A 72,089-nucleotide genomic window follows, 5' to 3' on the forward strand; every position below is an offset into this window, starting at 1 on the left:
CCAAAAGGATATTCCATATCATATGGCATCATGCTCAGCAATAAAACCTGGGAGAAAGAAGGATTGGAGTGGGAGGAGGCATTCGTTATTCATGCATTTGTCTTCCAAAACAACTGCTTTGTGTACTGAGGCCCTTTGTCCCAGGGAGTAGCTGAATATTGTCTGCTGATGGGAAGTAGAGAATAAACAAGAAGAGGAGTGAGAGAGAAGTTTGGTGGGCAGCTGGTGGTCAGCCTAGGTCAAAGCATCACCATATTTTTCCCTGTTTGATATCACAAATGTTTCTCCACTTTTCAAACTATATAATTTCCACTGCTCTTAGAGGTTTACATCTATCCAGAACAGCTACTTCAAATTTTTGTGTCAGATGCTGAGGAGTGAGATGTTACAGATCACTGTAGGTAATTTAAATTACTAAGGAAGTGTGAATATCTGGAAAAGGTGATTCCACATTTGTTCATATGGAGGCCTGAGCAAAGCTAGTCAAACACTGTCATTAGTTCTTGTCAAACATTTCTCATCTTATGCACCATTTTCTTTTCTCAGAGGAGGTTAAAACTTTGGAGAAGGTTTCTCCATTGACAGCATTTGTTTTTCTGTTGGGTTTTTTTACATGCAGAAGAAACTCTGGTTAATTTTTTGTTTGTTTTAGCATTGCCTAGTAGTGAAACTTCCTAATAGCAATTTTATTGATTACAGGTATTATTAAGGATAATTCTAAGACTGTAAGGTAAATTCTTACAAATTAAGGAAAAAGAGAAACATAGTAATATTTCATTACTCATCCACCCTTCTCTATTAATTTTTATGGTAATTTCAGAGTGCTGATTTCAGACTGACTCCACTTGTGGTGAAAGCAAAAACTCATTCAGACGTTCCAAGGAAGTTGTCTTGGATTCTTGAATATTTCCAGGAGGCACGTCACATTTCCTGGAAATTAGCTTGATAGTACATGTCCGTTGTGGTTTCCAGGATTCAAGCCAGGCCAGAACATCATGTTGGGGTTGCAACAGAGATAGACTCTTCACTGTAACCTGGTTCTTCTCTGTTTATCTTTCGCAACATCAGTATTTGTAAATCATCATACTACAGTAAGGATGTGGTCATGACTGCTGGGAACTGATACTGAAGAATCTTAAGTACAAATGGTATGGAGGACTGGCTGTGAAATGCTGTGTGAGATATTGGTCTCAATAGTTATTTCCACTTTCCCATGCTCTCAGGGACCTCCACACTAATGCCCATGGGAAACTCAGGACCTATTGTCCTTCTAGTCTGGCCCTTAAGCATACTTTTCTCCGCTTTGGCCCATCTGTTCAGTCACTCAACCTTTCCTCCTTCCTTTCCTCACCTTGCATTCTTTTTTAAGTTTTCCTGTTCTCAGTCAACTGTCTGCTCACCTTTTCTTTATTTTCTTGGCTTCATTCTTCTTGTCGTCTCTCTCTCTGCTCTCATGACTCCTGTGCTTTCAGAATCTCCCTCTCTCCTACACGTGACAACAGCCCCATACTGCAAGTACTCTTCATCCTTTCTCATGGAAACCCTCATCTAGGGCACTGCCACAGGAATCATCTGCAGCCCTGTCTGCTCAGAGGAGTGTTTGCTGACTGTTTGCTGACACCACTGTCTCCACATTCTGGACATTTCATTGGACTTGCAGTGGGAATAGCAGGGCTTGTAAGCATTCACTTTCCTCATAAGAAATTATAATTTCCATTGATCACAGCACTAAAGGAGTTTGCTTCCCAAAGGATTTGTGTTTCGCATTTGATCTACTTTTAAAACAAATCACTCAGGATAGGATTAGTTTGTTTAGTTGGTTTGTGCCTATGTTCTCTCTATCACTCTACCTGAATGCACCAACACATAGCCAGGTCCTCTGGCTTTTCTCTGCCTGCAGGCAGGATAAGAGATACAGGAGTTGTGGTGAGCCCTAAGCCATTTACATGACCAGTCCATACCTTCTGCACAATAACCAAGCAAGTGGCTCCAGTACCATATCTGTGGGAACTTTCTACTTCCAGAACCTCCACCCACTCTCAGACTGGTCTTCTGCAGACAGGTGTGGTAAAATTCTCTCTGCGCTGAATAGACCTCAGTATTGAAGGTGCTGGAAGGAACACATACTTATTTCAAACTGATTACGTGAAGGATCAGACTAGAAGAAATACATATATTCTTGTGTAAGCAGAATTTCCTCATATTTCATTAAAATAGGATGTAAAATAGAATCTGTTAGGATGAAACCCCACAAACTGTATGCTTTTTTCTGCTTTGCTTCTTTCCTTTTTCTCCCCTGGCCAGCCTCACGAGCATGTGTCTACCCTTCTACATAGTGAAGGGCCCCAGAGGAGACTCAAACACCTGATTTCTATACTAAACTCTTAGCTCACTGTCTAGCTCTCTCCCAGAGAGAGGTTTGCTATAAACCTAATTCATCCACCTAATCAATGTGTCAGATGGAAAATACAGTCACATAGTCTATAGCACAGAAACCATCCACTAAATACTGACAGCATTATCAGTTCTAACTCTCTTAGTCTGTACAGTTTATTGTCTTTGCTCTTAGGCTGTTAGTGCAGAATGCTGCTGGAAAATGTTACCTGAGACAGTGACTAATTTGTTTGAGTGGCTCTGGGAGAGTTACTACTGCCCATAACACACTTTCAGAAATAAAACTTTGGATTTTACTCATCGGGTGATGTGATGATAAACTAATACTTACACATTGCAGACATATGGAGAGTACCATATGCTTGCTAAGCCTACCAAAATGCATGGAACTAGGATAAAAACCTTACAATGCATGCTAAGCCATGAAATATTACTATCAAATTGCTGCTTAAAGATAACTTGTTCAGTTTCTAGATTGTACAAAACTGGAAGAAGTGGGTAATATGCCACTATTTTTCTTCTGAGGGACCTGGACAAGCTGGAGAAATGAGATGACAAGAATATAATAAAATTCAGCAGAGGAAAGTGCTGAGTCCTACACTTAGGGAGGAACAACCCCTGGCACCAGGAGAGCCTGAGGATAACCTACTGGAAAGCAGCTTTTGCAGAGACAGCACAAGCTGACCATGAGCCAACACTGTGCTGTTGCAGAAGTGAAGACCAAAGGCACCCTGAGCTGCATGAGACAGAGTGTTGCCAGCAGGTCAAGGGAGATGTTCCTGGGGTGCCTGGTCTTGATCTGGGATCCCCAGTAGAAGAAAGATACAGAGCTACTGGAGAGAGTCCAGCAAAGAACCTCAAAGATGATTAAGGGCTCTGACATATGGGAAGAGGCTGAGAAATCTGAGACTGTTCAGCCTGTAGAGATGAAGGCTCAGGGATATGTTATCCATGTATACAAATACCCAACTGTGGGGAATGAGGAAGATGGAGCCAGACTCTGTTCAGTCCTGCCAAGTGACTGGACAAGAGGCAATCGGCAAAAACTTAAATAATGGAAATTTGATTTAAACAGAAGAAAGCACTTTTTACTGTGAGAGTAGTCAAGCACTTGAATGGGTTTTCCAGGGAAGTTGTGGAGTCTCCAGCATTGGAGATACTGACTGAACAAAGCCCTGAGCAACCTGCTGTAGCTGACCCTTCTCTGAGCAAGGGTTGGGACAATCTACAGAAACGCCTTCCAGCCTCAACCATCCCAAGGTTCTGTGATTTATTTTTTTCCCCAGGAAATATAAATCCACATATTTCTAGTTAGATTAATTTATAGAAGGGGTACAGAAAATAGCATATCTTTCAGTTATTGAAAAATAGATGTGAGATAAAAAATGTCAAATAATGCAACAGACATCATAAACATTTCATAGTCTTCCTTGAATCTTGAAGAAATCTTTAGAAATTTTTTATATACACATTTATATTTTAATCAAATAGGCTAAAGCATCCCCAAAATTTTCCTTAGACTTTCTTAAGCAGAAAGGAAGCTAATCCATATTTTTTACTTGGGATAATATGATTGTACCTGACTTAGCCCTCGGCAAACATCTGCATGAAATCTTCTGTGGCACAAGAAAATCAATAGACAAGAAAGAGAGACATACCTCCTTTTGAAAAAACTCTCCTCATTTATCTTGTTTGATTTTGGTTCACAGCAACAAGGACGCTTAAACCTGTAGTTGTAGTCACATGCAGGAATCAGTAAGTGTTTTGCTCTGCCAATTAATTTTTTTTTACTGCATGGCAGTATTAATAACAAATGCTGCAAGTTAGAAAGTGACGCAGTTTGTCATTTCCCTTACTGGTTTTGAGCTTCCCTAAATTTCCTGATTTGCAGATGCTAACAATTTCACACATACTGATCATGCAACAAACTTCCTTCCTGTTATGTCAGATGTACTAAGCATTAATAATCACAATATGTAAACTCATTTATACAGAAATACATAAATGCTCAATGGAATCATAGTATATGAATATGCTCATAGAAATACCACTTCTACAAATAAACATATTTTCGTAAGTAATATCTTCTGTAAACAACAGCAGTGTTGTGTGACTGGTCTGTGTTTGAAGTGTTTATAACATGGTCACTTATTTCTGTCAGGACCTTACTGCCCATTTATGTTGATTCTGGCCCCTGCACCAGCCCAGGTTCTCCTTTGAGGAAGATCAGTCCTTAGCATGTATATACAAATAGCAAAGAAAGTTCTGTCTTGCTTATTTGTAGGCAAAGAAATGGTAAGAAAAATGCCAGATCCAAATTGCTGAACTTTCTCACTACTTGATTATGGGTTATTTTTATTTGGTTCATCTTAGGCTACAATATCATGAGTTAGGTCCAAAAGAGTCTGACTACAGAAATTAAAAGAAAATATCCAAAGCATTTACTGAATAATGTAATGTCAAGTTTGCCAAAGAATTTACAGTCATATAAATATGAGAGTCTAAACCACATTTTTTTGCTTTAACTTCCAGCAAATTTAGATGTGGCTTTGGGTCATGCTGAGAGTTAGCCACTTCCCTATTTGTTTTACATGAGATTTGATATCCAGTTACGTAATCTTCATGCAATAGATTCTTTTTACTTCTTGCTGTTCTCAGATGCTCAGATACTCTCAGATGCAAGAGTGATTTGAGTTAACCCTTCTACTCCCAACACAGGCACAATAACAGGAAGGTGAAGAATTCCCTAGGCTTTTTAGGAGTGAGGCAAGGTCCTTAGTAGTCTGTTACAGAAAGAACTATTCTTAACCCTGCTATCCTTGAACCAAAACTGTAGGGGGTGTTTGGTTTTTTTTGCTAGTGTATGTGTTCAGATCCACCAATAGCAAACTACTTCACAGACTTTTCAAATTTTAAATGTCTTTGCTTCTCAGTCCACACTGCTCAAACTTGCTCACGTTTACCCAGTGATTCCCATCCGAAGGGCATGTTAATATTATTTTCTATTTTTCTATTTGAGGTTATGGATGAAAAAAACTAGATGAGTGAAATGAGTAGCACTTTAGGCAGACCACACATGAGGTAGGGCTGAGCTGCAAAATTTTGTCTCTAAAATCACATTGACTCAGTTCTTGCCACCTATTCAGTACCTTAGGAACAGGACAGGTATGTTTCAAATCTTCTACTCATTAAAGGATTTAATTTACTTATTTTGTGTGGCCTAAAAAGAATACAGTACATGTGCAGTCACACTTCAGTGTGGTCTGAAATGGACTATTCATCAATGCTCTACTTGGGTACCACCTCAGTGACTGCCACTACCTTCAGTAATTTTCTAAAGTACCATCCTTCTGTGACACATATATTTGTGATGTAAATGTGTCTGTATGACTGAAAGGATTTGCATGCTGTTGTGGTGGTATGTTTGGTGAAGTTCTAGGTAACATGAGGATAATATTAAAGTATCATCTGACTAATACCTTCAGCCTGCCCAAACAGTGGCTGAGTTAGTATTAACTGATCCATTTCTAAGCCATATGAGGAGCAGCTGAGGAAGCCGAAGTTGTTTAACCTGGAGTAGAGGAAGCTTAGAGGAGATCTTATTGCTCTCTACAACTACTTGGAGGTTATAGCAAGGTGGGGGTCAGCCTCTTCTCCTAGGCAACTACAGGACAGAGGACATAGCCTCAAGCTGCACCAGGGAAGGTTCAGGTTGGACAAGAAGAAGAATTTCTTCAACTGCAAGGGTTGTCAAGTATTGGAATGGGCTACCCAGGGAAGTGATGAAATCACTATCCCTGAAGATTCAAGATTCAAGAAATGAATGGATGAGGTACTTAGTGCCATGGTTTACTTGACAAGGTGATGTTTGGTCAAGGGTTGGACTAAGTGATCTTGGAGGTCTTCTTCAACCTTAATCATTCTGTGATTCTCTGATTTTGAACTCTAGCCTGTATCAATTCATCAGGGCTCTGTGTGCATCAATACCCACTCTTTCCTTCTCAGCATTTGTCTGCCCGTTCTCTCCCTCATGGGGTGGTGTGAATGGGCCCTGGTCAGGGAGAGCACAGCCCTGCTGGGCTCATGGCTGCCCTCAGGTCCTGGCTCTGACCCTCCTGGGTACCAGCTTCCTTTGGGACTTATGAAGTCTTTTGTGTTCTCCTTTAATAGGTCTCACCTTCTTCTGGGAAGAGTCATTTCAGGAGGATGTGAACTGCCGCAGTCTATGGCCTGGTGCTTACAATGAACGAGCAATTATTTTGGTTTTGTTTAATATGCTGTTCTGTGTTTTATTCTAATTCAGTATTGTCAATATGAGTGGTTGAAACTCACACTAGAATAGTTTTTGGGGCACAGACACCTCTCCAGTTCTCCAACACAGCCCCTTTGAACACCAGAGGTCTTGGTCCACCAGCATAGAGTGGTCTGCTGGGATGTCTTGCAGGTGGTGCTCCATGCTACTGATGTAAATGTTGCTAGCCAATTCATGAATAGCTTGTCATGAGTGAAAGACACAACTTTTGCTCTACATGGTCTGAAAAATCTGTAAATAATAATGTCTTGGTTTAGCATTAGCATTTGCAACATTTGGAGAAGTCTGAGAAAAAGACCAGGGTAACAAAATCTTCAGAAATGTTACCAACCTTTCATAAGAAAGCAGTAGATGAAAGAATTGTGTGCACATCCTTCAGGAAGTTGCCAAATGTTGTGTGAAGCTGTTTTATAAGAAACAAGGGCTGCTGTAAAGCACAGAGTTCTAGGAAATGTACATAATTTTTCAAAACAGTGGGAGGTTTTATATTTATATAAAATATTTTTTTAATTATTTGTAAAATAATTTAAAAATATATTTTTTAAAGTTTTTCCTCTTCCAGACAATGTAAATTCAAGTGAGCAAATGGTTTCAAGGTTTCTTTTGACTATTCCTTCAGCTTGTCTGTGTCTGTCTGGATTGCAGCCCTCATCCTGAGCAAATCAGCTGGTCACTCCAATTTGGTGTTATGTGCAAACACGATGGCAATCCATCACCTCCTCCAAGTCACTGATAAAGGCATTAAACTGGATAGGCTCCAGGATAGACCCCTGTGGTCTTTTTACAGGCATTTACCCTTGATGAAATCATACTGACTATTCTACTACTGACCATTCTACTACTGACCATCTACTTAATGTGACAGATATATGCTCCAGGAGGACTCAAGCCATGAGTTTTCCAGGTTTATAGGCGTGCAGTTCTCTGTATTGAACTTTTGGCCTTTTTTTTGGATGTGGGTGTAGCACCTTTCCAAAATCAGTTAAGTATGTTATCTTTCCCAGGAGAAAACAGGAAACAAATGAGGAGTTTGTTTAGGTTCTATTTAACAAGTTCATAATGCCATCTCCTGAGTGTCTCGATACTGTCTTTATTGTACTTTACTATTCCTTTCCTTACAGAGGGCCAATGAATGGTCGTTCATAGCTCATGGCTAGGTTTTGGTAGACTGGAGTCAAACTATGCCACACTCTGGCAATTTTGCCTGTGAGGAAAGACATTGAGAAAGGTTATATAAACTAGTGCAGTCTATTACAAACCCACCACTCTTTTAGCAAGTTATTGTGAGCATTTCAAGTCTGACCATTGCTGATACTGAGAAAGACAAAGCTGGTTTACAAGTGTGTCCAGCAGGAATTCAGCCTCCTTAAGAAATTTGCCTTGTTGTTCTGATCTGCTGCAAAAATCTTCTCAGGCAAATCTTTGACCAAAAGGTAATCATTAACTGTGTCAAAGGCAGTAGGTGTGCCAAGAGCTGTTTGCGTTCAGCTAGAGTATAAGCTGGAGAGAGTGCAGTCCTGGCTGCGCTGGTAACTGGAAGGCTCCCCAGCACTGGAACATGTCCAGAAACAACTGTTCCCAGCATTAGTTTGGCCAGGATTTGCAAGTAATGTCCTGAACAACTCCTGGATATAGTCCAGAGGTTAGCTCAGGCCAGGGCTAATTTCTAAAGGTAGTTTGTAAGTGGCTGCCTTATTTAGAGGTTTAATAAAATGTATCTAGACTCTTACATGGCAATTGGCTTCTGTGCAAGAAAGTAGTCCTGGGAGTGTTTAGTCTAATAATCAGATGTCTAGTATCATAAAAGCACTCTAATAATCAAATAGCAAGGTTCAAATGTATAGTATAAAGATCTAAGCCTTTGATTCTCAAAGCATTTATATATCAAAGCATAAAAATGATTGTCAGTGATTTCTCACCCAGTTATGAAAATGATGAGTCAGACAGGTTTCAGCATTATTCAACACCAAAAGCAGCATGACACCTCCTTCTCCATTCACTGATAGCTTTGTTCGAGTTGTTTTACCCCATTCCAGGAAGAGCATCCTGGTCCCGACCCTCAAAATCTGACTTTCAGAGACTAAAAGAAGCACTAAGATATATGTTGTTAAAACTAGTGAGGCTACTCAGGGGATAAAGTTCTTTTTCTTGTGAATGAAAGTGCTCAAAGGTTAATTCATTTAAGGAGGCAAATTGCTGAGCATTTTCTCTTTGCACCTTAAGACATCCTTAGAAGTCATGGTGAGCTTCCATCATTACCTCCTCAGGTAGGAATAAGTAAATAGTTCACTGAGCAACCATCCAAACTAGGGAGTCAGACAATAAAGACTCTTTTGGTATGGCTCCAGCTCAAGGTTGAGCCTTGTATGGAATTAGACTCTAACTGAAATTGGAAGTTTTGTCTGTGCTCTACTATTACCTGCTCAGATTCTGAGTTCTGTGCTGGGATATGCTTCTTTCTCCAATAAAGAAACCCAGAAATCAAATATACCTGTAGAATAGAGTTTATTGCTGTGCTTCTGATCTCTCTCAAGGGTATCAGGAGATACCCCAGGAAGTGAAAATATCTGCTTCTTGTCTTCCATGCTGACCTTGTGGTCTCTATTGACTACTTAGCTCTTACAAGGGCTTATGTTGCCTGCCCATCGCTACACTTCATAGGGGATGTAGAAATTAGATTTTCAACAGGTGCCAATAGTATGTTATTCCAACACAAATGTTACCTAATATTCTTTGCTTCTACAAAAGTAGTGATATGGACCCAGAGCATCACATGTGAAGGCACTATTGTGATAAAGACATGGCTATGCCTTCTCCAGTATCTTCCTGCACAATTAAATCAAACGTTGAATTTTGTGTTCCGTTCGTAATACAAACAGATTAAATACTAGGCAGTTTTATCTCTTTAAAAAGAAAAATCTTAATCCTTAGGAAAGTAACAGTGTGAGGGAGGCTCTGTACAAAATAAGAAGGCATTTCTCTAGAAGTTGAAGCCCTTTCAAAAGAAGGAAAACAGGAAAGCATGTGAATTCTGACAGGATAAATACAAAAGCACAGTAAGTAAGGCCAAGAAAGTTTTTTTTTATGGAACAAAAGGAATAAAAGAAATCTAATAATAAATCATTTCCCCTATAAGGAAGTTTGTCAGAAACTGTCCAGTTGTATTTCAAATATATTGAAGGATGGAGATTTCACAGCCTCTTCAGACACTTATTCCAGAGACCATCCACCCTGTAAATCATTCTTTTCCTTATATCAAATTCAACTTTCTCTTGCTGCAACTTTTGACTGTTCCTTCTCATCCTCACACTGTGCAGCTCCCAGACAAGCCTGTTATGTCTTCTCTACACACAGTGAAAGACAGTGTTAGACCCCCTAGCTTCTCTTCTCCAGGCTGAAAAATCCCTGTTCCTTCAGACACCCATAATCACCCTGGTGCCCTACTGCTGAACTTACACAACTTGTCACTGTCATTCATGTTCTAGAGGGGTGAAATCTAGTGCTAAACACTATGCATTCATCCTTGAGAAGCATCACTCCTCACCAGTCACTGCATTCAACAACAGCCTGGGCTGTTTTCACAACACCTTGTCCTGACCCTGTGTCTCTGAATACCTCATGTTTGGCCCAAAAGTAAAGCTCTGAGTTGAACAAAAGAAAACAGAGATTAACTGAGCACTCAATATTAAAATAGTAAGGTAGTAAAAAGCAAGTGAACAGTAAGAACATAAAGAGCTAAGTACCTACAGAAGTAGGTGGCCGATCTCTTAATTTGTAACACACTTAAGCTCTAGAAATAGTTAGGGTTTTAGACATATTCCTGTCCCTTGAGAATCCCATTGATTGCAGGCCACTACTCAGTGTCTCAGCTTGTGTTCACATTTTTCCAGTTGCCCACAATTTAAGAACTCCCAGGAAACTTCAGGTACGAATTGGGCCATTTTTGACAGTAGAACAATGGCATTCAGGCACCAGAATTTTTTAAAATTGTATTCTTAATGCTTTTAATATGAGATAAACCAATTATTTTTCATATTCACAAAATGGAAGATATCCAATAAGGACAACTTACTTAAACAATTAAAATTAACCAAAATTAAAAGCAAATAAAATGGCATTTAAAAAGGTTGCATGTGAAGTATCATTCTCTCACGGCTGCATCACTGTTTTTTACAAGAAAAAAAAAAGAAAGTGAAGAAAGACTATATATATTATTCCCGACTTTCTGTAGGAATATACAGTTGTCTAAGAAATGCAATTTTAGACTCTTTTTCTTGGTTATCTTGCTATGTCAGCAACTACTATTATCTCTTCATTTGGAGATGTTGTTGACTGAATTTTGCTCTCCATCAGCTGAAAGGAAAATAAAAACTTCCATCAGTTTTATGCATATGTGTATTTATATACATGATTAGGTTAACCTGTACAATTCTGAGAGTATTTCAACTGTTGTTGTATATTGCTATAAAGTATTTCACATCTTTGTTTCTTAGGTGAAAAGTTCTCCTTAGCTGGTCATAACATTGAAATTTCAGCAACTTTGTAATGCTGACACATGGGTGTTTTGCGGGTCTGGAAGTGGGTGGGAGAACACGCTTTTCTATAATGCACCATGTAGATTATTGATTTCAAACAAATTCGCTCTCCTCAACAACCTGAAAGGAGTAGTGGAGTGGTGGCTGATCTTTTCTTCCAAGTAACAAGTAACAAGAGATAGGACAAGAGCAAGTGGCCATAAATTCTGGCAGGGCAGGTTTTCACTGGATATTAGGGAAAAAATTCTTCACTGAAAGAGTTGCCAGGCATTGGAACAGGCTGTCCAGAGTATTGGTGGAGTCATCCTCCCTGGAGGCATTTAAAAGACATGTAGATGTGGAATCTGGGGACATGGTTTAGTGGTGGGCTTGTCAATGTTGGGATAACAGTTGGACTTGATGATCTTAAAGGTCTTTTCCAATCTAAATGATTCTATGAATTAAGGATTTATTAAATTAACTAGTTAATTTAGCTGAATTAACTAATTAAAATGGATAAACTTCACTAAGGTGTGAAAGTAGATAGGTACCCATGGCCTGAAGTTTAGCTAATCGAACAGAGCATGAGTAACATGATAAAATAGTGGACAAAAAAAAGGTGCAAATGATCAGTGTGCTGGTGTGGTCAAATGCTGTGTATGACCACCGCAGTCTACTGTTTCCTTATGAAACCCTATTTTGAGCTGTTTTCTTCATTACCTTGCTTTCTATCCTGCATGTGTAACTTGCTAGCGGTAAGTAAGAGAGATTCAAGGTGACGCTGGTGACCTGGGGGCTGAACACAGGGTTCAGACACAGGGGCTGGATGTGAGGAACTTGCAAATATATGGTGCTTGTAAATGAAGAGAGTGAGAGTGTATGCTCATCTCACTGGCAAACTTCAGCCCTGCTCAGCTGTAGAGTAGCAGGAGGACTGTGATGTCTGGGCCCCTATTTATGAGACTGCCCGTGATGTTGACGTGATGTTGGTAGAGCCTCCTGTGCTGGTCTTTGTGGCTGGCTGCATCACTCTGCTCTATTGTGTCATTGTACATGTTTGTGCCTTGTGTTGGGAGAACACACAGCTCTTCCTGCTGCCTGAATCTACCAGTGGAAGCGTCAGTCTCTGCACCTGTGAGACTGGAATGGGAGAAACACCATGGTTCTGGAAGAGCACAACATTTAACTTCCCTTAACAAACTTGCCTGCTGATTTTCTCTTGTACTTCTTCAGAATATGGCAAAAAGAAGAGTTATACTTTGTAATAAGTCCCTTACAATTTAAAAATTCATCCAGTAGAATTTTGTATGTATTTCACACATTAAATATAAAAATAGAAAGAGAGAACATACCTCTGGATTTGTATCAGGCAGTCCAAAAAAAGCAGGTTTTGGCCCTGGGATTTGTGGAAATGCTGCTTTCCAACAGCCAGTCCTGGAAATCAAAGAGTATTGAATACAAAAGTGAAATAACCGTAATATGACAAAACCATTACACCCTTTAACTTTAGCAAATTCTTATCTTCCTCTTCTGTTTTAGAAATGAACTGAAAAATATAAATAATCTCAGCAGAGAATGAACATATATCAAGAATACACTAATAATTTGGACAGTAAAAGATTCATTCTTGGTTAAAGATTTGCTAGTAGTTAATTTCTTCTTTGAAAATGAAAAAGAATTTGTCCCACTATTTAAGTCACTACAAACAGTGAAAAGTGGGTGTAAAAATTTTAACAAGTTGGGAAAGCAGTATCTTCTCTGAATTACTGTATATTTCTATCCAGTCCATCATACCACAGAATATCCTTTTTTCTTCACTTAAGTAGTTTATTTCAAGAGACAGTCTGCTTAGCTTATGTGCTTTCAGACACATTGAGTTTGCTATGACAATTCTAATAAACAGTGCGAAATCTTTCCTGGTAAGTAAAATCAACCTGTGTTTGCAACAAATTCAAGAGTTCAAGAAATCAAAAAACCTGTGGTATAGAGAGTCTGCATTGCAAATATTCAGAGCAGATGTAATGTTAATATAAATAATTGTTCTCCTTGCCACATTGACAAAATATGCCTTGGAAAAAGTTTTGTGGATCAGCTAGGGAGAGACTTTGGGCATTACCATCATAGCACTTGCATTAGGATTACTCATTTGAATCAATTTCTATTACAGTGGGAATGAAAACTAGTTTACCTATAATACAGAGACATCTCTAACTTATTTGTTTAAGAACTTCAGGTGTTCCACACGCCCATACAAAATAAAATAAATCCATAAATTAAGTTTACCTTTTGAAGAACAAAATTGCAATGATTGCCATTAATGGTGTTGCAAATGCTACAACGAGTAAAATCCACACTGAAGAAGAAATAATTTCCTCATTTCCTGAAGGAGAAACAGTCATAAATTATTATTATTAATAAAGAGGAATAGATCATAGAATCACAGAATAGTTTGGATTGGAAGTGACCTTTAGAGATCATCTAGTTCCAACCTCCCTGCCATGGGCAGGGACACCTTTCACTATAACAAGTTACTTAGAGCCCCATCCTGTCCTTGAGCAGTTCCACAGCTTCTCTGGGCAACCTTCTCCAGAAGAGAAGTGAAGAATTTCTTCCTAATATCTAACCTAAATCTACTCTCTTTCAGTTTGAAGCCCCTCCCCCTTGAGCTATTGTTACATGTCCTTGCACTAAGTCCCTCCCCAGCTTTCTTGTAGGCCCTTTAGGTGCTGGAAGGCTGCAACAAGGTCTCCCTGGAGCCTTCTGTTTTCCAGGCTGAACAACCAGAACTCTCTCAGACTGTGAAAAGTGCTCCAGCCCTCTGATCCTTCTTGTGAACGTCCTCTAGACTCACTTCAACAAGTTCACATACTTTTTATACTGAGGCCACCAGAGCTGGATGCAGCACTCCAGATGGGGTCTCATGAGAGCAGAGTAGAGGGGCAGAATCCCCTGCCCTGACCTGCTGGCCACACTGCTTTTGATGCAGCCCAGGATATGATTGGCTTTTTGGGTTGCAAGTGCACATTGCCACCTCACATCCGGCTTTTCACCCACCAGCATCCCAAAGTCCTTCTCAGAAGGGCTGCTGTCAGTTCCTCCATCCCCCAGTCTGTATTGATACCAGGGGTTGCCCCGACCCAGGTGCAGTACTTTATACTTGGTCTTGTTGAACTTCTTGTTAAACATGTACTGTGGTGACTTATTGGTGCATATCAGTCTGAAAGGTATGGCTTGGTATAAAAATGAACTCTGTAATTTAACATATAGCAGAAATGTCTGCTGGGAGGGATTAACATTGAGCCTGTTTGTCCATCCCCTGCAGTAAGCAGGTATGCATTTCAGCTCCGTGTAAATTTTTTATATTATTTCCTATGTTAGAATGTTAAGAGATCTGTTAAGTCTCTTTCTACTCCTCTCTGTAGCGTAGATTGAAGCGAAATGTTAGCCAATCCTTTTATATATATGTGTGTCTGCAGGTGCACAGCAATGTGTGAGGTAGACAGGATATCACTGGGGGAAGAGTAGCCCAGGACACGGATTTGTTCTTACCAAACTCAAGAGGTGCACTCCATTCCCCCCAGGCTGGGTTCACAAGGCAGGCACTGCCAGCTGTTCTCATTTTCAAGAGATATTTCTTTCTTGTGTTGGACCTTGGAAATGTGTGACTATTTCCCCCTTCCTAAAAACAAAGAAAACTGAGTTGCTTTTCTTTGTTCCATGCCTAGGTATTGGAAATATGCACTTGCCATTTACCTGTGAAACTCTTAAGAGAAAGCATTGTATGTTAAAGAAAGCATTGTATGTTAAAGTAGACTGCTGTTCCAGAGCAAAAAATAAATGTATTCATGTTTATTATGTATATATATATGCAACTGTGTATCTCAAAAACAACCTGACACTCACTAAACTTTTTACATTTAGAACCTTTTTATCTTTTACACTGTAAAAGTATATCCTGTGGTTTCTTATGATATAGTTTGATTTATTGATAATTTCCCTGAGCACAAAGACAGAGACAGAAAAACATCTTGAACTGTGTTCTTTCAATACTACCATTCATGCTACCATTGAGTGATTTGAGGAATAAGCTGTCTGCATTGTACCTCACCTGCCTTGGTCTTTGCATTATGACTTTTCAGGAAAAGCATAACTTTCCTGCCAAACCTGTAATTAAGTAGAAGACTGCAATACTTAGTGTTATTACAATTTACTGAAACACTCTTGCTCTTAGAGGCTCTCAGCACAGAGATGGGATGTTAAAGCTGCTCTGATAAGCAGGAGGTTCAGCATACTTGCAGACACCCTACACCCAAAGGGCTTTTGTGGTCTATGCTTTTCATAAACAAAATGAAATTCTTAGGAGCTGTTTTCTGTTTTCTCCTCTGTGATGTGTAACTTCAAATTCTGTTCCAAATATTTGAGAGGGAGAGTAGACAAAGTAATGTAAAATAGAAGTTTTTTTGAAAATACTTACAGAAAAACAATAAAGTTCTGCCCTTGAATGTATAACAAATTATGTATATCATGATGATTTAGCAGTTTGACACATTCATAAAATCTATAAATAAGGATCCCATAAAGCATAGGGCACTGAACACATACTGATTTAAAGGCATTTGCATACTATTTACTTTTTACAGTTGACTATGAAATAAATATGTATTACTGATTAATAGAATAAGCAGACTCACTTGTTTAAAAGCATATTTGGGCTTTCCTTCAGGATTATCCTGTAAATTTAGAAAAAAAGGAAAAACATTATCATTGCTTATTTTGTGTTTTGATAATAAGTAATTTTTGTCTACTGTCCTGTTTTTCTGCATTTTCTTTCTTGTCTACTTGACAATTTGTTCAGAAGAACTAGTAATTTATCCAGCATTTAGTATCTAATATCTAACTAATCCACAATGCCAAGTTTATATAGTAACTACTTCTGCTATGAAAAAATATTTGTTTTCCTTGCCATTGCAGTTGAGATACAAATCTTGTTTCAGATTGGTGATTAAACTCAAACACAAGCAAATCAGACCTGAATGAAAAGCATAACCTTATTCTTACACACACCAGAAAAAAAGAAGATAAAAATCTGTGAAATAAACTTTTAAGTTTGCATCTAATTTTTTAATTATACAATAAATGTCACTATATGTAGTTGCAAATACTATGTAAATATTGTTTTCTTTTGGATGAAAATATTTGGGAACTGACATGGATTCACAGTTATTTTAGGCTGCCCTCCAACTACATTTTTGACAAGTAGAATAGAATATGCTCATTTTTTCTGAATAGCCACAATAACTAGTGTGTAATGTGGTGACCACACACAACAAATGACTGCAGACTACATAATCTCCATTAGACTACCAGAGTTATGTATTTTTGTAATTATTTTGAAATACTCCATTTTAAAACAAAACTAAATTTATCCCGACTTGTTTTATGAAATAATTGCATGCATGCTCATGTGGCATCTGAACATGAGGCTGTTCAGCTTGGAGATGAGAAGGCTCCAGGGAGACCTTACAGTGCCTTCTAGTACCTAAAGGGTCCCTGAGGAAGGCTGGAGAAGACTTTTCGCAAGGTATGTAGTGATAGCACATGGAGGTTTGGCCTTAAGCTGAAGGACCGTAGGTTTAGATTAGATATTAGGAAGCAAGTATTTACTGTGAGGGTGGTGAGGCACTGGAACAGGTTGCCCAAAGAAGTTGTGGATGCCCCATTCCTGGAAGTTTTCAAGGCCAGGCTGCATGGAGCTCTGAGCAAACTGGCCTAGTGGAAGGTGACTCTGCCCATGGCAGGGGTTTGGAATTAGATGATATTTAATGTCCCTTCCAACCTAAACTATTCTAAGATTTTATAAGGCAAGCTGCTGTCCATGACAGCTTCTAGTACTTGCAAACAAGCTACCTTATGCACAGGGATCAGTCTAGGTGAAAGAATAACAAAATGCAGTTCCAGAAGGACAATTGGTCTTTTGCAAACTTTAGAAGAGAGACACCACAATTAAAAAAATAGAGAAAATGTGTATGATAGTTAAAAAGAACTCCTACAGGGAATGATGCCACTAATCAACAGACCTGACCTGATGGAGGTCTATTGCTTACCAGGGGCCAGGATCAAGGATGCTGCATAAGGACAGCCAGACTTGTCTGGCTGTTGAACCTCTTGCTGCTCTTCTGTGTGGACACCAATGATAGGCCTAGGGGTAATCTGAAAGGTTTCAAGGGTGAAGAGCAGAAAGTCCAGATGGTGTCTCCTCAGTCCTTCCAGTGAGACGAAAAGGCTTGAGCAGAATTGCAGTTATCCAGCAAGTCAACACCTTGCTGAGTAACTGGTGTTATAGGCAGGGTTTTGTCTTCTACAACCTTGGGACCCTTTTTGAGAAACAGGGGCTACTGAGCAGGCATGGGATACATTTCACCAAGAGGGGTGACAGTGTCCTTGAAAACAGGCTTGGTAACCTGGTCCTTCTGCTGTGTATAAAGGAATGCCTTGTATGCATAGAGCTCTGTCTTGAATGATGAACCAATAAGATAACTTGTGAGTAGGCAACAGAGCACAGACCAGCACAGATGTTAATGTAGTAGGTTTTTGTTTCAGATCTCCTGATCGAGAAAAGGAAGCAGATTGGACCCTCTTCAGGCAGCTTGAGAAAAATATAGCCATAGGCCTTGGTACTCAAGGGAAAGCATTGCAACTGGCAGAGGTCAGTTCTATCCTGCCACCTGGACCAAACATACAGCCACATTTTTTTTTTTGAACACTTCCAGGCATGGTGAATCCATCACTTCCCTGCTCAAATACCTGACCACCCTTTCAGTGAAAAAATTTTCCTAATTTCCAGTCTAAACCTCCTCTAGTGCAACTTGAGACCATTTCCTCTTGTCCTATTACTTGTTCCTTGGGAGAAAAGATTAACCCTGCTACAACATCTTTACAGGCAGGTGTAGAAGGCATTAAAGTCTTCCTCCTGAGCCTCTTTTTCTCCAGGCTAAACAACCCCAGTTCCCTCAGCTGCTCCTCATAAAACTTGTGATTCAGGCTCTTAACCAGCTTCATTGTCCTACTCTGGACACACTTGAATGGTCCGTTTCCATGTGCAAAAATCAATCAAGTGTGCCAGGTGATCATTGCAGGACATGAAGCTTGAGTCTGAGCTCAGAGACAAAAAGGAATTATACAAAAGGTAGAAGAATGGATTTGGGAGAAATACAAAGATATCATCCGCGTATATAGAAGTAGAGTCAAGAAAGAAAAAGCTCAGCTGGAGTTAAGAGTAGTGAGGAAGGTGAACACAAGAAAGTTTTTTATGAGTTCACTGACATTAAGAAAGGTTAAGAAGAAAGCAGGCCTGTTACTTACAGATTTGGGGGAAACTAGTTACAAAGGACGTGGGGGAGGTATTTGGTGACTTTTTAGCTCAGTTCACTGGTGAGGTTTGCCTTTGGGTTTCCCAGATATCCTGATCTATAAAGCCTTAAAAAAACCCCCATACCTGAAGAAGAAACATTTTTTCAGACATGAAAAAATAAGATTGAAATTATATTACTCATGGAGTTATTCTTTTTTTGTGTGTGCATTTGCTCCCAATGCAAATAACTTCAATTGTGAAAAATAAAGTTTAAAGGCCAACTGTAGTACAACATTTGTTGGTCATAGTGTATTGGTAAAGAAATACAAGTTTAGACCAGGCAGTGGTAAAGCAATAAATTTTGCAGAAGAATTTTTTATGGATAAATCCTCCAAAGACATGATTATAGCTGCATCTTATAGCCTCAAGGGAGCCTATGCTGCTCAATTGCTGGAGTAATTGTTGGACCTTGACATAATTAATAAAGTGAAAACTGCTACTTATTAATTAAAAAAGCTCAGAAGTTCAGAAAAGGTGTGAAATTCAATGTTCTTTATAAAATGAATATAAGTCATATTAAAAAGATGTTAAAAAGTGTGTATTGCTTTTTTGCAATTGACTTTTATTCCAGTCCCACATGGAGTTTTCAATAAGGTTTCTTTGTTGCAATAGCCAAGTAATTCAGAGGAATATAGCTGTTTCATTGCAATTAGTTGGGCTTGCAAGAAAACTTATCATGAAATAGCAAGAGCAATCCAGACTAAGGAATTCCAAATTTCAGAAATCTAGGGAAGGCCTTCAATGAGCCACTAAGTGACCAAATCTGGCAGTAGTTCAGGAAGGTTTTTCCTTTGTAGTCACTATCTGCCACCCTGTGGTCTTTTGCCGCAATTATACCACAGTTACAGCTGTTTACATATACTCTAGCAGCGGAACACAGCAAGCTCATTCCTTCCCTATTGTTGCAAAAAGACTTATAAGGTCAAGGTCTTGAATTTCTGTAGCTTATATCATTCCCCCAGTAACCCGTGCTTAATCACACTGCCTTTCTACTTTCACATTTATTTTCCTTTTATTTAGGATTATGAATCTTCAACAAGTGTGATGCTTATATCTGGGTAAGCTATTTGCATTTCATATATAGAGAAATTCACCTCCATCAACTCAAACTTGTTAAGTGAATGTATATTTCTCTTTTCACTATTTAAAGCCCAGCTCTGCCCTTTCACAGCTATGCAGTCACTACTGGAAAGACTCCAATCCAGGGCAATTCCAACAGATTTTACTGAAAGAAGTGCTTTTTCTCAGTGTTGTCACAGATAAAGCTGTGATATGTTCAAATCTTGATTAACCAAGTTTCTCCTCTGGGACTGTCTCCGTTACGTAGTATATCTCCAGCAATATCTCACTCAAGAGAGCAGGAATAAAAAAAGAATAAAAGGTGGCAGTATGGCATAACAGGATCCCTGAGAGGCACAGCCACCAAGGAATATGGTGCTGCATGTGAGGAAGACTGCACCATACAAGAGAAACTGATTTTCTTTTCACCCATGTGTACTGGTAAATGCAAACACATGAATTAATGTTAAACATAGGTGAAGAAATTCCTCTTACCTTATACTTTATGTTGATTTCATATTCAAAACACTTGTCTTTGTTAGAGTGACTTATTTGGGGTCGTTGCCATTGAATTATGCAATCATTTTTATTTTCATCACAGTTGACAGTGATATTTGATGGAGGCATGAGCTTTTCTGAAATGACACAACCAAGAATCCAAATAATTAAAATCGCTTGACCCCTTTTTGCTTTGATGAGAGTAAAATTACAGGTAACACCTCTATGAAGAAAGATACTCATTTGTATCTATTTTTCTTAGGACTTGTCAGAAATAGTTGGAAGACCAATGTTTTCTAAATCATGTCCACAGGATCAGAAAAAAAAAAAGAAATTAAGCCAGGGAAGATGATATAGGAGCATGCACAGATACAAACGCCTTTCATTTTCTAGATAAATAAAGTAGAGTACTGTCTTTTTTCTGAAAGAATGTTTATAACTGTGGATGAACTAGCTGCTGCTAACCTAGAGTAAGAAAGAAGTAAGACATTCAATACACTTTTTTGTCTTTAAGCCTCCTCACAACAATGCTTCTGTCACATGACGGTGTTGGTTTCTTGATGTTGTGAACTATACAGTTTATTCCCCCCTTGCAAAAGAAATAGCCATACAAATTTAAGAAAGACACTTCAGTTTTAATAATTTAGGCAACTTTTTCATGTATCTCCCCTAACTTCATAAGCAAAAATATGAGGACCTTTATATTTTGATCATTGCCAAAGACTTGATTATTGAAACAGCAAAAGACAGTCACTCACAGCAGAAAGGGTGACAAAAGGCTGGTGCAGGAAAGCTTAATTTCAGCTATATTACTACTTCATATCAATCTTTAGGGACAGGCCTGGCCTATTTATGATGGGCTACTTGATCAAAGAACAGTCTTGTTTCATCTGCTGTGAGTGACATTACATTTTGAAGACAATACCAAAACCAATGTGACAATGCCAATGAGACTTTACCACAGTAGAAGTAATTGCACAGGATACTTTCAAGTAGAGCACTACATGTGAAAGCTCTGTTGTATGTGTATTAATTAATTTAATCAGGGCTATGGTGCCACTCTGTGTCATCTCCACTGGCAATGAAAAGCAGAAATCTGTGCTCAGATAAACTTTTAAAAAGTCTCCTCTGTTGAAAAACATTTGGCCATCACTGGAAGGACATCAGGGGAAAGTACAGTTTTTTAAGTCTTGTGAACCTTCCTTGAGAAAAACCTAAAACCAATAAGGGTAGATTGCTAAAGAATCTGAGGCAGATTGCAGCTGTGGAGCTTTCTTGCTTAATTTCCCTCATTGCTCTTTTGCTTGGGGAATAGCTTTTCTTGAAGATGCCACAGTCTATTACTTTCACCTCTAGGTGAGACAGGGTTCGTGGTTCCTTCTCAGGGATAAATACTCTACTCTTCTCATGCAATATTGAAAATAAAGCCAAAATAAATTATTTACTTACCAATTTTATACAGTTCAATGTACTCATCATAGAACTGGATCAGGGAGTCTTTGCTAGACCCATTCACCAGGAAGTAAGCTTTTTCAATCTCTATCCTCACATTTTGGAATCTACATCCCATGTTTCTGCCGTTTTCATCTTTAATGTAAAGCTCACATTCCATCTGCCCATCATCTCTGTATAAAGCAAGGTATTTTCATTAAACACGGGTAGTGTGATGTGTTGAATGAGAATTCAGGCTTCCCTGACTCAAGCAGACCTACTTACCTTGAGTTCTGCCAGTAGAGAAAATACTGTGTATCTGCTGGAGCACCCCTTCCTGCCTGCCAAGTGCAGTTCATGAGGCAAATGTTATAAATCACACAGGAGAAATTTTCAATGGCTGACCCATTCATGCTTGCAAACAGAGGAATATCTGTGATGAAGAAAACTAATGTGACTCCTCCAATCAGGAGGATCATGGCACATCCTTAGCTGTGTTAGACACCTGCAAGACCAGTTAGTTATTACTTGGGTTAGGAATGACATATTTCATTCTGGGTACTAACACTGAAGGATATTTTCACTGACAGACTCAATGAAGAATTTTTTTTTTTTATTTTTTTTTATGGATAAATCCTCCAAAGATATGATTATAGATGCAACAAAACAATTTGTGTGCTGATTTGTAAAGCTGGTGATCTCAGGAGCACTGCATAAACCTTACAGACGTACCTTTGGTGGATACTATATTAAGGTCTAAAGATTGGTTATCTGTCTGCTGTTAGTTTAGGATAAAAAATACAAAGTTTAGGATTAATAGATGTCAGGTAGGTGGGTAAACAGCTGCAAAAAGAAAACATCAAAATGGGTCACATCAGTATCATTCAACTCAAGTTACCCAGTGTATAAATTTGCTGACGGTATTAGTTATTTGCTTTTGAGGATGTAGATTAGATACAAGGAAGAAAACCTTCACTGTGAGGGCAGTGAGGCACTGGAACAGGTTGCCCAGAGAAATTGTTGCACCATCCTTGGGAGTGTTCAAGGCCAGGTTGGTTGGGGCATTGAGCAACCTGGTCTAGTGGAAGGTGTCTCTGCCCATGGTGGGATTGGAACTAGATGATCTTCAAGGCCCTTTCCAACCCAAATCATTTCGTGATCATAATTCTATGATCTAGGAGCACTGTCTAACTTCTACAAATCCAGTATCAAATCCAGTAAAAAAATAAAAATTGTGTCTAGGACCTTTCTTAACAGGCAGCAAGTACTTTATTTGCAAAAAACCCCCCTCCATTCAACTTCGCTCCATATATTCCTCTGACACCTTTTTATATATTTGCCTAGAATATCCTCTCCCGTCTCAGACTTCCTAAAGTCTCAGTGAATACCTCAGCAAACAGAACAGTTGGAAAGAAAAAGGTAGACCTACCTTCTATTTCAAAATGTCTTTATTTCATTTTTCTTTCTGTCATAGTCTTCAGGTTCAGAGAAGATGGAAAGACTGTATTTTAAAGGGTTGTATAGCTATAAAAAGGGCTGTCTCCCTCCCTTGTGTTTGGGGAACTGTCTTAGCATCGGAAGTGTTGCAAAATACAATGTTCATCACTTCCCTCCTGATTCATAGCAAATTTATGTAAATGCTTAACTCATGATTGCATATAACACTACCAAGCAGTTAGCTTGTTAAATTTCCCTTTCTGTTTTACAGAGTATGCTGCTGCTTGGGAATCCAGCAAGTGCATAAAAATATTTTCTTTTACGTGTATTTCTCTCTAGCTTTAAGCAATACTGAGAAGTACAAAGCATCTCTCGATATAAGACATCTCTGGGGGATGGGGGGTGGGGGATGGGGGTTCCCCATGGAGGGCACCGGGACAAGACCTAGCAGCCCCATCCCATCCCACCCCCAATCCAGATCAAGGGGACCCAGGGCAGCCCCAACCCCTGCAATCAGGCACCTCCTTTGGGACTGGGGTGGGTCATGGGCCTGCAGGTGTGCCTGGCTCGGTGGGGCCCATGGCTGGGTGGGGCAGGGCTGTGAGGAGCTGGAGACTGTCCCTTCTGTGGTGTTGCTGATGGACCGGAGGGTCTGAGAGGGTGTCCTGGGCTCTGAGCAGGGAAGATCCGGAGGACTGGGTGGCGATAGTCAGGTCTGTGGGGGCACTCAGGAAGATGAAAATGCATATTACAAAAGTTCTTTAAGTGGAAAAAGAGAATTTCAAATCTTGGATTTGAATTTGTGCTGGTTAAACCTTGACAGAAATCTTCAAATAATATATATCACTATCAAAAACTGTGATGTGGGTTTGCCCTCAGTCCATTTCTCCAAGTATGAAAAAAGCCAAACCACAAACCACTAAAACAGAGAGAAATTGCAGGTAGTAAGCATCCAAATGCAAATAGCTACTCAAGGCCCTGATTCTGAGCGTTTGTTACCTTTTCATGTCACAGCTGTACATCTTCTAAAGAAGAAGGTTATTATAAACAATATAAAATGTCAAAAGTTCCCTTATACCGCAAAAGGCTTTGCTTCACAGAAGGCAATGTAATTTGCTAAATATGGAGATTTATAATCCATGTAAAGTAATTTTATTTCTTCACATGTTGAAATTGAAGCATCACTAGAAAACATGACATTTTCAAACAGCAAGGTATGTCAAGATTTTCCTCTTAAAAACCAGCAGGTCCGTTCTGCTTGGAGTTAAAAATATAGGAGAGAGAACAGCCCATGTACTTCTCTACCACTCCCATTTCTTGGCTACTATATTTGGAAAAATTCACCTGCTGCCCAGCACCCTTCCAGGATGCTCCAGGAATTGCTTTTTTAAAAATCCCCCAGTCATTCTTATCCCACTGCTTCTTTATTGACATATGGAATGATATAACAATATAAATAGTAGTTCATATATGTCAGCTATTCATACCTAACTGAGATAGAGATATTTCCAAGAGAGGAAGCTAAACATAGTGCAGTGCTGACTTTCCTTGGGGACAAAAAGGCTTACTTTCTGGAGACCCAGAAATGAGTCTGATGAGTATTTCTGCTTCCTTGATTCCAACTAGCGTGTGAGATTGATGACTGAAGAGCTATAAGTGGGCAGTTGTTTTCCAGGTTCGTTCTCTTACATTATTTCTAAATATTAATTATACTGAGTTGTCACTGAGATCACAGCCAACACCACATAGTGGATATCTGACCTGCTTTCTTCTCCACAACTCATATATTATGAAGGGAACAAGTGTAGCAAAGCAAGTTGTGGTGGGTTCCTGGGGCTGGGTTTTGGTAGCGGGGCAGGGGGCTACAGGAGTGGCTTTTGTTGGAAGTTGCTAGAAAATTTCCCTGTCCAGTGAAGCAATTGCCGGCCAGCTCCAGGACGTGCTTCTTGCCGCTGGCCAAGGCCGAGACAATCAAGAGAGATAGTAACACCTCTGTGATAACATATTTAAGAACAGAAAGTCATTGCACAGAAAGAATTCCAGCCAGGGAAGAGAGTAGTGAGAACATGGGAACAACAAAGTAGACACCAAGGTCAGTGCAGAAGGAGGGGCAGGAGGTGCTCCAGGCACCGGAGCTGAGGCCCCTGCAGCCCGTGGTGCAGACCACGGTGGAGCAGCTGTGCCCCTGCAGCCCATGGAGGACCATCAGGGTGCAGAGACCCACCTGCAGCCCATGGAGGAGCCCATGCTGGAGCAGGTGGATGCATGAAGGAGGCTGTGACCCTGTGGGAGGCCCAGGATAGAGCAGGGTCCTGCCAGAGACCTGCAGCCCATGGAAAAGGAAGCCCACACTGGAGCAGGTTTTTCTCAGATAGAACTTGTAGCCCCTGTGAGGGACCCACATTGGTACAGCTCATTCGTGAAGGACTGCAACCCAGAAACAACAACTGACTATAACCCCCATTCCTTATCCCCCTGCACCGCTGGGGGGGAGGAGGGAGAACATTCAAGGAAGGAGGGGTGGGGGGAAAGTGCTTTTAAGATTGTTTTATTTCTCACTCTTTGGCTTTTATCCTGTTAGTAATAAATTTAATTAATATCCCCACTTTGATTCTGTTTTGCCCATGAAGGTAATCAATCACTGACCTCTCCCAGCTCTTATCTCAAGTCATGAATCCTTTGCTGTTTTTTTTTTTTCTGTCTCCTCTGTCTAGTTGCAGAGGGGAGCGAGAGAGTGGCTTTAGTGGGTACCTGGCATCTGTCCAGGTTCAACCCACTGCACAAGTCTACTCTGTCCAGGTTCAACCCACTGCACAAGTCTATTCATATTAGAAACTTTTTGACTTCGAAACTATTTTCTATCTAAAAACAAAAAAAGGGGGAAAACTACCTGCTCACATGCAGTACTAAAAGAGCAAGGAATGTGCTAATAGAGCCAGGCATGAATAAAAAATCAATCTGTTAAATGACACCGTATGATTGTGTTTGTGCATTTGATCATGTCTGCTAATGACTATTTTGTTGATTGAGGAGATGAACAACTCACTTTGAACATCCAGAACTTAAAAAACTCCAGTCATCCATAGAGATGAGAGAATCATGAGAGAATCAACAATCATGAGAGAATCAACAGAGCCTGACCTGGTCTTTTGTGGTTTCAGAGGTAAAAGTCTAAGGCAATGGTGGCTTTATAAGGACCAGTTCATTGACATTCACTCTCTTTGTGTGCTAGTAGAGAATAAAAATGTGACAGTTTTTCTGAAGCACAGTTATGAAGCTAAGAGTGGGAATTAAGAGCAAATAGATGGATATTCTACCAAAAAGTAGATTTAGTCAAAGAAGCAACTCTTTTTGGTAAGAATTACTATGACTATCTCTATCATATTATAGATGTCAACAGAAAAAGCAAGTGAAAGCTAAGACATCAAGTCTGGGCCTATGACAGTAATTCAGAGGAAAAAGCAGTCCATTGTCCAAAGTTTCAATGTACTTGCAGATTAAAGAAATCCCATGCTTATCCATGTGGGTATTTTTTGAGCACTTACTGTGCTGTAAAGACAGAAGAAAGGACTTCTGATCACAAAGAATGAAAAACCCTACAGTGTGCTGTGTTCTTCTCTTTGGAAGAAAGCACTCAATTTTGTGTGGTGGTAACATTGCATTTTGTGTGCTCTCTCAGATTTTATATCTCTGCAACAAAATGAAGAAGACTGGGTTTTAAGGATTTGGGTACTTTGTTTTTAAACTGGAATATACTGCAGTAGAACAATCCAAACAGTCCATAAAAAAAGACAGTGGTATTACTGCAGAAAAGGGAACTGTTCTATTTAGGGGATTTCTTTGCTTGTTTATATTTAAGGCAAGTCTTTACCTGCAGCTTTCAAAAATGCAAACAAATTAAAAAAAAAATTAAAAATTCCCAAGCAAAGCTGGTGTTACTGCTGGTGTTACCAAAGTCTGTTATCTTTCAGAGGCCAGAAAACTAGTGTCGAGTAGCCTCTCTGTGATCCAGAAGCTGGAAGTGAAATGAGAAGAGAAAGAAGAAGACAGAGGAGAAACCTAGGGGGAGACACTAGGCCTGTTTACAGACTTTTGGCCCTACTGGGAGTAAAATCACTGCAGGAGCAGAATTAAACTCAACCTTTCTTAAAAGTCACAAAAGCTTGAAGAATAATTTATTGCTCCAACAACAGTAGGAGTGTTCAAAAGAACTGCTGGGTATTTTGTTATGCTGGTTACAGCTTTTGTGTGTGTCACAAAAACACGAACGGTAGACAAGAGCTTCAGTTTAGTCCTTGCAGCAAGAACTTTCTAGTTTTTGGCAAATGTGTTTATCCACAGAACAGAGGAACAGCTATAGGAGACCAGAGAAAAAGGACTTCTATGTGGGTGAACATTCAAGCCACTTGATTAAAAGGTTGTAAAATCTGACCATCCTTTTCCACAGATTTTTATATTGGGTCTTTGACTAGGGATGGGAAAATGACACCTTAGTCCCACACCTACTCCCACCTGCACTGTCTCATGGATATGATTTATGGTTTTCTCATCAGGGTGCTGGTAGCCAACAAGTTTTCTTAATGGCTTTGCAGTCTCTGCAGCTTTCATAGTGAAAGCAGTGGGGATGTAAGGCTTGCACCAATGGCCATGATCAACACTGAGTGAAGAAGGATGGAGAGGATCCAGTAGACTATATCTGTTTATTTGCCCTTAGATTAAAGTAAGCTTTGGCCTTAGTTGTCCACTTCTGATGCAGGTGCTTTTATCTTTTGGCAGTTAGAGTTTAAGTAGAAGGATCCTCCTCTGATTCTTCTTCCAAAGGATATTCAAAAGAAATTTTTATTGAAAACTTATTTAGAAACACAGAACCATAGAAAAATTTAGTTTCGAAGATGATCCCTTGAAGGTAATCTTGTCTAGTGGAATTTTATCACCCTGAGAGGACTTTATTTACTGTGAGAGTATTTCAGCTACTTGAGATGACTTTAACCATCCTGAGACTTGATGGAATTGAGAATCAGAGAATATCCTGAGTTGAAAGGGACCCACAAGGATCATCAAGTCCAGCTCTTGATCTTGAAGAGGACAGCCCCTGGAAACACACCATGTGCCTGAGGGTATTGTCCAGCTTCTTGATCTCTGGCAGACTTGGTGCTGTGACCACTTCCCTCGGGAGCCTGTTCCAGTGCCCAACCTCCCTCTGGGTGAAGAACCTTTTCCTAAAATCTAACCTAAACCTCCCCTGACACAGCTTCATGCAGTTCCTTGGGTCCTATTGCTGGTTGCCACAGAGAAGAGGTCAGTGCCTGCCTATTTCCCGTCACGAGGAAGTCGTAACTGCAATGAGGTCTCCCCCGCCTTCTCCAGGCTGAACAGACCAAGTGACCTCAGCTGCTCCCAGTATGGCTTCCCCTCTAAGCCCTTCTACATCTCAATAGACCTCCATTGGGTTCTTTATGTCTTTTTACTATTGTGGTGCCCCAAGCTACACCAAGGTGAGGCCACATCAGTGCAGAGCAGAGCAGGACAATCCCCTCCCTCAACCAGCTGGCAATGCTTTGCCTGATGCCCCCCAGGACACAGTTGGCCCTCCTGGCTACCAGGGTGCTGCTGACTCATATTCAACTTTATTCAAATGGAAGGTCAAAATTGATGGGGTTTTCTCACATCTCCTTATTAATTGGAGGATTCAGGACGTGATGCTTCTATTTCATCCAGGTGTTATAAACCCACTCAACTAGCCTGTACTATTTGCAGCTAGCAAGTAACAGGCTTCTGCTGGAGAGTTTGAAAGTTCCATTTCTAACATTTCCCACTCCACACATATACATATAATTATCTGCTACCTGTTAGAAATCACATATTAAGTAATTTTTTCATCTAACACAGATATGAAGGGATTAAGAATGGAAGGAAATTTTTGGTTTTATTAATGTCAGTGAGAAACATACTGTGCTGAGGAATGTAGCAACACAGATTAAAGGCAACAAGTAGACTTAGAAAACTGTATCATGAGCTCTTTAATAATACTATTTTGTATGAGCAAATGATCTTTCTTAAGAGGTTTAATCTTGGCTAGTTTTCAGTAAGTTTTCATACAGCTGACAAATTTTTATTCCTGATCACAGTATCAATACAGCCGTACCTTTTTCAAGACACTGAACCCCTGGAGATCCTGAATAAACCCCTTAAGTTTCGTTGTTCTTCTTTTGAATGGTGTATAATAACTTCCAAGGCAGTACTGAAATATTTTTGCTGAAACACTGCAGTATTTATCATAAGAAGAAACAGAAGTAGTCCAAAACCTCAAAATGTTTATGGAAAATGCAATCAAATACAAAGAGGCTTTTAAAGATAGGCTCTTGGGGAATTGTCTCTACAGGCAATGCTATTCTCACTGCTTGCAAGAGTAAGAGAATATGTTAACTTCTGCCAACAAGATATATGTGCTTGAAAAATACCAAGTTGCTTGTTTCACTTGCATTCCATTACATCACTTCTTCAATCTCTATTATTTCTTCAGTTTCATGGTTTATTAACAGATTCTCATATTCTGCCTATTAAAGGAAGAATAAAACATTTCATTAGTGTTTCAGGCATGAGATTAGCCACAAAGTAATGATTTATGAATCTCCTGTCATTCAAAGAGTTGTTATTATATAAAAGCTGTAGTAGGACTCTGTCAATGAGAACACCGAAATAGACACGAAATAGAAATCTTCTCTCCATGTTGAGCTCACCAAAGAGGAACAAAAGACTTTTCAAGTCTGTATTGGTTTTGTATTTTTTGTGGCCAGGTTTTGGTAGTAGGGAGTCTACAGGGGTGGTTTCTGTGATAAGTTGCTAGAAGCTCCCCCCATGTCCAGTAGAGCCAGTGCCAGCTGGCTCCTGAATGGACCCACTGCTGCCCAAGGCCAAGACAATCTGGAATGATAGTAACACCTCTGTGATAACATTTTTAAGAAGGGGAAAAAGTTATTGCAAAAATGAAATTTCAGCAAAAGAAGAGCAGAATGAGAACATGTGAACAACAATGCAGACACCAAGGTCAGTAGAGAAGGAGGGGGAGGAGGTGCTCCAGGTACCGGAGCTGAGGGTCCCCTGCAGCCCATGGTGCAGACCAGGGCTGTCCCCCTGCAGCCCATGGAGGACCACGGGGGTGCAGAGATCCACCTGCAGCCCATAGAGGAGACCAACACCATGGCAGGTGGATGCCCGAAGGAGGCTGTAACCCTGTGGGAGGCCTGTGCTGGAGCAGGGTTCTGGTAGGGACCTGCTGACCTGTGGGGAGAGGAACCCACACTGGAACAGGTTTTCTGGCAGGACTTGTGGCCCTGTGGGGGACCCACACTGGAGCAGCCTGTACCTGAAGGACTGTACCCTGTGGAAAAGTGACCCACGTTGCAGCTGTTTGTGAAGAACTGTTGCTCCTGGGATGGACTTGTGTTGGAGAAATTAGTGAATTACTGTCTCTTGTGGGAGGGACCCCACGCTGGAACAGGGGAATGACTCCTCTCCCTGAGCAGTGGCAGGAACACCCTGTGATGAACTGATCATAACCCCCATTACCCATCTCTCTGCACCACTGTGGGGTATGAGGTTGAAATTGGGAAGGAGGTAGGGGCAGGGGAAAGGACTTTTGAAGATTTATTTTACTTCTCATTCTCTAGCTCTGATTCTGTTAGTAATAAATTTAATTAATATCCCCTCTTTGGGTCTGTTTTGCCCATGATTGTAATCAGTGAGTGATCTCTCCTGGTCCTTCTCTGAACTCATGAACCCTAAATTACATTTTCTCTCCTCTGTCCAGTTACAGAGGGAAGTGAGAGAGTGGCTTTTTGGTAGGTACCTGGCGTCCAGCCAGTGTCAACCCACTACAAATGCTTATGGCTTATAGGGAGGGCAGGGTGAAACTCTGTATTTTCTCCAATGCTCCATGTAGACGAATGACAATTTTTTCATAATGGAAAAGGTAAAACAGAATATTTATTTGCATAGGGACCTTCTCTTTCCATACCACAGGAACAAGAAGAAGAAAGAAAAATGATTCTTGCTTGTGTGCATCTTTCTGACACTTAGGTCATACTTTCAAGACTGAACTTGACCTCAGTTTTTAAGTTTCAGACAAATGGAAAGAAAACGTACCAGGAAATCCACTGGACAGGCCTCTTGGAATGGGTCTCTTGGCTGTGGTACTGTAGCAGATGTTTTTTTCAAATAAACCCTTCTACAGCGACATAAAGTGTTGGTGAAGAAAAGACTTAGTGTGCAAACATATGAACACATACTCTATAATAATGCTCACAAGGTATTATTTTATTCCTCTAAGACAAAAGTAGTATTCCTCTAAGTCAAAAGTAGCTAAACATTATGTAGGCTGAATGCAATGTTATAATTTCATTGTTCGGAATTTGGATGACCATAATTTATTTTATGACTTACTAAAGCCTCATAAGAAGTTGGGTTTTTAAGTATACGGAAGGGTTATATCGTCAAAACGTGAAAACAATTTCATGGACCACACATCTACATTGCGGGGTCTGATGTCAGGAAAGTGACACAAAGGTAAAGCTTTGTCCTAGTATTGGAAAGCATTGTCTTATATTAAACAAGTCAATAGGAATGTTGAGAATCAGAAATAAAAAACCCACTTGAGGAACATCCAACAGGTCATGATTCCTAGTGTAGTTCAGTGTTGATTTTCCCCCCCTCCCTCATTTCCTTTAAAAAGAAGCCAGAAATTTTCCACCGGGGGAAAAGGTGTTATTTTAACTTCAGAATAAAAATTTTGTGCAAGAAATGAGGCTTACACTGTGCAGAGAAAAAGTGCAAGACTTGCTGCCAGCCCCGGTATCAGAAATAAAGTATATGATGAAGTAGATGTAAATTGTTGTTTTCCTGAAAGTCAAACAATCATCAAAGTGTTGGTTAGCATTACAGGACAGGAATGATTGCACAGCTATTTGCAATCTGGTTTGCAGGAGTCAAGCACTGTATGAAGTGATGACTTTAGCACCTCATTGCTCTGTAGTACGTGAAGGAATAGGATGGTTAGCAGTATGTGGACTATCTGCAGTAACATGAGACCTGAGGAGCTGAGCCCTACAGAGTATTGAAAAAATCCAAGACATGGAAGAAGAAGAAGAGACAACAGACCTCAAAATGGTCTGCTTTATTCACTAACCCCTTGCAAGAAGCACCATCACACCAGAATGCTTGGAAAACTCCCTCATATTAAGAGACATGCCAGTTCTCCACCTCTCTTTGTCCTAGCAAATTAATGGGCAATTATCAATGTGCTTCCATCTGTAAGGATGAAGTAATAAATGAGGTAGACAAGGATTAAATGAACTTGGTCAAGGAAGTGATTTTCATTCTTACCAAACTCCACAGGTGTACTCCACTCTCCCCAGCTTGGGCTCACTAAACAAATGCCTGTGTCAGTTGCTCTGATTTTGACGCTGTACCTTTTTTCTGCGCGGAAGTTCTCGTATAGGTAGGAGTGCTACAATGCAAAACAGTTAGACTGAGAATTTTTTATTATTTTTATATTATTATGAGAAAATTTCACTTATGTCTCTGTGGATAGACTAGAGTGAAATAACAAATAGAAAAATATCCCTTAATAAGTTAGATTGTTTCATCATAATTCCTTTTGTTTAAACATTTTTGTTATTGATAATATGAAGATGAAATTTGCTATGTGCTTCCCTGGCTCCCTAGGCTATGCTAAACAATAGGACTTTAGGGGGAAAACTTTTTAGAGATCTGACATTCCCTTACTGTGGATGTTTTTGAAACTGAAGTAGAGTTTGACATCCAGATTATACAGATGTGAAAACCTGATCTTTTTTTAAGTCCATCTATATACTGGCTTAATCTTTCAGGTGATATTTTTTTGCCTCTTCCATCTCAATCCCTTCCAGATACCATTAATAAAGAAGAAATTTGCCACATTTTGTGTATCTGTTCCACAGACTCATGATCCATATTTCTACATATATATCTGAATATTCTAGGAAGTACAAAAGAATGTAAAATAGAAGATTTTGTGAAGTAATATCAAGTTCCACATTTGCAGGTGTTTTTGTATCATGTTTTATAAACAATAGTTTAAAATTTTGGATTTAGAAAACTTATCAATAAAGAACATAGTACATTGAAACTGATAATGTGAAACCAAACCAATTTGTTTGGAGGATTCTGTAATATAGAAGAAATTTCAATAAAGAATAAATGTTAGATTAATATAGACTTACTGTTTTAGATGTGGTGTTGAAGTTTTTCTCAGGATCAGCCTAGCAACAAGAGAAAAGTTTAATTTTTAAGATTATTTATTTTGCTACCGTATAATAACGAGCCCTCTCTCATGAATGTTTGATTTTCATGAAAAAAAACTTGTATCTAATATCTTAAATGCCTTCTTTTAAAGACCACAAAGTTAAGCTATTCTTCCACTAAATGATTTTTCCTCACCACAGTTGCTTTGAAATATTGTACCTCTTAAATTTGATTACAGAATTGAGTATCAAAGCGCTAAACAAAAAAGGCTCAGGTTTAGAACCAATTAAAATTTTATGTTTTACTTGTACAAAACAAAGTATCTAAAACTTACTAGTAAACTCAGACAACATTATTACCATTAGTTTTTTTTCCGGTGTGGCTTTTATACTCTTAAACATTTAGTTTAGCTATGTTACGTCTCCTTTTTTTTTAAATTTTTAAATTTTTTTTATTTTTTACTGTTGGAACAACAAACTCACAAATATTTCCACAAATATTTTGAAGTTTGTTTTTTTTTTTTTAAGGATGTAATACTTCAAAATACTTGCAGGTACTGAAATTTATAATGACATCTGTATACAGCTGAGACCTGGAAAGCCACTTTAAGTTAAAAACCAAAGAACTCAGAACTTAATAAAACCCCACAATGAACAGATGCTCTGTGACTGCCCCTTACATCTGATTGTGACAGCTGTGGTGCAACCATCTTGATTATGTATGCTGCAGGCTTACTCTAGAGAAACATAAACTCCTAAATTCCTTCAGCAACACAGGCTGGTGTCAGTAAATGGAGGCAATAGGAGAAGAAGGCAAGGTTGGATACACAAAAGACAAAATGAAAAGTACAGGCACCCAGGTGGAGATATCTAAGACTCCATTCTCTTATATGTGCTAGAATAGGTATTCTCCCTCAGTACAGGGAATTCCTTGCCCAGTTGCTTTAAGCACCAGTTGTGCAGTGGACTGAAAGCATTCCTTCAGTTTGCTGCCCCTCTTTGTGAGTAATAGCAGCCCTCAGCTCATGTGTAAGAGAGGCACTACACATCAAAAAGGAGAGATTAGTTAAGTAGGCAAAGAGAACACAGTACTGGTTGTATGGTGGTATGTGTGGGAATACAGACATAATAAAATAGTATTAAAAGTCATAATTATTCTTACCTTGTTTTCTATGACAATTTCATATTTGAAACAACTGCTTCTTTTCACATGACTCGTGTGAGGTGGTTGCCACTGAATATTACATGTATGAGAAGCTTCTCTACAGTTCACAGTGACATTTAATGGAGGGGTGAGTTTTTCTACAATAATATAATCAGAAATACTATTGATTAATAATAGCTCTCTTCACTCTGCCTTTTTAAAAATATAGGTAGATGTACAAGCAACTGGTCTAAATAGATATAATGCAGCTTTAGCAGAATTACTATATTCTCCCCATATTTTGAAGCATGACTCCCTGGTTTAGCACTCCAGTTGAGGAGACTGGAGCATCAGCAACAACAGTAAGTAAAATTAAAAAACACAAGCCATTTATTAGATTTTACTGAATTCAACATATAATCTGTGTTTGTTTTTCTTAGTCTTTTTTAATACTGTGTTCATATAAAATAGAAATAATATTTTTTTATCAACAACATTCTTCCATTTAAAAAAAAATGAAGGCTTTTGCTCACATTGTTAAGGTAATTGGTTCTTTTTTATTTGTAGATGCACAGAATTATGAGATAATAAGACCAACATCTAGATAGTCCCACTCAGGCATCCTTAACTAGTTAATCCCAAAAGATGATGCCTTTCTTTCACAGAATAAATATTTGACTGAAATACTCATGATTCTCCAACCCATGATTGTCTCTATACTCCTTAGTTTTTGTTCATTTTTATACTTTAGACTTTTCAGACATCAGGGCTGGAGAAAAGGGAAAAAAACACCTGTTATGAGGAGCGGTATTTTAAAAATATGTGCTTTTTCCCAGGCATGAATTCTTCATTCTTTTAGCATAAAACTAGAAATAAAATAATAATAATAATAAAAAATCCTTACCAATTTTGTATAGCATAATCTTCTTCTCATATGACTGAATGTTTTGTCCACTTCTAGATCCATTTACCAGGAAATAAGCATACTTATATGCTATTGTCACATTTTGGAATCGACATCCTGTGTTCCTTCCCCAATTATCTTTGATGTAATTCTGGCACCCTGTGACATCTTCTTTCCTTTACATGAAATATCGTATCAGCTAAGTATTGACAATGTAACATATCAGACTAGAAAGAAAATTCCCTAGATTCAAACAGACCTACTTACTCTGAGGGCCTCCAGTACAGAAAATACTGGGTATCTCTTGTAGCAGTCCTGCCCACATGCCACGTGCAGTTCATGAAGGACACATTAAAAATGACACAGACAAAATTTTCAATGGCTGTCCCATTCATTTCTGCAAACACAGAAAGAATATCCCATGTCCACTCTGCAGAAAGACTGTATAAGTGCTCAAGTAACGCAAATCTCTGCAGGCTCATTTAATAATTTTTAGCTACCTGCTTAGTAAATCCAACGGCATATTGTTTGGGTCTTGTAGTTTTGTACTTACTTGAAGATGTCAACGATTTTATTTCTGTTGAGCAATGAGGATTATCTACCATGGTTCCAGATGTGACTGGGATTTAATCAAGTCTTTAATAAATTCAAGCATTGTGATTTAGTGGAAGCTAATAACAAAGACAGTCACCATGGTGTCCTTTGTTTAGATCCCCTGTTTAACTAATGCCCACTCTACAATGGAATATAAGTTCTACAACTATGAGCAAGGCAAGTTCTCTCTCCTGTGCTTAAGTGCTCCTGCTCTTGGTTGACTTACAAAGCACTACTGATTTAAAAAAAAATGTCCACTGCTTTCTTCTGTGGGACAGCTGGTTGATTAACAACCTAACCCTGAGACTGCTTCCTGAAGCTAGTACCTGCAGAAGTGTTATGATTTCAAAGACAGAATGGCATATTTTTAAATCATGAATTGGAAATGATTGCTAATCTGCTTCAGTAGTTTGGATTCAAGAGTAGGGTGAATTTTGTTTGCACTGAACTTGATAGAAGGAGGCCTGAATATTCATATAACTAGTGTAAAATCAAGACAAAATTGAAGCAGAAGTTGATAGCTTGCTTAAGTTAAAAGACTATTCAGGTTATCTACTCACAACCTGAATGAATTTCTTATGTGTTTTTTCCCTACCGAAAGGTGAGACCTCCAACAGGAAATGATAATAATTCAGTACTCTTCTTAAGAACTATCAGTGTGAATTGAAGGACTGGGTCATAGCTTCCCAAGTCCAATCACTTTTCATTGAGTTTAAGCACCACATGTACCACCTTTACACACACCTTTCCAGTCAGCCCTAGAAGTCCACATCCAATTTTTACACCTTTGGAAATAAAGAGGGATTTTTCAAGAGACAAGAAAACTGTCAGAGTACTCCTGAATTTCTGGAAAATTTCCTCCCTTCCAAGAGGAAGGTTGAAACTTGGTTCAGCAGCACTTCTTTCAACAGCATTGTTGGCTTAAGCATTTCCTGTCCTTCCCCATCCTCCATGGCTCTGTCCTGATTCCATCCTGCATCCCTGGCTGTGCTAGTGCAACTCCTTGTGGAGCCTTGTAGTGATTAGTATTGAATATGTGATCATCATTAAAACTAATGCTCCTCCCAGCAGTTTTTTTTTTTAAACTGGCTTAACATCCTTTACCACAAACAGTGGAGCAAGCTCATCTGAGATGACAGTGTGGGTTAAGCAACAAAGACCCAGAGAAGAGCTATCTAAGCTATTTCTGCTGCTGTAAGAAATATTGACCCTTATCTAGTCACTAAATATATCAAAACTCTCAGTGTAGAGTTGTTTATATCCAGTTTATGTGTGAGTTCATATACATAACAAACTACTTTTGAGAGTACAGTTATTACGGTACTGTGGTGAGGTGATGGAGAGCTTTGATCAGTTCTCTGGTCTGCCAGAGATTCAGTTTATGACCCTAGGTCAATCAAGTCTGTGTATTTCACTTCCTCATTTACAAAACAAATAAAGAAATTTCCTTTCTATCAAGAAATTGCCAGGCAAATGCAGCAGCCTGAAGTACGCTTGCAGGTGCTATCCAAAGGTCTTAGAGAGATGGGCTTCCTTAAGCCTTTACCAGTGCTGCAAATCTAAAGAAAAAAGGGTTATTCTAATTTCAAATCAGTTCACAACCTGGTTCACGTGTGGCTCAACAAGCAGTTGAATTACCAGCAACAAAGAAATAGGGTGAAAGGAACTCCTAAAATGGCATTGTGGTCAAGGAAAAAGCAAATAAAACTACATCCTTGGACTCTTCAGCGATGACCTCAGGTTTTTATATTCAAGAAAAGCATATATAGAGATATTCTCAGAAGTTCTCTAATAAGCCCAAGTTATACAGCCAGAACATTACTCTGTCTACAAAACAGTCCTGATCATCTGCAGAGTGTCATGTTCATACCAACATCAGGCACATGCTGTGAAGATCACTCAGATATGTACGAGTCTCTCTACACCGTTTGTTGACAGGACATTTTTTCCCAAGTTTTGAGGGCATTTATTTTTCATTTTTTTATTTATTCACATTTCTGTGGTTATGCCAAAGAAAGTGTAGCAGAACAGATAAGTATGATTATCCTTCCTGTAATGTTTATTTTTGAGCCTACTGTATTCACTCACAGTGTCAGCATTACAGTTTTATTTTTAGCAACACCTGAAATAGAACTAAGTCTTCATGAGACACATTTATCTCACATTATTTCAAAGAGAGACTGACATTTTTCTGTTTCCAGCTTATATCTGAGGTCTAGCTAAATTTATTTAGTGTCCTTTTGCTGAACCACTCCTCTTTGACAAAACCCATATTTGTCACTTATTTGGAAGGATTGTACTCTCATTATCCTTTTCTGTGAGCTGTGATCCAAAGAACAGTTTCTCTGTATTGTACTTTTCTTTCTGAATTGTCTCCTATACTATTTGATGATGATAATAAATGCATATGGAAGTATGCTAATATCCTCAGAAGTATCCTTTGTTTCATACATGAATAACTTATTTTCCCATATTTTACTATCTTTAGCTATATTTGAAATGTTTCTTGACATTCTTTCCATGAAAGAAGCAAGCTACTCAACTGAGTGAAATGTGATGACTGCACCCAACTGCATAAAAACCCACTGTTTTAAGCACACAGAATACTTTTATTTATTTACACCTCTTGCGTCAATTTATCTCCATCACTTGTGCAGACGTTAGAAAAAATGTAGGAGTATTAGCTTCAGAAAAATATCAGAGAAAAGAAAATTTGGCTCTGCAATCCTTTGTGGGAGACAATATTATTAATATGGGAGGACAGGATCACACCTTTGGGTCTTGAGTAAAAGAGAATTTCTATTTTTATTCAGTAATTCTTAAATAAAAAACACATAAATTTCTCTTGACTCTTGGACATAAAGGATCAGATAATTTTTTATGGATTGTAAATAACATGCTTGCTATTGGAAATGAATAAAAGGAAATTAAAATATTTTAAGCTTTCAACCTAACTCTGAAGATGCTGTCAGGTGGAATGGGGTGGAGCTCATCTTACCTAAACTTACCCAAAAGCTGTATAGATATGCTCACAGGAGAACCAGTAATTCCATATGGCCTTAACATTGTCTGAAAAAAACCAGCTACTTAAGACGTGGTTTATTCAACCTAGTCTAGGACAAGAGAAATGAAGGTTGCACTATATTTATTTTCTGCCATTCGCTGAAAAGATAGTCCAGGGCAACCTGCCCAGAGGAATCTCTCTAACTCCGAGCTATCCACTTGGGTCAGGTAAATCCAAGATGATTAATTCCTTTTCTTTTTTACATCATCTGGAATCCATATTTAAGTACTAAACAGAAATGCTGCAACTATTATTTCCTCAACTGATAACTGCAAATTTCTTATTGAAAATGCCTTTTTCTTCTCTTTCTTATACCTGTGCAAATATCAAGTGCTTTTTCTCTTTAGAAAAACAGGTGCGATAGAGGAACTGGGAATTGTATTGTTTTCCCCAGAGGTGTTTCAAACTTTCTTTCACATCTCAAATAATTCCTGTGCAGATTATTGATCAAAATCTTAAGGAAACTTAGAGTATTTCTGTGTGAAGTTGTTTCCTTCCTGTACTGTAGCTTATAAAGTTTCTATGGAAATCGGCTACTGCTAGACTCTATGCTACAGCACAAGTCACTCTCAGTTACTTCTCACAGAAGCTTGAATTCTGATACATGTCCACAGGTCATGTTAGGAATTCAGAAGCTGAAATCCTACTGCAGTGGGTATTCTCGTCCAGGTTGATTACAAAGGTGGTTAGATAAGGATAAAAACTTGTCCAATAGCCTTTTGATTATGAGTAATATATAACCATGGATTTCATAATGTTTTGATACTGCTATGATTTTTGTAATTAATGAAAAGGAAGGTTTGTAACTAAAAAATCCCGCAAAACTTATACTTCTTTTTATATGACTAATTTTTTTTAAGGGAAAATCTGTGTTGGGTATAGTAATTAAGACTAAACCTCTGAGATTTATTTCCCAGCTTTGCCTCTGAAAGAATTCAAAAACAATTTTTGTCAGTGGGAATATATAAAATGGAATTATTGCTTACATGTTGGTTGTGCTATGAAGGTAAAATTATGCCTACATGCCTGTGACATTTTCGGAGAACTGTGTGTATGTGAAATCTTCTACTTCACTATTAAAATTGTAAAGGAGAAAGGACACTGTCATGTTCCCATTCTGCTCTTGCCAAAATACAGTACTCCTAAAAGGGACTCACTCTGCATAGTAATTTTTTCTATGGATATAAAGTTCTAAAATCCAAACATTTCCAGTCTGACTGTTTTCAAGAAAAAGTGACCTAGGCATTCTTCAACACTGTAATGCAGGTCTTAACATAAGAAAAATGCTTCTATATGGATAAGGCCAGTAACACTGGGAACTGCTAATTTTAAAATATTTGTACTATTATTTTCAGACTGTAGAAAAAATACACCATCAAAATATTGGCTAAGACATTCATCAGACAAAAGCATGCATTTGCAGGTAGTGTCTGTTCACACCTGACAGTTATTTTAACATTAAAACTAGCAGAAATAACAAAGTTAAGTATTTCTTTGCCTAGCTGCTTTGGAGGAAAGGAAAAATAGAAAAGAAAATAGAAAAGAAAAATAGACAAAGACAAAAGTAAACTTACCTTCTCCTTGAAAACCTCTTTCTCTGTGGCCGTTACAGTAACAGAGCACAAAAAAGGCAGAAACTATGAATTTACCCTAGTGGTATATTTTTGCATGCTTTGAGAGTATGATTTCGTTATTGAGTTCTTCTGAACTCATGTTACAGAGTGCAAAAATCCCGCCTACATCTTACTCATTTCCCTTACCATGTGGTGTTACTTCTGTAACACAATGGAGAGACAACAAGCAGCTACAGACAGACAAAAAGGTCAGAATAGAAGAACTTTTCATGACTTCATTCACATAATTTTCACTCATTTCTCTCACATATTTTTCATATAGATGTTTGTACAGGGCACCACCTGAAAACTAGATGAATATATGAGTCTTCCTTATGCCTTAAGTATAGATCAGGTACCTTTGCTTAAAGCCATGCCACTGTTTTCTGCTAATTGCTTTGGATCACCGCACTGCAACAGGGGTATAAGCCCAGTGTTTTGGCCTTCAAAACAGCTGTTCCCAGTTTTGCACTAGCCAGCCTCATTTCCTGTAGATAGGTAACAAACCAATGTCACCAGTCTCAACAACTTTCCTACTTGACACATATACACATTTTTCTGGGCTGGGTGAATTCAGTGCAGGGAACAGGAAAAGTCTCTTCACATATGCAAATGCCCTGAGTGATCAAACAAACAGTGTCACTTGTCTGTGCTAGTGTCCTGGAACTGAGAAGCATTGCACCTATCTTTTTGTGTACAGACTGAGTACAGAGTCCTCTGCTTGCCTCACCTTTAAATATTTTGAGCACAAAAATGAAGTTATTAAAGTAGAAAACAGCATTTAAATCTGATTACTTATAGTCTTCACCGAGTGTACTAGTCTTGCTGTATGTATCTGTTATTTCTCATTGGAGGAGTGGTAAATCAAATTAAATCTGTCCTTCTGTCTGTCTGTATCTTGTACAGCTTCATTCCCTTCAGCCTTTATTCTTGTTGCTCTTCTCAGCAGAGAAGGAATATGTGGGGGATGGTTCTTGAGATGTTTCCTCTTCTTCAGGTCTCAATTCCTCAATTTTATTCACAGAGTAAACAGCAGGACACTACTGTATTCCCTGTTAAGACACTTCATTTCAGGACCTGCAGAAGTAAGGCCTTTTGTTCTCTTTCTCACTTTCTGATGCAGACAATTCTGTAATATTAAAGTGAATTATGGTTTTGGAATAGATTTGTTTAAGTGAACATGAAACCTCATTTTCCATAAGGTGTGCACAATGCGCCCAGCTTGTTGACAATAATGCTGTGTAGGTTCAAAGCTAAACAACTGATTCTCATATGCATCTATAAATGTATCAGAATGAAACTGGTCTTCTGTAGAAAGGCCTAAGTATGCAACCACAAAGATTTCCAGTGTGTCAGGAAATATTAGGTGTTGTGTAGTGGACACACTTCAATCCTGTGACTCTTCTTTTCTAGTTTAATACATGAAGACTTCTCAGTACACTTACCACTGTTAGAGGGATGAGTCCAGGAAAACGACCGTATTGGTCCAGTGATTTCTTGGATTTTTTAATTATGTTCTTTAGTCCTCTGGCAGGCTTGCTACTTTACAAAGTGTCAGTTCACTCTACGTTCACTTTAAATGAACTATTGACAAAGCATGTTGCCATCATGTCCTCAAACCTGCTAAGGGCAGATTACCTAGGAAAAAAAAAAAAGAAAAGCAATGGAAGGATTTAGAAAGGCCAGAGCAGAAAAGGATCCCAATCCCACCGGTGGTACATAAAATCTCTCAGCCAATTGGACATTTGACATGCACTCTCTACATGCCAACCAGGAGGAAAAATATGGAACCTGATTCAGAACTATAGGCATCACTAGGTAGTCTAACACGGAACACATGAACCTTCAGGTGACATCAGTCATGAAAACAGTATCATGCAGAATAACACTGTGGATGTTTTCTTTGTCAGTAATGACAGAAAAAGGACTTGTCCTGAAGTTTGATTCACACCTCGATATTTAATTTAGTTCCAAGATGTGGTACCTGGTGAACTTTGACATAAGTTGCCCTCACTATATGTCCCCTGAAAAAATCTAGGGATTGTTTGTAACTGAAGTCCAAAAATCACTACTTAACCTCAGGAAATAAGTTAAATTGCAAAAATACAAACAAAATGGCTTTAATGATGGGAGTTCTAGATAAGGACCAAACTGGTATGTCTTTCAGACTAATGGGTAGGTCTTGCAGAAACTGAAGTTTTCAGCTCTGTTTCTCTTTTACTGTTCTATAGTATACAGAAAGGGAACAGTCAAGTTGTGAAATGTGATTCTGTATCATTATGTTCAGTTGGAACAAAAGCTAATGTGCATTTTCCATTTGGGCCCCAAGGAAATATTGCAATGGCTAGAGAAAATTCAGTTAAACCTACTCTTCCTCTGTTGCACCTGTGGCAAGATGCCAAGCTGGCTCCAGATCAGCTTTAACACTTCGTAAGACAAGTGCTCTCATGACAATCCAGCGTGCAAGTTACTCAAGTTGTATTCACTGATGAGATAAAGAAAAAAACCTAGCATCAGGTGGTAGTCTAGTGCTGAAAGAATAGCACAAATTTCATTACCTTTCTCTTTTGTGTCAGTGTTTTAGCATCCTGAGCATGTGTGCTGGAAGGGCATGCTTTGGCAAGCAAGTCCCTGGAATGGCTTCCCTCAAAACCTCTTTGAGGGTCCATAGAACAATACTACATCTCAATGGATGCAGCTGCTACAGGTATGTCTCATGTTTCTAGTGTTTCTCCCACAAACTAAGGAAAGGCTTAGGATACACTCACCTGTGATTCCCGGGAGCTCAGCATGCAGAATTGGTTGTGCCTGTATCATAGTTTGAAATTGGCCCCCCTTGAGAGCTCAAGGGGCTCAGAGGTGATTGGGTGCCAGGACAGTGTTCCCTGGAGAGCCAATCACTGTCCATGTCGTTCGCTTCTGCTCAAAAACAAAAAACAAAACAACCGAAAACGGTGGCAATGCAAGCCTGGGTGGTGTGCTGTTGGTGTCTGCTGCGTGTAGGTGTTGAAGGCCAGGGGGTGGCTGGGCTCCCTCTCTTCCCCTCCGGAGGGGAGAGAGGAGCCTTGCGACCCCCAACTCAGCCTTTGGCTAGAGTTAGAGTCAGCATTTGGAGTGTGTGCTGTGGAAGAAGAATTCACAGCACCTGAGGTAAGAGGAGAGAGGTAGGCTTTGCAGCCAAGCCCTTTCTTCCCCCTCCTTTTCTGCAGTGAAGCTGTAGAGGGGGGCTTTTTTTCCCCCCACTGCATTTAGGCTGGTAGGGGGTGGATTTTAAGGCTCAGCACTTGAGCAGAGCCAAGTGGACGGGCTGATAAATCAGCTCGGCGCTTGGGAGAAGAGTCCCAGGCGAAATTGGAGACGAACCAAGAGCTCAAGAGTTGCCTGCCGAAGCTGACCAGGGACAGCTGAGAACTGATGTGGAGGAATGAAGATTCCAGGATGTGGACGCTTAATAAGACACACTGCAGCAGCTTACGAACCAAGGTGAGACACGGAGAGAGAGGAATCACCAGCAGCAGGAGAGCAAGGACTCAAAGCTATCTTCTCAGACTTCATGAGGAGGAGAGACTACAACAAACAACTGCTGGAACTTGGTGAGGAGGGAGTGTTCAGGAGCCCAGAACACTCCCATAGCAAAAGACCGTGCTACCTATCAGCCTTAAAGGCTGCTCCTGGACTAAAGTTAAAGGAGAGGCTTGAAAGGACTGACTGATAGTAATGTAATATATATATATATATAGTTGCCTTTAGTTTATATAGTATTTATTTGTGTAAATAAATGTATATACTTCCCCCTTCCCCTACAGAAGCCTCTGGCCTGAAAGTTTGTCTCCGGTGTTAGGATAAATTGTTGAGAAGGGGTGGGGGAAGCCTAAAAATTGGATTTTAGATTTCTAATGTGGCTCAAACTGTTACAGCCTGTCAGTGTTTCAGAGAACTGCTGCGCTATTTGCCTACTTCAGGGAAGAACAAATTTTCATGCTCTCTCTAGGCTTGCAATTCATTTCCAAGTGAAATGGTTGAAATCTGTCCTCAGTAGGTTTTCAAGGTGATAAAAAGTTTTAAAATGTGCTCCTCCACCACCCAGTGATTGTAAAGCTGCCTTGGCTGTGACACCTTCCCTGCAATAATGAATGGCAAAATGGTGAAAGTTCACTGTAAAGGGGAAACTTGGTTGGTGAAACAAATCAAAATGTTTAGAACAGAGAGAAATGAAGGAAACAGAGCAAATTTTTTAATCAGTAGCTACTCTACAGAGGAATTAGACTTGACTTATAATTATTTTCCTTCATTTTTCTGATTAGCTTCCTGTACAACAAACAGAAAAGGGAGATAGATGGATGATGTTTGAGCACATATTGCGGTTAGCAACAGCTGAACTAATGCAGTTTGAATATGGACAGTCATTAGTTTCTTTTTAGTTAAGAGAAAATGTTGTACCTTGTTTATTCCCTTCCTTCTAAAGAGTATCATTTTGCATTAAAGCCCCCCAAGGGATTTTTCATTGGAGGCTTATGGGAACAGATAGAAAAATATACACATAATTACTGTGAAAATATAACAGTGGAAAGAAGCCAAAGACAAAATCAAACATATGCTTCACTTTCAGAGGTGTGAAGAACCATTCAGCAAACTGATTTCTGTGAGATTTAATGTGAACTCGCCAGAAAAACTGGCACTTCAAGTGTATGTTTGTCTTTTGGTAAAAGGCTTCTCCTGAGATGGATAACAGAAGAGTTTTATGGTTTAGGTTTTGTTTCTCCCTCAGTGGTGGCTTCATGTTAGAACTGAATATCCCATAAAACATTTCACAAGATAAAAATATGAAGAAAGGTTAATGTGATTTCAAATAGAAAACCAAGAGAGCCTCGTTGAACCTGATAGAAAACTAATCTTCTAGGAAAGCCAAGGGTTGTTAGTAAGAGGACACAGAATTTGCTTAGTCCTTCAAAATTCATGCTTACTTAGTCTTTCAAAAAGTCCCTTCAGCAAGAGAAACATCATCCCAAAGGAAGTGAGGGGCTGAAGCACACGCATGTGGAAGAATTGTGGCACTGATCTGAGAACAGCTATGCTAGTTTATAGTTCATAAAAGAATATTTGCATCAAGCATGTCCATAAACAGAAGGTAAGTAACAGAAGTCCACATTTACAACAAAAGTTTATTTTGATGAGTTGCATTATGGTTGGGAGGCTGAAAGACTTTGTGAATTATGGGCCAATGTAGTTCTTCAGTACAAATATTGTCTTCATGAAACAGGAAATGGGAGAAAAGAAACAATTTTTTTGTTCTGATTACTGGTCTGCAGAGGAATTGAAAGAGCCCTGCTACAGTACTCAGATAGTGCTGAGACTTTTGTGACTACTCAACTTCTCTAATTCTGGAAACTGGACCCTTTTCTGTTCTAAGAACAGAATTATTTTTGGAAGACTGAGTCCCAGCATTAGTGAAGCTAATAACTGATACAGTGAATTAGGATACAGGAAAGTGAGCTGGGATAAAAACCTGAATTTGTATTCATGTGGTTTTCATTAATTATTAAAAAATTTCATATAGATTGGAAGAGTTGAAATCTTCAGTATTTATACAAGGTAAACAATATGTTATTAATTTCAGTGCAGGCAGTTTAACTAACTGTATGGAGTTCACAAAAATTGATATGATAATTCACAAAATGCCCAAGATCACCTCAGGAGAGGATTTGGGATACTATATATGCATCTCATCTTGTCAATTAGAGTCTCATAATCAGTGTTTGACCTCAACATAGATGTTTTTACCAAACCAGACAACCTGATGATAAAGTTCTCCTTAGCTGCTGTGCCGTGTGAAGGATGATTTGGTTTACTTAATGAAAGGGAAGGGAGTTGCATGCCAGTCTAAAGGCATCCAAGACCAATATATTTTGCCACAGATTTTTGGGTCAGTCTGTACTCTTCTTAAAACCAGAATAATTGTATAACTTTTATATGACTAGTGCATTTAGTCTTCTTCGTAGATAATGATAAGAGTGAACACTGCAATTATAGTAATGAAAAGATTATTAGTAAAATAGAATCTTCTATTTTTATTTTTTGTCTCTCCAGCTTAATCTACTTTAAATTACTCATCTTTTATGTGAGGTATCAGAAGCAGAAAGCAAGTGATATATAATTTAGGACTGGTTTTGCTTTTTTTTTTTTCTTTTTTTTTCATTTTCCCCCCGTTTTTCTTTTTTTTTTCCCTTCTTTTTTTCTTTTTCTTTAATTCTACCAATAAATACTTAGTTCTGTGTAGTCGAATTATCCAAGCAAACCCCAAGTGGGCTTCAGGCCAGTGATGTTTTCTGTAGAACACAAACACTGTCTTTTCCTTTTTACACAACCAAGCTATGCTTCAAATCTTGCAAGTAGAGTTTATACCCTGAGAAGGAACAGGGTATTTGCAAATACCAGGGTATTTGCAAATTACAGAACCAACTGATTTTGTCGCAAATCCTTCCTTTCCTTTATTTATGGCATACAGCCAAAGCTATTTGTTTTTTCTAATGAATAAGGCACTCTGAGACCATAACGAGGAGATTTATTTAAACCTTCTGGTTTGCACTTTAGAAGAAAAGGGGAACATGTAGGAGAGTGCAGCTGATGATATGCTGACGTCACATGGAAGGGAAAGTGTGAGCAGAATATTACGAGATATAAATTTTTCTGAAAGAGTGGAGAGCTTATAACACGTAAGGATATTTCATTATAGGGCTATGCAGTAGGTACACAGTCTTGTCCTAATATTTAGTCTTGTCCTAAATATTACAATATCTTGAAGCTGAAATATAGCTCAGCTCCTCACTGTATGGCAGTGACCTATCCAGACATATATTTTTATTTCAGTTTACAAGAAGAAGCATTTTTTTCTCCTTATTTCCTTTACATTCGTAATTTAACTAGCTTATCTCTGATCCTAGGCTACCATCATGTGGCCACTTTGAGAATCTTCCCAAGTAACAGAAGCAAAGGCTGATTACTCAGCCTGGAAACAGCAAGGTACTGCCTGCATACAAGATGAAGGCTACATGAAGGCTTTAGAGGGCTTAATTTTGCTTCTTGATGGCACTCAGTCATTCCTTATTTAGTCACTTTGGTTTGTGTATGTTTTGTTCTGCTTTAATTCTCTCCCTACCCCCCTCCCCTGCCAAAGACTGACAAAACACACTAATTTCAGAAGGAAAATTTTTCTCTAAGTAGCAGCATTGGGTCACTCCATGCATTAAACTCTAAAGTACAGGTTTCTTTACACTGGGCATTTCTGCCCACACATTTCAAACTCAGTTTCAAATTATCTCTATGTAAATCTCTTCTGTAGTACCTTTTTATTTAACCTCTTCAGTAATGTCATGGACAGTGGGATGCACCCTCAGCGAGTTTGTGGATGACGCCAGTCTGAGCAGTGCAGCTGATGCACTAGAGGGAAGGGATGCCATCCAGAGAAAGCTTGAAAGAGTTGAGGAGTGGGCTCATGCAAACTTCATGGAGTTCAAAAAGGTCAAGTGCAAGATCCCGCACCTGTGTTAAGGCAACCCCCAATCTCTGTGAACAGGTTACCCAGGGAAGCTGTGGATGCTCCTTCATTGGCAGTGTTCAAGTCCAGGCTGGGTGGAACTCTGAGCAAGCTGATGACTGGGATGTTGGACTAGTTGATGTTTAAATGTCCTTCCAACCCAAACTGTTCTGCGATTTCGTGATTCTAAAAAATATGATTGCAGTAAACTCTCTCCAAAGCTCATGCTTCTGAGATATTACTTCAGACTGTGACTCAAATATGGAAACACCTGGTTCTATATATTTGCAGCTGTCATGATAGGAACAGACATCTCCAGGTCACACAAGCCTATACTGGGCAGCAAAACTTCGCACCAAGTAAAGGCACTTGTACTGGATTAATTTTTATTCATGCAATGACAGAAATAATATTTTAAAAGAAACTACATGCTTAATAGATTTATTGCAGAATGGACTTGGATTTTTTGTTAGAGCACTTCATCAGGAAATAATCTATGTTGGAATTGGAGTCTACTACAATTTGAAACCTAGATCCAGTCTCCAACCAAATGGGATGTTTATGGTGGTGTAAACATCTCACCTTGGCATTTTTGCTGAGTCAGAATCACAGAATATTCAGAGTTGGAAGGGACCCACAAGGATCATCGAGTCCAACTCTTAAGTGAATGGCCCATATGGGGATCAAAACCATGACCTTGGGGCTGTTAACACTATGCTCTAACCAACTGAGCTAATCTCTCTTAGGGTTTACTCCGTGTACAAAAAATTGGTTAAAAACTGGAAAATTATAAATAGTTTAGATAAATGTTTTTAGCTACAAAAATTGTTAGGTCTTAATCCTAGTTTTTATTTTATTAATTTTTTTTAAAATTTAATATTCAATAATTTAATTTTATTTTTTCCAGAATTAAAGCTTTTGAACCTTTTTACCAAAACATAAGTTTTGCGAACAGAGTTTCTGTACTGACAAGGAGCAGATCAACCTTGAATTTATAGGCACATTGACCAAACAGACTAAATTATGCTTTTATTTACAGTCATTTTGTACATTATAGCTCCATAAAATGAATTATAAACAAAACCTCTAGGACAGGATTAATTTCTGAAGTGTAGATTAAAACTGCATATTAAAGTCATCTATAATTTAGTTGCATGACTCCATGCTCATTTCAGACTTTGTGAAGAGAAATGGATACTTTCTGGGTGAAAATGAACAGCATGAGGGAGGAGTTTTTTTGTCAGAGTGTATTTCTTTTCATTGAAAATAATGATAGTCAAACCTGATTTGTGTAGATAAATATATCTGTACTGAAAAGGCTGAAAATTTTTTATTTCAGAATTCCTTTACCTTTTAAGCTGCAATGACAATTACCTGGTTATTCCTAGAAAGGTGGTATGTATCAGTCTGAAATTGTGGTTATACAGCAGTAACATAAGTACTTTCGTTTCTTTCCCATGCACTCACCATTATACTTTCATTCATAGAGAATTGTGCCAAGACATTTCTAGTCTAAGATACTCTGAGTATTGTGTGAGGAAATATTAGGGAAGTAAATTAATGATGTGCTTCCTCTGCCTTTCTGTATTTCTTAGCAAACTTGGGCTTATTGTGTTCTAATAGTGGGGTTTTGCCTTCAATTTTATTCTTAGATGTACTTCATTCATTGATCTGTTGTCCAAGTTTGTATCCAAGCAAGTTCTGCTTTTCTTTCTTCTTTTTTTTTTTTTTCCTTTCAAGTCTTTTCAACGACTATTTGCCTTGTATTTTTCAAGTTTGTGTAGTTTTTTTCTATCAGATGTTCAGGAAAGGTACAGTAATTTTTAAACCCTAAATATCAAATAGTTGTTAGTACGCTTTCTACCCACATTGAGCATAATCACTCTGTTAAAGCAACTCTGATTTTAGCTGTAAAGAAAGTTGAAAAGACCACACATCCTGCAGTCATCTTCATCATACTAACATATCTTTCTCAGATTTAGCAACCTTCTCTACTGACCTATTGATCACAAATTTTCCTGATTTGGCTAATCTTTTTGCTCAAAGGACGTCTAAAACTCAGCCATGTTATCAGAGGTCTGATCTAATAGGAATATTGGTAATTCCAATAGTATATTGGTAAGAGGTGAGATAAGGTATACATGAGACAAGGTAATGGCTTTAAATTGAAAGACAGTAGATTTAGATTGGATGTATTTGAAGAAATTCTTTACTGTGATGGTGGTGAAGCACTGGAACAGGTTGTCCAGAGGGATTGTGGATTCCCATCTCTGGAGGTGTTCAAGGCCATCTTGAATAGGGCCCTCAGTAACCTGATCTAGGTGGGTGGCATCCCTGCCCATGGCATGGGGTTGGAACAAGGTGATCTTTGAGATCCCTTCCAACCTTAACCATTTTATGATTCTATGGTTCTTCAGAAATAAACCTCTGTTAAACTAAGGAACAACTGCTTAAAAGAAGAAAAACATTTAGCCACATACAAGTGCCAGATAAATGAAGTGGAAGTGGATAAATTAATGTGACAGCCTAAGGCATGGAACAGTTTAACAGAGCGATGACAGCCCTGACTCAGATCGGTAAATGTGTATTTTTGGGTCAAGAGAGCTGGTATTGCTTGCATGATCCAGTGCACTAATAAGGATTAGGAAAAAAAATATCTCCTGTCATTGAACAGGCATCTGACTGTTTTTCTGGTCTGATTGCACTCAAGGAGGTGAGTGAGTTGATCTATGGTAAGTGAGCTGATCTATGGTAAAAGGGAAGTAACACTGAATGGTGTGTGGGAAAGGATTTGAAAATGTTAGGCAAGCTTGATCCATAGTGGAAGCTACAGCTTTGAGAAATCACCTCAGAATGAGGAGTATGTCTCATTGGGACTTCCCTGCATGCTAAATGGGGAATTATTTAAGCTTTGCAGTTGAAATAACACCATAGAGGGCTGCATCGTCTCATCTTCTTCATCAGAAAAGCGTGCATTCTTATTGTGGGACTGAGGAGTGAATGGACTGCAACAGCTGTGAACCTCTGCCAAAGGTAAATCCTAGCAACATTCCTTTTTAAACTTCTAGAAAGGTTCATTCCATTCTCTCAAATTCTTCCCAGAATCAGGAACCCTCCCTTCCTCCGTCAAGGAGGACAGGACAGTGCTAGAGCAGCCCTCCTTTGACTGACAGATTTAAACCCATCTTCTCCTCCACCTTCATTTTTTTCTATCAATCCTCAAGGAAAGAAATTATTTTTTAGTCGGAAAAATCAAATACTCTCCACTGGGAAACTGAAAAAAACCCTCACCCTCAACTCTCAAATTATTTTAGGCAAAGTCAAAGAGTTCAGTAGGACCTTCTTACAAAACTTTCTAAAACTGATAATAAATCAGATTTATTAAATATCTAACATTTTTAGATTTTCTCAAAATATTTCCTGATTTACTTTTTTTGCCAATGACAAATAACAATGCCTGTAATATTTTCTTCATACCAACTGGGAAGGAAAATAAAATGATTCATTTGAGGGACATTCTTAAATGAATTGTATAGAGGAAGGATGGAGAGAAATTAACAGTACCCCATGAAAAGAATAGAGTGGAAAAGAAGGTTTTTTTAGCATTCTTTTTTTTCCCCAATTTGCTAATTTTTAAAGGTTTAAAGGTTTCATCCAAACAGAGGGAGCAGATTCTGAATTTGTAGCAATTTTAGGGTTCTGAAATTCATTTTTGTCAGCAGAGATTTAATCAAAGCAGTTTACAGTGTGGTTTATCAGATTTATTGTATGGGTCTAGCTGAAGGTGAGTCTCCTCTCTCTCCTTTCCCCTTCTCTCTCTTTTTAATTGATTGCTTGCTTTAGCTGGATCTCCATTAACTGTAATGGAAATCTGGACAAAAAATTCCTTGTGGATGTCAATTTTCAGGTATCTGAATCCTAGTCCTAGACTGCGCAAACACAAACAGGGTTAATCCTATTCCAAGACTTGTGACTGAGAAAAAACCTGAGCATATATCTTAAGGTTTTTCCCATTTGACTCCTCAGGTGTGTTTGCTCTTTCTCTGACCATACGCTCTGCTCTCCAGGTAGCTAAAGTGCTGCGAGTACAGGTCTAGAGAGAAGATGTTCTACAGACCAATGTGGTGCTTTAATAGCTCTGTTTAATTCTGGTAGCTTGGAAAGCTGAGTTATAAGAATAATTACAGAGTTGGCATTGAGGTCTCTGCCTTCTTGAGATATACAATGAGATATACACATCTTTTAGTAGTTCCGATACAGAAACAGACACATCACACACCCCTGACCAAGCAGAGTTGCTGTTTGCAGTACAACGGCCATCGAACTGGCTCTAAGAGCTAAGCATGAATAAAGGTGAAGAGTCTGTTAGACTAACAGTTTGTTAGTCTCCAATTTGATTCCAGGAGTTTTTAACTGATAAAGTATATATATAAAGTATTCTGTTGTCAGTGCTTGAATATCTGATCAGGAATAGTTGCGTAAGTTAACAATTAGATGTTGATATATATGCTCTTAAGTGTCTAGGAATTTTCTCTGTGTTAGGCTATGTTTCACCAGTTGCCTTCATACAAGAGAAGGCTCTCTTCCTAGAAATAATTAGGATGCATATCTATTGTTTTCATGCTAAAAGATAAATCATTCTTTCAAGCCTTAGTCTCTTAGGCTGCTTGTTGTCACAACGATTGTGATTCATCAGTAACCTCACCATCACCTCAAAGGGAATTTGTGTGCACAATGAGACATCAGCTTCTGACCAGTGCTCTGAGGTTTTCTATGTAGTTTGTTAAGTTTAAAATGAAAATTTCAGAATAGTAGTAATTAGCTATTTCAGATATTTCTGGTGTGATTTGGAAAACATATAATCGCTCTGTGCCTCAATTCTTCACTCAGAAAATATTGGAGTTCTGTTTTATTCCATTCACCCCACCACCACCCTCCTCCTTCTCTCCCTCATTAAAAGTTGCACATATCCTAAGGTGGGTGTTAAATGGGTCTACTTTAGTCTAATGGTTTTGTAATCACAATACTATCAACACTATAATTGAAACCTTTCACTGATTTGTCCCTATTAGGCAAGACCAAGCATACCTACATAGTACTGCACTCTTTTATAGGGCTCATTCCCACTCCTGATGCAAGTCAGCACACCCTACAGTATACCCCAAACCTTCACATTGCTGTCTCATAAATCACTGCCTGTAGGATTTAACTGTAATTGATATTAACATTTACAGATAGAAAAAAATGGAGAAACTAGACCAGAGGCATTGTATCTAAAGTTGACTTTCACTGTCAAGAGATGGCTATTTGCTGTAGCTGAAAAGTTTTGGAAAGCAAAAAACCATCATCTCCAAGAAATTACTTTCTCTGTCAAGTCTTGCATTGATGTATGTACATACACATCCATCTAGTTTGAAAAGTGTTACAATAGTAATTCACAACAAAAGGAATGTTACATTTTGAGACTGCAGATGCAGAGTAGAAGGTTGCATGGATATCTGCCATGCCTATTATGTGAAGCAGAAATATTATGTGAGATCAATTTTAAAACAGGATTAAGAGCCCCAAATTGTGGCAATTTAGTCATAGCAGTAGAAAACTGTGATGTTAGCTTCTGCTAACAAGCACATATCACTTCCAGGACACTTCCTTTACTTTACTGCTATCCTTCAAGCCTGCCTCACTACCCCTTTGCAGTGAAACATTTCATTAACAGCCCAAATCTCTGAAACTTCATTTTCACATTGGTGCAAAGCAAAACATGAGATTTTCCCCTCTTCCTCTCTTGGTATAAACAGAGCTGAAACTGAAGAGCACCCCAAATTTCCTCAGAACATTATTGCAAACACTAGATCTGTTAACACAACAAAGTAGACTGCGAGGGGCTGTGGGAAGGGAAAACCCATGTCCTTTATTCATATGCATGGGTCTTTATTGGAACTAGCTCCACACAGGGTTCAAACGGCTGCAAAAGAAATGGCTGTCAAGTACTAAGCATTGCTTAGAGCATGGGATTTATGGAGTGTTAGTAGTCGTTCCTTTTCGCAGGCACCTGGGTAGAGTAACTGCAGAATGCACTGGTTTTATGGATATTTTTAATTATGTCATGCTGTTTCGGTTAGCCCAAATCCACATGTGGTTCAAACGCATCACTTTGATGGACTGGAACCATTACTCAGTTCAGTGTGAGTGTCCATTAAGGATTGAAAAAAGTATTGAATCCCTACCATTCTTGCTTTTCTGAATAAATTAACAACATGGGAAAATTTTAAAAAATCAAATAAAAATCTTTAATTGTTTTACATGATTATAAAACTCCAGAAAATATACAGCCAGGTATAGAATTGCTTTTCTCTGAAGTCAGCAATGGCAGTGTGTTATTGGTGTAAGAAAAGAGGAAGAAACACACTGCAGTTGCTAATGTGTTACCATCAATTCCATATACAAACCACACCTTAACCAGACAAAATTTACATGTTTTTCTAATAAGCAGAAGGCACAATGGGAAAATACGTATTCTACATTTTAAAAATGAAGTACTGGGCTTGTCGTCAGGTTTGCCACTATTACCATTGGATTTGAGATTCCAAGTCACACTCTTCTCAGTTAAATACAACATACTTCTAAGTATAGTCAAAGTTCTCAAGAAGAATTTACCTTCCTTTATCTAGTTCATTCTTAGAAAAGTGTGGTTTTGTACATCCCCGCCTTAAGATCATCTCTGCTAAACACCAGAACAAGGAAGCAATTGGATTCAAGATATGAGAGGTAAAGGCTGCTGGTTTAGCCTCGCCTTGAATAATTGTATTATTTAGTTTTAACAGAAACCCCCCCAAAACCACACGAACCTAAATACATTCTTTTATGATCTAAAGTCAAGATTAGCTTATTTAATCTATGTATAGGAGAAATCACAGCCAAAAATACTTTTTTGAAAGAATGAGACACCCAAAAGACAAAGCAGCAGTTTTTAAGGCTTTAATATTAATAAGCTGAAACATTCTATTGAGCTTCTGTATAATATTTCTTTGGTTGGATTTTTTGTTTGTTTGTTTGTTCTTTTGTGCTTTTTAAAACATGAATACTTACTGAAAGAATAAAACTATTTCCATACATAACTGTGACAACCTCTGCCTGGGATGTGAGTGAAGATCTTTAGGTCTCTATTACTTCACTGAATAAGCCATCAAAGCAAGAGGGGTGCATGGGCTCCTTCCTTTGTCGGCATTTCTCTGCTGTGTGCCCAGTATCTAAAAATGGGGAAAAGCAAAGCAGAAGAGCCAGTTTCTGTGCTCTGGAGAGGATCAAACCAGATAGTAAATGATAGAAAATATAATCCTTGATCTCTGCAGCCCTCTACAGCAGTGCTTATGAAATGAGACACGTAAGAGGATTATACTTTTTCCTAATTTGGCAATTTTTGAAAAGACAGTAAATAATCTATTCTTGACACCTTAGGTTAATTTTTGCACCAAAACCTGGGGTCAGATTCTCAGTGAATAAACTTTTTAATGTGAAAAAAAAAGGTTTATCTGTTCCAAACCACATTACCAGAAAAAAAAAAATGAACAATTTTTATCTATTATTGCCCCTCCAAATCCCACTTAAGGTGGAAAGCTGGAATGCAAAGTATAATTGTGTATGATTAAAGTGGTAAATTGATTTCAAACCCACTTATTATCAAGTCAGTCAAATCCCCTCTGAATGACATTCGTAACTTGCTGGTATGACTTGCAATTTGACATATTATAACTGCAAACTAACTTCATTTATAAGGTAAACCAGGTAGAAGGACAATTTCAGAGGTTAGGCTGGGCAAAGCTTCAGATATGAAGAGTTAAAGTCACACCTGTTCAAAAAGTGAGATTTATTTATTCTTTTTCCTTATTAATTCTGTGAATTTTGGTTTTCTGTCTAGTTTGTGTTTGTTTTAATTTATTGTGCACTGAAAGATGCCTATTAGCCACTGAAAAACCAGGAGAACAATGGCAAGTAGGCTAGGATCTTTCTGGGATTTTAACTTCATAACCACACTTGAACTATGTGATTTTATTTCTTCTGTAATCTGACTTCTTCTTAAAAGATAAAAGCTCACTGCAATATGTAAAAAGTTTTGAAACATTTCTCTTGTGTATAGAAAAAGGAAAAAAATATGAACAGCTCTGACTTCTGAGTTAGTCAGGCAGAGGTGTGCCTCTTTCAAGGTATTTCAAAGAACTTGGGTAAGGTTCTATTTAGTGTTTGTGTATTCAGAGGTGTGCTTCAGTCCCTCAGTGGGAAGTGGCCCTGGCAATGGGCTTTTCTGAGGCAGTGTGTTGTGAAAAGGGAAGTCTTTTGAATCAATTTCTCATTATACTCCAAAATCAAGACATTCTCCAGTGCTGATCTGTCCTGCTTCTCAGCCCAAATGATGCATAGGTACACAGGATCTAACGAGCATTAAAATTAAGGTAAGTTTTGGAAAAAAAAAAAAAAGTAAATGGTACTCCTGTTTTGACTCTTCATCCATCCAGAGATTTAAAATTTATTTAACCTACACTGCTTATTTCATCATTCATTGATCAATTTCTACATTGTCTACTATCAAATATGGGATGGGAGGGGTGGAGAGTGTTGAAAAATACGAATCAACAACCTTAAATGAAGCATAAGTTTTAGGTAGTATTAATCAAACAAACAGTCTGAGTGATTCCCCTTATATCTAAGACTGTGCATTAGAACCATGAATAAAAGATTTCATTGTTTAATGTTTGAACTTAGTCTCCAACTTAGGAACAACATTATTTACAAGAGCATTTGAAATTGTGTTTTTTGACAATTTTACTGTTTTTTTTTCCAAAGAAAATATATGTGTGTAAAAACTATTTCTCAAATCATTAACTTTTCTGTTTAGGAAGATATAATAATCATCTGTACAAACTTTTCAAAAATAACCTTATTCAGACACATGAACAGTGTGGATTTACACTTCAGAAAACTCTCTGGTCTCTTGAGTTTTTAAAATTAAAGAGTTTATTTTTCTTCCACTCTAAGTAACAGCTCTTAAGTTTTGTGAAGCTTGTTTCTGATACTTTCATTTTTCTTGCTCTGACTGTCTACTTCCCAAATTCACCAGGTGGACTTTGCACAACAAATTACGATCTCTGCAGCTGCAGTGGTGGATGGGGTGGCAGCTCCCCTTAGTTCTCTTCACTTTCTCTTAATCCAACAATGCACTGCTGTAAACCAGACGTTACTGCTTTACAACAATACCAAGAGGTATTGACTGTGGTTGAAGCTCAGAAATGAAAGAAGGGGAATAAAAAAATAAAAAAAAATAAAAATAAAATATATATAGTACTTTTTTAAATTAAAAAAAAGTTTAAAGATGCATTTTGGACAGTGCACTACTTGGAAAGCAAGTTTTTAAATTTTTATTTTTTTTTTTTTAATTTTTTGCTTTATCATTTTTTTTAGATGATTTAGATTGTTAAGATAATTCCTATTCCATTAGATTAATTGGACTGTCTGTAAGTTCATTTGCCTAGTCTGAATTTCTCCAGAGACAAAAGAACGAGAGAATCTTTTTTAAAAAAAATTGTCAGGCAGTGAATTTTATTTTACATCTCATGGACTGAATTTCAGCACCATATACTAAGTCAAAGCTCTTTGTAGCAGAGGATGAGGACTCCAAAGCTCTGTCTGCAATTGTCTGAGAGGAAATGTTCTGTCTTTCAGCTCATCTATGCTGGCATAAATGAAAATATGTATTCTTTGACAAATTGTGAATTAAAAGCTTTTTATGTATGGACAACTTTTTGTTCCCTCCCGGTCATCTTGGGTGTTCTTATGTTTCAGTGCTTTCACTTTACTCTTTTCTGTGAACCAATTCATTTTAAATAACCATAAGAAATACCCTTTGGGGTCAGCCCAGTTGTCCTTTTGCTATTCTGTCTACAGCAGTGGCATTAGGAGATGTTACTCAGATACAATCCACAATTCTAGCAGCTCCTGCAATCCATTCTCCAAGTATTTCCCCAACATCAAGAGCTGTTCAATTAGGGATGTTAGAGGGTACATTCGTCTCAGATATTTTTTAGGAGCTTTTCAGATACCTATTTGCACGCATTTGCCTGGTCCTATTCACAGCCTGCAGACACTGTCCACCATCACAGCGCCAGTGGAAGAAGGTGCAAGAATTCATTGCGCACTGAGTGGAGAAGTGCCTCTCAGTCCTGTACACAAGGTACTGCTTGGACCAACTCACGTCTGGGAAACAGCAATGGTGTCACCTGAAATGTCTTTCTCTGACTCAAGTTGGTTGACTTTCTTCTAAGTTTATTCAGAATTACTTTAAAAATCTTTCTTCTCTGTTCCTGTGTGTCCTCTCTCCAAATGAATTCATTTATGTTGCCTCACAGATTATTTCTATTTTGATTTCTAACACCAAAAGTTGTTGCTACTGTAAGATTTATTTTGTTCCTTTTCCTGTTCCACATCCCCTTTTGACTTTTGTTTTCTAGACAAGTAACGTTAATATTAGCCACAAATATTTTAACTTGCTTATGCTTAGTGTTTTCCATCCTTATTTTTCATTTTCTCCTAATAACGTACATTCATGCTCCTAGGATTGTTTTTATTGCTTCATTTCATGGGAAGGGATGAGCCATTACATGTTGAATAATAAACCCTTGAAAGCTCCTTGTTCTCATTTTATATTTTGTGTGACTTTTTGTCTTGCCACACTCCATGTCATTCAAGGAGCACCATTCATGGCCCAGATCACCCCTTCCCTCACCAGACAATTGAATTGGTTTCTCACCCAGGTACACTAAGCAGGAGAATTTACTCTTTTTTTTTGGCCATGTGCATGCTGTGACATGCATACTATAGTCACCGGTAGTGCTACAGCTGAGACCACTCCCAGAATGAACCAGATGGGGAAAACTCTGCCTTAAAGCTTTGTGTTATTACTTTTTCCACTGCACTTCATAAACGATGACATCACTCATTAAGTGATCTCTTTTTCACTGCATTGTGCCAAAATAGCACTATAAATTAATCTGTATATGTATGCATGTGTATGTGCATTTTTTTTCCTGGAAACCTCATTACAGAATTTTTGGATATGCTGAACATTCACACATTTTTCTCTACATGACCACTGCCACTTGTTAGTCCTTGGTGAACATTTTGATATGGCTCCAGGTGCTGATCCCTGGATAGAACGTGTCTGAGGATTTAAAACTGAAAACAATCAGAGCCAAGACAAATCAGTTAGTGAGTGAAAGATTCTGAACGCAGAGGCACATGAATTCTGTGGAGAACTCAGAAGGTCTCAGAAGTTGTTTTACATTAAAGCAACCTTGGAATGAATACTCATGCATCAGAGAAGAAACAGTGCTGTCTTTCTGAAACCAACTTTGATCATTCTGGAACCTACTTGCTTACCACATCCCAAATTTACCAAACACCTGAAGTACTCTTGCTTATACTCACTTCTTAAAATGGCAGGATTCATCTCTCCTTATAGTTTGTAACCTCCTGAACCAACTAACAGGAATCCCAGACTTAGAAATGACAGCTGCTCCACAGTCCCTAGAGGCTAGATAACTCATACAAATAGAGCTTCTGGGTTTGTATCTAGTCAAAGTTATGTCAGGTGAGTCCTACCTAAACTGTCTGCTTTCAGTATCAGCAGTGTCGTATCCGGGTGTCATATTGCAGTCTAAGCAGTACTGTGATTCAAAAACAGTGCAGTATGGCATTCATGTCCTCCTCGGCCTTGGCACCCAGTCAAAGAGTGGGCTTGAATACAAACACCCTGGGAACAGAAGGCACCAATCAACAAGACCTCTTAAACATATGTTAAACATATGTTAAACATATATTAAACATATGCTAAACATCCTCATGGGGGAAAGCTGAGGGGCAAAATACTGATCTGTTCACTCTCGTAGCCAGTGACAGGACTTGAGAAAACATCAAGCTGAGTGAGAGGAGGTTTAGGTTGGATATCAGGAAAAGGTTTTACACCCAAAGGGTAGTTGAGCCCTGGAACAGGCTCCCCAGGGAAATGGTCATACCACTAAACCTGTCTGATGCAAGAAGTGTTTCAACAACACTCTCAGGCTCATGGTGTGATTCTTGGGGTGTCCTGTGCAGGTTCAAGAGCTGGACTCGATGATCCTGATGCATCCCTTCCAACTCAGCATCTTTTATGATTCTATGTTTCTATGTCATTTCATATTTACTTTTTATGCTTTAGACATCTCTTAAGTGGTTATGTGACACTTTCATATTATTTCACAGATGCAAAATGGAAATGTCATGTTATAACTGCTTTTTCAACCAAACTCAGAACTAAAGAGTCTCAGTTTCTTCAGACCCGTGGCCCAAAGCATTAGCTATGGCATGTGTTACAGTTCTTCCTGTCATGCTGATATTAAGCTTTTACCAGTGTAAGACAGAGTTTTCCACTAGTCTGGCAAGCGGACAACGCAAAGTAATGGGTAAGTAAAGTATTAAGTAACAATTCATCCTACACTAGCCATCCCAGATATCTCATCTGAACTTCTTGTCAAGGCACTCTCTATAGCCCATGGAGAGAAATGGGAACCTGTGCTAGGAGAGGTGTCCAAGACAGGTAAAACTGAATCAACTAATTTTGAGAGCTGCAGGTAGGTAAATATGATTCTTACTGCTGAAAGTCATATTCAGCAAAGCTCAGAAATCACCTACTCCATGTAAGAACAGAGGTCCTGGTAGAGCTACTGGGTGTGCAAGCCTTGCTGAGAGCCAAATCTTTTGTGTACCGAGGGGTGGGCCTCTTTTCCTCTATGTAATATCATTGTAATTGCAGATGCACTTGGGCTACATAATGTTCTGTGGATTACCAAGCATGATTCAAGAGTCATTTTGTCCTGGAACAATAACCTGACAAAAGAAGAAACTGAGAAATACACTGTGAAGTATATTTTGAGTTATAGGTTCTTCAATTCTACTCAGGAAAGGAAAGTAAGTTCTTCGGTGATTACACATAGTTTAAAGTGAAATAATGTATTGCTTCATTCAGTAGACGAATTTGCATAATTTCCCCTTCAAAACTTAGCATCACACTACCTTCATGCAATTTCTTCTTCCTCCTCTTAGGAAAGACTGCAGGAAAAGAAAAAGATAATACGTCTTGAGTTACATTCTGGCTTTAAGGCTAAAGTTAAGACACAGCTTTTTGCAAAAGAAACAGAAGACATAATTAAGGAGAGTGACTGGTCAGAATTTACTTACAAAGCACCTCCAGGTCAGCTATTTCCTATGTGTTGTTAAGACGTTCAAGCATTTTTGATAATGTCCTGTCTTGGAGACATAATTTCCGAAAGCCCATTATTATCTTCTGCTACTTTTTTTGGTATGGATTTGTTAAGAATATGATCCATAACACCAGCATGCAGAATTATTTCCTTTATTAGACATGTTCAGATTCAGAAAACTCCAGCTTTGTTGAGCAAGGTGGCAGAAAAACCCAACCATTCTCTTCGTTTTCCTTATCAACTTGTGTCTTATGAAGATTGTCTTCTGTATCAAATGGTTTCAGGAATTCTTAAAAGATCAGAGCTTTTCAGCTTCTATTCTGGACATTTTTTTTAAGTGTGTTAGTAAGGCTTTGGTGGTAGAAGCAGAAGTGCTTCTTGGTTGTGATTGTCTAAAAAGCCAAAAGACCTATTTGTTCTTACCTATAACTTATTCATGCTTCTAGAAATAAGGCTACATAATGAGTTTGTAAAGGAAACCTTCATATTGTTATTAGAAAAGCAATATAAAATAAACATAATTCTTTCTTTTTCCCCTTTCTTTGTTGCAGTCTATATTCAAAATCTTTCATGCATCATATACAACATTTCCTTTTTCAATTGCACTTGGAACATCAAAGCAGAAGCTCCTGAAGATATCCAGATCTTTTCTTCATACAGGCAAGTGTCTTGAGCAAAATAAGTACGAAGGCATATTTTGTACCCAAGTGTTTGTTTTACAAAACTCATATTTTCCTACTCACAGGCATGTAGGAAAATTGTTTGAATGCCAGCAATATATTAAAAATGCAAGAAAGAAAAATATTGGATGCCATATGAAGGAAATGTATTTTCAACCATCAAGGAAAATCGATTTAAACATAACAGCAAGAGATTTCAGAAATAATTCGAGAGAACTGTCTTATTACAAAACTTTTACACCTCAGAAAATAGGTAAGTCTTGTCTATTATCACTTACAGAAAATTCATTTATTGATTATTTCATGGAAAGCATAAAAAGAAAATAGGGCAGTGTGACAGAGTATTAATTCTAACTATATAGACATTCATCTACGTGGGAATTTTACATAAAGATGAAACAAAATTGATTATGGTTCAAAGTTTGAGGGTTTTTTCTCTAATGTAATAACATCATTTACCTCGAATTGTCATTTAAAAATAAAAGATAAACCAGTATGAGAAAATTATATTTAACAGCATTATGCCCTTCTTTTCACTAATTCTTATATTTTCTTATCCTTTTCCTTATTTTTATAGTGCTGAGGAAGCATAAATAAAAAAGAAAGAGCATAAGCAGTCTGTCACAAGTCTCATTTATAACCTGAATTTAAGAATATGAATGTTCTCAAACATTAGTAGCACTTTTATTTATTTTTTAAGCTAAAAATATCTTGGCAGTTATTTTTAATTATTGACAGTTTTGAATGATCATATAAAATTATTTTTCCTTACTTCTCCAGGAAGTTTGAATTAATCTCATGGGTAAAAGTTCACTTGAATTTTAGCAGAGACTGCAGATTCAAATGCTTTTTAAGTTATTAACATTCCAGACCTGCAACATGGGAATCCATCATAACTCAAGGGATAGAAAAAATATAATTCAAAACTATCAAAATGTATTCTGAGATAGATCTTATTTATTCTATTCTAAGACATTAGAATTATTTGCTCTACCTAGAGCTTTACACTGCAATCAGAGTTAACTATAAGCAGCATATTCTGTTTTAGGAAAATAAACCATTTTCAGGAAATTCAGATTTTCCTGAAAAGACAAAAAAAGTGTGTGTGTGGGGAAGTGAGAGAGGGAAGTAATCCACAGGAAGGCTGTATTAGGTGTTTTCATAGTAGACTGGGAAGATGCTTTTTTCTAGACTGTCCCCAGGGACCACAGGGCTAAGGTGGGCAGGAATGAGCAGCAGGATAAATAGGAGAGATCAGGCTATCTGTTCCCTGCTTCTCTCTCCATCCACTCAGTCTCCTTCCCCCTGCTCAGGGCAGCCACCACCCCCTCTTTGAGGAGGCCAGGCTGCCAGTGTTTCCTTCCTACCCTTCTCCCCTTCCCACCTTACCAAACTTTAGCCATCGTGAGGGCTGCACATCAGTCACAGCTGGTTCAGCCAACAGCTTCTGCTCACTTCTCAGCTCCAGGCAGAAGCCCTGTTAGCTCTCCTTGCCTCTGATCCCACTGCCAAGCTTTGGTAGGGCACAGCAAAATCTGAGTGTGCTTGCAGGGGATGTTTTTCACTGTATAAGTAGCTGACTTTTGCAAGGCTCCATTGCAAGTCAGGGCTGTCCCTTCCCTTCAGGAAAGAGTGTATCCTTCAGGTCACACACATGAGGAAGGGACATTTGTATCTGGGTTCCCCTTCTTTAGCAGTACCTGTTACACTGGGACAAAGGGGTAATGGTTTTAATCTGAAGGAGGATTGATTTGATGACATATAAGAAAGATGTTTTTTACATACGGTAAAATACTGGAACAGGTTGCCCAGAGAGGTGATAGATGCTCCATCCCTGGAAAAATTCAAGGTTAGGTTGGATGGAGCTCTGAGCAACCTGATGTAGTTGCAGATGTCTTCACTCAGTGCAGGAGAGTGGACTAGATGGTCTTTAAAGACCTCTCCCAACATTCTTCAACAGGAAAGCCTCCATCTGGCCTTAACCCTAGCCCTTGCACAGTCCTGGAGGCCCACTGTCCTGCTGCTAGTTACCAGCCCCCACAATTCAAGCTTCTTTCCAGTAGTATGACATATAGTCTGACAAAACAGGACCCATGTATGCCCTGTACTGCAGCTAGCACCAAAACAACTGAGTCCTGTCTTTCAGTGTGTGTGTGGGCTAAAGAAATTTCCAGATAACATCTGAAAAAGGATGAAAAAATTTTTTTCCTACTCTTGGTATTCTCACAGAAGGGGGAGATGGTCTGGGAATAGTACTTCAGAGATGAACAAACAAACAAAAAAACCCCTGCTGCTTACTGTCTTCACCTTTCATGGTTCATGATCCCCTGGATGATGAGCTCCTATCCTCAAGGCTGCTAGAGCAGGCACAGCAGCTGTATGGACCAGTCATGCTGCCACTCACCCTTTCTGCCTCTCTCTGTTTTTTTCTCTATGGCATCACATGGCAGTCATGTCTGCCACAAACCTCGCTGACCCTGTCTACAGACACCTGCTATGCACTTCTGCCTCTGCCGGGAGGGCTTTTTCAGAAAACTCCAGCTTCGGTTCTTCCCTGCGCAGCAAATACAGCAGCAGCTGCAGAGGACTGAGGATGCTTGGGTACTCCAGCACACACTGAGGATCAGTACCCTAGCACATGCCCTGCTAAAAAAACAACTGTAGACTTGCTTACCTAAATCCGAGGCTAAAATCCTGGGGACCCAAATGTCCCTTGCTTCCAACCCTGTACTTCCTCCATAGCAAGTGCTTGCCTGCTCATTTACAGGAGAGAGAGAGAGAGAGAGAGATATATTTCTTAAGCATCAGTAGAAAACTTCATTTGTTGAATCAGACAGGCTGTCCGGGCAAGAGATTGTCCAGAGACGTTGTGGATGCCCTATCCTTGGAAGTGTTCAGGGCCAGCGTGGATGGGGCTTTGAGCAATCTGGTCTAGTGGAAGGTGGTGCTGCCCATGGCAGAGGGGCTGGAAATAGATGATCTTTAAGGCTTTTTCCAAGCAAAACCATTCCATGATTTTATGACACCTGCCAAGTGCTAGTGCCCCTTCAGTAACCCCTCTGTGAGAGATGAAATTCCATTTTTTTCAAAGTAATACTACCAGGCTTGTGGGTACATTTGGGATATCCCACAAGACACATATCCTACATGGCATGGAGCCTGTAGCAGACTGGAGGTCTCTTCAACACCAGCACAGACTCTGGAGAGGCCCTGCTCCTCCTGCCCACCCTTGCTACCTTCCCTGAAAAAACCCATCTCCCTATGTCACTCACTGAATGTCTCCTCTGGGTGTGGCAAACCCCCAAATACTTAGCTGTGTATTTTACACAGGAGTAACATACTGCATTTGTTTTCCATCAGCATAAATATGTGAAAGAGCATGAGGCACAGAAGGTCTCTTTGTGCTCTATTTTTCAGAGAAGCTGAACCCACCAAACAACGTCTCAGTTTCCCTTGAAAACAGAAGTATTAAAATTCACTGGAAACCGCCACCCACTATTGGTTCTGCAAATAACAAGTGCTTTTTGTATCAAGTGAAAATAACAGATCTTAAGGTAGTAAGTTTTTTGGTAATACACTTAGTACGTATAACATAACTTCCATAAAAACTAGGCATCCCTTGAATTTAACAGGGATTAATGTCAAACAAACTTTAAAGATATCCCAAGGTCTTTAATAATTAATCCAAATTGTCTTTCTGGTAAAAAAAAGGAAAACCAACACATTTTATAAAATCTTTCAGAGTCAAGCTTGCATTGAAGTGAATTGGATGATTTTTTCTTCTCATCTTGAATTTGACTTCCACATTACTATCACATAGATTGTACTGACTTTTTTGTTGTAGAAAAAGGAGTATTGATAAAAAGAAAGGTTTAGCAGTTACTTTGGTCATATTTTTAAAGAAAAAAACCCTCACAGGTTATTTTTGTTATTTCTAAATACATCACCAAAAGGATTATTTCTCTTTTTTGGATACATTGTATGTATTTAAAAATCTTTCATGATATTGCAACAGCATCTCTTAATCTAGCAGTAAGAAATAGAGCAGTGTTGTAGTTTAGGTAATGCTATATGGTGACTAAATGATCCAATGGCATTTTGAAATTACCTGGAAATGAAAGCAGAAAAGTTTTCATGCATATTTTTTTTGAACTCCCAAAGATTAGAAAGCAAAGCACTTAATGCAGAATATCGTTAAGTATGAAATTCAGATATGTATTGGAATGTGAATTTTCTGAATATTTGATGATTTTATTCAAGCTGTCATTGAAGCTGGTTTTGTTTTAAGAACCTAAATTTCATCTAACACACACCTCAGTCAGTGCACAGTACTGTAACAATAAAAGCCTTATCTAAGCTGGTGGCAAACATTTAAAAGAAAATTACACCCTGAAAGAATCCATGACTAAATCGATGTGTATCCACTTTTTGCTTGACAAAGTAGAAAGGAGAAGTGCAATGAGTATACATTAATGATCACATAAAGTTATAGTCATAAATTATAGTAGGGTTTATTAATTCAGATACAGTGCTGATACTGCTAATCAGCTTCCAGAACAGGGCTGGAAGCATCCAGAAAAAGAGCTTGGGTCTGGCATGGACATGCCAAATCTTCCCAGTCCCCTTCAAGGTTTTCCAGCAGACAGATAGCTGTCCACCTCTGCAAATAATTATAATTCCCTAAACCATTCCCAAGCCTAATACTTCAAAACCCCTGGCAGAGAATTCCAGGGCCTAGTCCCTGTCTACTCACAAAGCTCCTAACTGTGGAAGGCAAAGAGCAGAGGGAGCGAGGGTGGTTCATGCTGGAACCTTGGTATTCTGTTCAGCAGTATGCTGGAGATGTTCTGACTCCCTGCCCATGCACACTGATTTACTTCCTGTTTCCAGACTCAGAGCAAAGGAGGTGGAAGCAGAGAGGGGTGGGAGTAAGGGGTCCCCTTCTACTGCAGGGCTGGGATGTGCCCGAGGTGAGCAGGGGGATCCTGCAATCCTCAGTGTTCACATGGCCACCACAGCCTCTGTTTCCAGCTTCCTAACACCTCCCGCTCTCTGGAAGGAAATCTCACATACAAAAAATAGTCCAGCAGCCTTACTTAGATAGAATATGCTGCTTTTATTTTTCTTTTCTCTCTCTTGCTCCTCTCCTTTGCACACATCTGAAGGATATAAACATAGGAGAGGAAAGCGAAGAAAAATCATTGAGGTACGGAAGCGAATAATCACCTACAGAAGTGGAAAATCACAGGGGCACATCAGACAGAAGAGAGGTAGCCACAGCAATAACAAAAAAAGACATACAAGGGCACCAACCAAGTGAGAGGGGCTTTAAGGTAGATTTGAGGATAATCAGTTAGTAATGATTAAAATGGTAATTACCTAGCCAAGGAGCACAAAATGCCTGGGGCTGGGGTGACAAAGTTAAAGAAGAAAACTGGTGTAGTATTACAGGAGACACGGGAGGGAGAAGAATGGAGTAAGCTTTATATTCTGTATCCTGACCAAACCAAGGTCTTAATCACTGCCACTTAATGTGTTAATGCCACTTAATCACAGAGACTTAATGTGTTGACGTATTAGGGAATCTGTAAGCAGGCTTGTAGATATTTGTTGAAGAACATGTAAGAGCATAATGATTAAAATATACAAGTCTATATTCATTTATTCTGAATACCTGAAGACATGACTTACTGAATACTTACAAGCACAAATAATAATACTGTGATGCGGATTGGAGTTAAGTTTGCAGGTGTCTGGAAACTAGGAAGGCTTGGTAAGTGTCATGGGAAACAAGATTAGAATCTGCAATGTTGGGTAAGTCTGAAATAAACAAGCCAAAATTCAGTAATAAGGAAAATTCTGTGATTAGGAAGTACAGGTCAAACGTGTCAATACAAAATAAGGAATTAAAATATAGACAGCAATGCAGAAGACAAAATGGTCTGTGGACTGCAGAGAACCACAAACTGAGTCAATCATTCCATGTTCTTAGGCAAAGGTCAAATACTATTCAAGTATATATGACTTGCATGTCACATGTAAGATGTAGGTTGTGACTAATTTGCCCTTCCAGCTACTGAGTTTCACCTTAAGTTTCGTCTTGTGCTTTGGACACCACAAAAAATAAATAAGCAGGAGATCTGGGAAAGTCTTAAAGAGAAGAGAAAGAAGTGGCATGGTACATAGGGTAAAATCCACACCACAACAGTCAGGATGAGGAGAACAGGACATCATGCTTTCCTAACAACAAAGAAGCAAAGTTTCTGTGCCTCCCTGTGTCTGGGACTCATATTTTCTACTTTGCAACTTTCTAACATCACTTTTAATTTTTATAAGCAAAAGTTTCCTCTCCTGCTTTCTGTTTTTATTCCTTCTTAAATTCTTAGCATTGTTTATTTACAGAAGTTTACTTCAGTTTTCAAAAGTGATGTGTAATTTAGAGATCACTCTGCTTTAAACTCTGCCACTCCATGTTTGGACTTGATCTTTTGAAGTAGTGTTCTTTCTTTTATAGGCACAATTAAGGATGTTTCAGGATAGTTACAAAAGTAGTGAGCATCCTTCAGCTGAAAAATGCAAGATTTTATTCTACAATAGAAGAAAGTATAGCATACTACCTACATAAAAATCTTAAAACTTGCAGTTTCATAGTTATTGTGTTTGTTCTACACGTGATGCCATAAAAATTAAAAGGGAATCAGTGTTTTCAAATTCTTACTGTCCTACTATAAATGATACCTACTTCTTTCTTATCAGTTCCAGTCTCTCTTCATTTTCAGTTCTAACACATCAGACAAGAGTCAGATTTGTCTGGACATAAGAACTTGTTTTGAAAATCTCTTCCTACTAGTTAGAAATGCAAATAATAGTATTTGACATCTCTAGATTTATATCTGTATGAACTGCAATGCAAAATCATCCAAAATAACCTCCTAAACCTATCTTGGTAGATTGTAAATGTCACTGAAGAGAACTATAAGTATCCATTTCATAAACCAGCAAACAAATGTGCAGTACAAGTGAGGGCAAAGAAAGAGATATGCATAAGAAACAAGATCTGGAGTGAATGGAGTGAGCCAGTGGTTATTCATGGTGGTAAGTTATCATGTACTTACTATTCATAACCCTTACCATGAGCTATATTATTACCATTTGACATATTTACCTCATTACTGCCTTTATTCTTCTTCAGGTTGTGTTATTGGGCCTTAACAGTACCTAGGGGTCCATGGCATGCACCAGGCTCAGACAGCTCTGCTGTAGGGAAGGAGAGTCTTTAGTCTGAGTTCTACCTCCCTGGTCCTGAGGCAGTTTAGCACAGGGCTGTTCTCCTGAGTTAAACTACACCTGATTCTTGACAGCCCATAGAAAAAATTATGGTCAGCAGCTGACAAGGTCCCAACACCCTCAGGACTGCCCTGCAAAGGACAGCCCAAGCATCTCTAAAAATGCAAGAAATCCACGAAAATCCAAGAAATCCACAAAAGTCGTAACATTCATCAAATCACATAGTCTTTAAGGACTAAGTAAGATTTCTTTTATTACATTGGGGGAATAATTTCTTATCTGACAGAGACAGGAATATTTAAATATATGTTCTCTGGCCCCTTCAGCTCACAAGTAAACAAGAGCCTTGTAATACTTTTCCTTCACCTCCTATGACTAGATTTTAACATTGGTGTACTTGTACTTTCCATGATGAGAAAAATGCTTCCACAAGTAGAAGTTTCCTGATGTCAGTTTAGGTAAAGGGGAAGTAGCATAATTGTGTGATGCTATATTTATAGAGAGAAAGTTGTGTCTGTGTATTGAGATAAAAAAAAAACAACGTACAATGCTATTATCTTCCTTTAATGCAATAGCTGTGTATTTGGAATATGTCTTTTTGACCTATTGAACTTCAAGTACATATTTACCTGAAGACAGGAAATGCAAAGCTAGATATTATTATTTTTGCAATGGATTGAATGTAAATTCAGTTATGGGGTTTACTGGATGTTGGCTGCCTAGTCTATCAGATGCCCTGCTATATCCCATTGATCTGCTGAAACCTTCGTTGGCTGGAATCATTAGTTTCATTTCAAAAGCATTTCACTTGTGAAATAGCAGGAGAGAGAAACCTAATTGTTCTTCGTGTTCACTGTGGTTAAGAAGACAAGGACATCATCATCTTGAATTGCTCTTGGGAGATTCTCCTTTCTTCTCACTGAAGACAGAGCAAGCCTGGGACCACAGCATAGAGGGGAGTGCCTGGTCTGTCTGCCTGGTGTAAGGTCAAACACATCTGATGTGTAGACAGGGGAAATTTGAAGCGTTTTCTGGATTGAGAAATGTAGATTTACTCACCCCCTTCCAGCCTCTCACCAGAAGAAGGAAATGGAGTTAGGAAGTCACCTGTTCTGGTTCCAGCCTGCCAAACCTTGCTCTCAGCAACTCTCCTTCGAATGTTTTCATCACCATTGCTTTCCCAGCTTTTGATACAGCTGTTGTTGAGGTTCAACAGTCACTGCATGTTTCCTCCACTTCAGGAAAGCTTCTTGTGGACAAGACCACCATTGCACATAAGCTGTGATATCTGCATGTGTTCAGTGCAGCATGATGACTAACCCTGGAGCATACTGCACAGATGCATAATTTCATGTGATGCAGCAATTTCCCTTCTTCCTACTTGGGCAGGATTGGTGGCTTTCATAAAAAGAATCTGTCAATGTATTGCATTGAAGGGTCATGTGCTCAGGCAAACCTCTTTCTGTCCATTTTACTTTGTATTCTGTTGAAATTATTTTGCCTGCTTCTAATTCAGAACATGTATAAGTGGATATTATGTGGAGTAACCTGAAAGGAAAAGCACCCATTTAATATTTTTATTTTAAAATGTGTCAATTTTTCTGGTGTTGCAGGATCTGTTTCTGCCGAGTCTTGAAGAAGCATGCCATGACCTGGTTTTTCTTTGCTTCTCCATGACATTCCAGAGTTTCATCTAGGAAATGTGTTACATTTCTTTAAGAATATATTTTAAAAAGACATTTCAGCCTCCATTTAAAAAAAAGCTGAAACATCAAAATGAAATAACATAATTCAAAACATAACTAAAATATTTGTTCTGAAATGTTCCTTTGACATGAAAAGAATTTGTTAATTTTCTCATGGGGAACACATTAATTCTTCATTGGAATTAGCATATGCCCTCAAAAAAACCCTCTCAATTTAAACTGAACTGAGATGTTTACTATAGAAACTTTCTGCTAAAAAAAGAAGTGTTGGATCAGCTTTATTCATATGTAAAAACTTTAAATAATTGGTCTAATTTTTGGAGTTGATGAGCATTCATATATTGCTTTGAAGTTAATAGTAATTCAGAGGTGTTCTGCATTTTTGCAAACCAAGCCACTTGTTTTGGTTTCAAAGTACTGTTATTTGTGACAAAGTTTAAGCATTTGCATCTGAAACCCCCCCACCATAAAATGAATATATTTGCTTCTTTTTCTTGCTGTTTTACAAAATGCATGAAGTAGGAAAGCAGGAGGAGCAAACCTCTTTGTGGTTCAGCTGCTGCTAAGACCAGAATTTCCTCTTCTCCTGTGTGTGTCTGCAATAGTGGTGAGCAGAATGATGCAGAGCAATCACCTCAAACAAAAGAATTTCTTCTACAGAGTCCAGAGATTGTTCAGAAAAAGTTTTCTGAGCCCTCAGCTCCAAAGGCAAGAGTGAAATAAGCTTATTCCTATACACAGTTCTGCCCACAAGTTTTTGAGTCTTTTCTTCATATAAAATTTGTGGAAATCCATAACATACTTGGTTTAAACTACAGATGGGCTGAAACTCAGAACTTAAGTTTCATCTTTTTGTTCTTTGATTTTGATCTAGATTGAACCTAAATCCACTGTTTAACTGGCCTCAGGCTATTAGCATTTTAAGAGCTGTTCCTTTC

The 72,089-nt window shown here is 38.6% G+C and overlaps 3 protein-coding genes across 6 annotated transcripts in view; 1 reads left to right on the forward strand and 2 right to left on the reverse strand.

Annotated features, from left to right (window-relative positions):
- The window catches only part of LOC108498208 (granulocyte-macrophage colony-stimulating factor receptor subunit alpha-like), an 18,178-nt gene extending 14,014 nt beyond the window's left edge, over nt 1-4,164 (reverse strand). The window contains exon 1 of one of the 4 annotated variants that reach the window (XM_017816617.1): nt 4,053-4,164. In XM_017816617.1, the coding sequence (XP_017672106.1) occupies nt 4,053-4,077 (25 nt within the window). In that variant the 5' untranslated portion in view covers nt 4,078-4,164. Of the gene's footprint in view, nt 1-1,961; nt 1,994-4,052 lie in introns of those variants that run through there. The other 3 variants (XM_017816614.1, XM_017816615.1, XM_017816616.1) reach the window with 3 other exon arrangements.
- Nucleotides 4,165-10,470: 6,306 nt separating this feature from the next.
- LOC108498191 (granulocyte-macrophage colony-stimulating factor receptor subunit alpha-like) lies at nt 10,471-40,748 on the reverse strand. Its single transcript, XM_017816593.1, has 14 exons — nt 40,617-40,748; nt 35,652-35,781; nt 35,385-35,560; nt 34,499-34,638; nt 33,316-33,354; nt 32,438-32,561; nt 21,905-22,034; nt 21,638-21,813; nt 20,186-20,325; nt 15,912-15,950; nt 14,770-14,899; nt 13,504-13,600; nt 12,573-12,654; nt 10,471-11,059 (listed from the first exon to the last, which is right to left on the reverse strand). The coding sequence occupies exons 2-14, from the start codon at nt 35,777-35,779 to the stop codon at nt 10,985-10,987; spliced, it is 1,476 nt and encodes a 491-aa protein (XP_017672082.1). The 5' UTR covers nt 35,780-35,781; nt 40,617-40,748; the 3' UTR covers nt 10,471-10,984.
- Nucleotides 40,749-56,548: 15,800 nt separating this feature from the next.
- LOC108498205 (interleukin-5 receptor subunit alpha-like) overlaps nt 56,549-72,089 on the forward strand; it is a 20,382-nt gene continuing 4,841 nt past the window's right edge. The window contains exons 1-8 of the mRNA XM_017816608.1: nt 56,549-56,639; nt 60,481-60,680; nt 61,031-61,185; nt 61,321-61,468; nt 62,030-62,138; nt 62,224-62,411; nt 65,576-65,712; nt 69,109-69,253. Coding sequence (XP_017672097.1) covers nt 60,578-60,680; nt 61,031-61,185; nt 61,321-61,468; nt 62,030-62,138; nt 62,224-62,411; nt 65,576-65,712; nt 69,109-69,253 — 985 coding nt within the window. The 5' untranslated portion in view covers nt 56,549-56,639; nt 60,481-60,577. The remainder of the gene's footprint in view (nt 56,640-60,480; nt 60,681-61,030; nt 61,186-61,320; nt 61,469-62,029; nt 62,139-62,223; nt 62,412-65,575; nt 65,713-69,108; nt 69,254-72,089) is intronic.

This window comes from Lepidothrix coronata, unplaced genomic scaffold, assembly GCF_001604755.1.
Source record: "Lepidothrix coronata isolate B3197 unplaced genomic scaffold, Lepidothrix_coronata-1.0 Scaffold57, whole genome shotgun sequence".
Taxonomy (NCBI): Eukaryota; Metazoa; Chordata; class Aves; order Passeriformes; family Pipridae; genus Lepidothrix; species Lepidothrix coronata.

What these genes read in the sequence shown, in the direction of transcription:
- LOC108498191 (XM_017816593.1), bottom strand. Translation starts at nt 35,779, where the DNA reads ATGAATGGGACAGCCATTGAAAATTTTGTCTGTGTCATTTTTAATGTG. An exon ending in CTGTACTGGAGGCCCTCAGA is followed by an intron (nt 35,561 to 35,651) that starts GTAAGTAGGTCT and finishes TTTCATGTAAAG; the next exon opens with GAAAGAAGATGTCACAGGGT. An exon ending in GATTATGCTATACAAAATTG is followed by an intron (nt 34,639 to 35,384) that starts GTAAGGATTTTT and finishes ATATTATTGTAG; the next exon opens with AAAAACTCACCCCTCCATTA.